At 33.8% G+C, this 71,870-nt stretch overlaps 6 protein-coding genes and 1 long non-coding RNA gene across 8 annotated transcripts in view; 2 read left to right on the top strand and 5 right to left on the bottom strand.

The window, feature by feature from the left end:
- Positions 1-2,908, top strand: part of LOC131661057 (probable glycosyltransferase At3g07620) — a 5,315-nt gene extending 2,407 nt beyond the window's left edge. The window contains exon 3 of the mRNA XM_058930461.1: positions 1-2,908. This exon is cut by the window's left edge and continues 1,610 nt beyond it. The gene's annotated coding sequence lies outside the window, so the exon portion shown is untranslated.
- Positions 1-3,136, bottom strand: part of LOC131661058 (serine/threonine-protein kinase SRK2A-like) — a 3,542-nt gene extending 406 nt beyond the window's left edge. The window contains exons 1-9 of the mRNA XM_058930462.1: positions 2,620-3,136; positions 2,290-2,364; positions 2,102-2,203; positions 1,964-2,017; positions 1,785-1,877; positions 1,589-1,681; positions 1,378-1,482; positions 1,183-1,281; positions 1-102 (exon numbers count right to left, since the gene is read on the bottom strand). The exon at positions 1-102 is cut by the window's left edge and continues 406 nt beyond it. Coding sequence (XP_058786445.1) covers positions 1-102; positions 1,183-1,281; positions 1,378-1,482; positions 1,589-1,681; positions 1,785-1,877; positions 1,964-2,017; positions 2,102-2,203; positions 2,290-2,364; positions 2,620-2,739 — 843 coding nt within the window. The 5' untranslated portion in view covers positions 2,740-3,136. The remainder of the gene's footprint in view (positions 103-1,182; positions 1,282-1,377; positions 1,483-1,588; positions 1,682-1,784; positions 1,878-1,963; positions 2,018-2,101; positions 2,204-2,289; positions 2,365-2,619) is intronic.
- Positions 3,137-16,739: 13,603 nt separating this feature from the next.
- On the bottom strand, positions 16,740-18,583 carry LOC131657907 (uncharacterized). Its single transcript, XM_058927257.1, has 5 exons — positions 18,483-18,583; positions 17,749-18,434; positions 17,073-17,632; positions 16,888-16,953; positions 16,740-16,763 (listed from the first exon to the last, which is right to left on the bottom strand). Exons 1-5 carry the CDS (start codon positions 18,581-18,583, stop codon positions 16,740-16,742), a joined length of 1,437 nt encoding a protein of 478 aa, XP_058783240.1.
- A 78-nt stretch (positions 18,584-18,661) lies between these two features.
- Positions 18,662-21,279, bottom strand: LOC131657906 (uncharacterized). The gene is made up of 5 exons (XM_058927256.1): positions 20,883-21,279; positions 20,521-20,714; positions 20,217-20,463; positions 19,512-20,147; positions 18,662-18,921 (listed from the first exon to the last, which is right to left on the bottom strand). The coding sequence occupies exons 1-5, from the start codon at positions 21,277-21,279 to the stop codon at positions 18,662-18,664; spliced, it is 1,734 nt and encodes a 577-aa protein (XP_058783239.1).
- Positions 21,280-27,464: 6,185 nt separating this feature from the next.
- On the bottom strand, positions 27,465-52,359 carry LOC131657905 (uncharacterized). Its single transcript, XM_058927255.1, has 11 exons — positions 52,195-52,359; positions 29,854-30,024; positions 29,438-29,705; positions 29,067-29,285; positions 28,873-29,008; positions 28,681-28,807; positions 28,405-28,508; positions 28,193-28,313; positions 27,934-28,104; positions 27,785-27,847; positions 27,465-27,677 (listed from the first exon to the last, which is right to left on the bottom strand). Exons 1-11 carry the CDS (start codon positions 52,357-52,359, stop codon positions 27,465-27,467), a joined length of 1,758 nt encoding a protein of 585 aa, XP_058783238.1.
- Positions 52,360-53,288: 929 nt separating this feature from the next.
- Positions 53,289-56,517, bottom strand: LOC131655475 (uncharacterized). 2 transcript variants are annotated; one of them, XR_009299787.1, is made up of 5 exons: positions 56,230-56,517; positions 55,886-55,948; positions 55,555-55,788; positions 55,322-55,445; positions 53,289-53,937 (listed from the first exon to the last, which is right to left on the bottom strand). It is a non-coding gene; the product is annotated as an uncharacterized LOC131655475 (long non-coding RNA). The 2 variants fall into 2 exon arrangements; XR_009299786.1 differs by having other exon boundaries at positions 55,555-55,728.
- Positions 56,518-58,028: 1,511 nt separating this feature from the next.
- On the top strand, positions 58,029-60,864 carry LOC131661056 (patellin-3-like). Its single transcript, XM_058930460.1, has 4 exons — positions 58,029-59,265; positions 59,356-59,480; positions 60,068-60,203; positions 60,384-60,864. Exons 1-4 carry the CDS (start codon positions 58,108-58,110, stop codon positions 60,639-60,641), a joined length of 1,677 nt encoding a protein of 558 aa, XP_058786443.1. The 5' UTR covers positions 58,029-58,107; the 3' UTR covers positions 60,642-60,864.
- The last annotated feature ends 11,006 nt before the right edge of the window (positions 60,865-71,870 follow it).

Raw genomic sequence — 71,870 nt, 5'->3', positions numbered from 1 at the left:
ATTTTCCCTCTGGTAGTACATAGCTTGAGCTGATTCTGTAAGCTCCCTTGGAAGATTCTTTAAAAACCACGGGTGGCTCTTGATTTCCCTAATATTAATTCTCTGTAAACAATAAAGAATATAGTCATAAACAAGCCTTGATGTTCCAAATAATGTCTTTAGTTATATTTTCAAGAGCTTCTTCTCTGACAAAAAAACACATTTAAACTCAAAAAGAGATATGCATGTTTATGAAAAATGTAGTAGAATCGCTGGATTTTTTGAGATTTCATGGGATTTGTATATGATGTGCATAATGACCCGACACTTACATGATATATCGCTCGAAAAGTTAATATGGAAAGAAGAGAAAAGAAGACCAAATTCATGTTGTCATAGGCACACACGATACACGGAAACATTCCAATTTTATCTATCTATGTAGCACCAACCCTTCAAAATGAAAGTGAGTCTGATACTTGGTTGTTGAATAGAGGCTATATCGGCACTTTAGCGTTATACGGCTATATCTTAGCAGAATTTAAACAAACTATTGTTTTGTGGTGTGCAATTATTTTCTTTGAACTTTTTGCGATGTGTGATTGAATACAAAGTGTTGTTAAATAGAGGCGCTAAAGCGCTATAGGTATCGGAATTTGAACAACTGTTATTTTCTGCAATTGGCAGCACCCTCCAGTGTTCGACACTAATGCGACCCCGACACATGTGAGGTAGGTATTTTGGGCATGTAGAAAGATGACTCGTGGACTTTTTAGTAAGAGTAGATCAGATGGAGGGTAGTCAAACAACTAGAGGTAGAGGAAGACCTAGGAAAACCATAAGAGAAACTATTAAAAAAGATCTCAAGGCTAACAAGTTGGATAGAAACGTGGTTTTTGATAACATTATGACGTAGTTTGATCCATGTAGTAGCTAACCCTACTTAGTGGGATAAAGCTTGGGCGGTGTTGCTGGCTTGCTCATGTCTGTTTCAGTGCTTTATAGTTTTCTATCGACAGAAGAGGAATTGACCAGATGGTTCATGAGGGTTTGACAAGTAATCATATTGTATGTACATGCATATTTATACAACTAAATTAACATGGAGGAGTCATGGCATTCATGATCTGGAATGCAAAAAAGTTTAATCGCGTTGCAAATAATAGCGAAAAAAGTCTAGATGATTAAGCAACATAAACATACCCTCAATGGATTTGCAACAAATATCCGAGAGATAAGGTGTCTGCAATCTTGAGATATGTGAACATAATCAGGAATTCTGTATTGAATGGCCATTATACGCTGTAGAATAGGACAGGAAACAAGGATAAGAATGATAAGAAAAGAACGTAAGAAACATTACGAAAATCAACAAGTATTTAAAGGAAGGAAACACACCTGAATTGTTTTCCTAAAATTTTTAGGGTCATCCTGGTCCTCAAACGGATATGCTCCGACCAGCATTACATAAAGAGTCACCCCACATGACCATACATCAGCCATCTAAAACAATGTTCAGAACCGAAAAACAACATAGAGTCATCAATACTATCGTCAACATATAAATAAATCTAATGAGCCAATCCCATGTGTGAGGTAAATCTATTACCTTTCCATCATACTCCCTCCTAGAAAGAACCTCTGGTGCTATATAAGCCGGTGTTCCAACCGTTGATTTGGGACGTGAATGGAGCAAAGATGACTGCATAGCAAGTAAGAAACACTCTAACAACTACAAGTCTATAACGGTAACACAAATACCATTATTTAGAACTTTTAAAGCTTGATGATACTAATTCCAATACCTTGGAATAACCGAAGTCACAAATTTTTAAGCGGGGTGCAGGACTTCCATCTAAAAGGGTATTCTCTAGCTTCAGATCTCTGTGGCATATTTGCTGTAAAAAGAAGATTAAAAGCATAAGTTCTCACAACATGTACCGAAAAGTTCAATAATTTACCTCAAACTTGAGCATGAATCTACCATGGTATGACAGAAATGGACACCTGAGATCAGCTGCTGAAAGAAATACCTGGCCTGAACAATCAAAAGCAAGGAAGTTAAATAATGGACAAACCGAAAAATTGTCAAAGAAAGAAACATGTAAAGCAATTAATTAACCTCATCTTCACTGAACCTTCCAGCATTACATATCCTCTCAAAAAGCTCTCCTCCAGCTGCATACTCCATAACTATTGCTAAATGTGTTGGAGTCAAAATCACCTGCAAAATCAAAATCAAAATCCTATTGAAACATGATCTCATAGTTCAACATGTGATTCATGATTTCATAAAAAGTGAATCCCTACCTCCTTGAATCGAATTATATTCGGATGCCGAAGAGACCTGTGATTCATGATCTCTCTAGCCACGTTCTCATCAATCTGAAATTCAAAACAAAGAAAAATCTCAGAATACCATAAAAAAAAAAAAAAAAAAAATTCATTAATTAATCAAAAACAAGACAGTAACTAAATTGAATCCTATGATCAATTCTGCTTGAAGAGCTAAATTATGAGTTCTAAAGTAAAATCACTAAATTATTAAAGGGTTATGATAAATCAAAACAAAAATTGAAAGGAAAGCAAAATTAATAATAAATCATCAAATTAAAAAAAAAAAGAAAAAAAGACACGAACCTTGGAACCGCGCTCGATGTATTTCATAGCGACAAGTTCCTTTGTAACTTTGTTTCTCATAAGCCTGGCAACCCCAAAATTACCAGAACCCAAATCCTTAACCGCCTCGTACTTATCCATGATTAAAAAAAAACAGCCAAAAACTGAGAAACCTAAGAAATTGAAAATAATGGAATCGAATTGAATCAGAAAACCATGATATTGGATTATGCAATTGGATGAAAAGGGTATTGAAAGAAGGTCGCTTTAACGGAAACAGGGGATTGTTTCGCAATTTGAGGAAGGTAGAGAGACAGGGAAAAGGGGAGGAAGGAGAGAGTGGGGACAGGAAAAAGCGTTGTTTGGATCGGAAGAAAACAAGTGGAGAGAAAAAAAGAGAGGTATGGTTATTGTGATGATGATGATGGGAATGAATGGAATGAATAATGGAATGGTTATATTTGTCGGCTACGTGTGTTTTTTATGGTTCAGAGGTTGTTTTTGAACACTGTGTTTGTGTTTGTGTTTGTGTTTGTGTGTGTGGATTATTGAAGTGGCAGTGTTGTTGTTATTCGATTTTGAGGAATTTTTTATTTATTTATTGACACGGGATTATTGAGGATTATGTGGAAATAATCTCATTAAAGATTGGTGCTAACAATAATGAAAATAATTTATCTAATCACATTACACCATTATTTTTTAGGTTAATTTCTAAGTGATCTTGTGATTGTGAACCAGTTCCCTAACAACGCAAGTTAAGAAATCAATGATAAAATATTATCGTAAAATTTACGTCAATCCTATCTCTATAATCATAAAACCTTTTTTAAATTAGACCTAGAAAAAAACCCTTTTAAAAATAATTCTTTTAGCCTAAGATCATTAATTCAATTCTATAGATATTAAGAACTTTTTTAAAAAAATACAACCTTTAAAAATATATAAATATAAATTTATCATCAACATATTCTAGTTCAATTGAAAAATTATTAAGTTCAACGCACTACTACAATTTTAAATTCTGATACTGATATTATTTGACAATTTGTTTTTTTTTCTAGTTCTGTTAGGGTTTGTTTTCTTTCTTCTTCCACTGAGAAACTTTGATCTTTTTCTTTTCCTGATTTTTGGGTTCGTTTTTCCGATTGACTTTACAGAATGACTAGTCCGAATATTGATAATTTATCTTTGCAAGAGGAGGAGGATGAAGGAGGATTTTGTTTTGATGTGGAGGAAGAAGGTACAGAGGTGGGTGATCTACGATTATGTCTTGTTGGAAGATTTCTATGTGATAAACCAATCCATGTTATGTCCATGAAGAAGAGAGTGGCGGATATGTGGCGTCCGGTCAAGGGAGTTATTATCAAGCAAGCTTTGGAAGGTTTATTCCTATTTCAATTTTCTCATAAACTTGATATGGAGGCTGCGTTGAAAGGAGGATCATGGACGTTCGGGAGCCATCTGATGATCATTGACAGAGTACAAATCGGAATTCAACTTGAGCATATCCCGCTGTTCCATGTCGAGTTCTGGGTTTAGATCCACAATCTCCCTGCAGGCTTTATGTTGGAGAAAGTCGGCAAAACTATGGCTAATTATATTGGCACATTTGTGGAGTACGATAAGAACAACAATTCTAGTTTTTGGAGGCAGTATATGCGGCTGAGAGCGAAAGTGGATGTCCGACAACCATTAAAGAAAAATACAAGAGTAAAAAACAAAGGTGGAGAATGGTGCACGGTTAATTTTAAATATGAGAACTTGGGTCTTTTTTGTTTTGTATGCGGTTTACTGGGTCACTCGGAACAGAAGTGTGAAGTAAGGTTCGAAATGGAGGAAGACAATGGCCTGAGAGGATGGTCTAATGACCTTAGGGTGGATAATAAGAGAGTTCATATTGCTGCAAATTCAAAATGGTTGAAAGAGGATGGTATTGGTAGTACTTCAGCTAAGCAGAGGGTTGAGGAACATGAAGCGCGTGCGGAACACGGCCCTACAGTTGATTCGGCCAGTGGTGTTTCACTTGATGGGGCCCACCAAGATTTGAGCGTTATTGAGGAATTTACTGCAGGGAACCATACCAATCATGCAACATTAATGCGCTGTCAGCCATTGTTTATGAGCATTAATCCACCTGAAGATTCTCGTCATAAAGCATTGATGGACCCAGCTGGTATCTTGGGAGACAATCAGACAAGAAAATCATTGGCTTTTATTGGAGCTGCTCCCCCATTCCCAAAGTCACACGCACCTGAATTTATACCTGATTTTAACATTCTCACAAAACAACAATCCACCGGCCCACATCCTTTAACCCAACCAATCCAAAACCCACAAATGTCCAACATGCTACAGCCCATTACCTTGCAACAACACAACCTCGTCTTTTCTCAACCCAAACAAACTACTATGCCAAATAATAATAATTTACCACCCATGCAAAAAAACTCCACGTTAAACACCAAACCCCACAAATTTAAACCAAAATCCACCAATTCAAAACATATTAGCAGTAACCACCAAGCTTCACACAGTTCCCACACTACTCATCAAGTAAAACTTCCTTCGAACTTTTCCCTGCAATCTGCCGGTACCGCAAATACCGAAGGCGAAGATGGTGATGGCCAAATTGAACGTAAAAGACGCAGAGAACAGGTTCCAATAATTTCCTCGAGCTCATCAGTGAATGTAGAAGCACCTCCGACTTTTTTATCGGCAGGTCCTGGCAGCCAGGACTGCCGGGACCAATGAAAATTCTTAGCTGGAATTGCCGGGGACTGAGCAACCCGCGCGCAATTCCGAACCTGCGTCAACTTGCTCAGAAGTATCGTCCAGATGTGTTATTTCTTTCAGAAACTTTGTCGAAGAAGCAAAAGCTCGAGAGTGTTCGTGTGTTGTTGAAGTTTGATTCATGTTTGTCGGTTGATGTCGTTGGTAGAAGCGGTGGCTTAGCGGTTTTGTGGAAGGATTATGCTAACTGTAGAATTTTGAATTTTTCTAGGAACTTTGTGAACTTATTGGTTGAAGACGAGGAGAAGGGGACTTGGCGGCTTACGTGTTATTACGGTTATCCGGAGAGAAGTCGAAGACGAGAGGCGTGGGATATGCTTTGTGACCTTAGCGAGTTGTCTAGCGTGCCTTGGTGTGTTATTGGAGATTTTAATGATTTACTCTCGCAACGTGATAAAGTCGGAATCCATCAACATCCAAACTGGTTGTGTGCCAGTTTCCGTGAGGCTTTCACAGACTGTAATTTATTAGATATTCCAATGGAAGGGCATCCTTTCACCTGGACAAAAAGTAGAGGTACTGCACATGCTATTGAAGAACGACTTAATCGAGCTCTCGTCTCGCATGAGTGGCGGGACAATTTTCCGGATGCTAAACTTACCAATTTACTTGCTTCTTGTTCAGACCACAGTCCTATCCTGCTTCATTGCGATCCGACTCACCGTATTAGCCATAAGAGGCATCGCTTTCGGTTTGAGAATGTATGGCTTAAAGAAAATAAGTTAATTGATGTTGTGAACCAAAGTTGGAATGCTGTAGATAATGGGGAGGTGCTGCATCGTATCAGTAACTGTGCAAAAGAGCTTTCTATTTGGAATAAAGTAAAATATAAGGAGAAGAACCACAATCTTGCTTTACATATGGCAGCCATGGAAGCTGCAAGAATGGCTAATAATGAGGGTGCAGCCGGGAGATTCTTTGAGGCGCAGAAGGAGTACAACAAAATTCTGATTCGGGAGGAAATCTTCTGGAAGCAAAGAGCCAAAATGCATTGGTTACGTCACGGCGATTCGAACTCAAAATTTTTCCATAAGTCGGCAACAGTAAGGAAGAATTTCAAAAAGATAGATATGCTTGTTGATGATACAGGGGCAGTGGCTAGAGATCAAGAGGGGTTATGTCGTATTGCAAGTACCTATTTTAAGGAACTGTTTACGGTGAATCATGGAGAGTATGAGCCTGTTTTGTCTTGCATTCTTTCGGTTGTATCACCAGAGGATAATTATCGTCTTCTATCCCAGTTAACCAAAGCTGAATTGTATGAGGCCTTGATTCAGATGCATCTGGATAAGTCTCCGGGCCCGAACGGTTTCAACCCGGCTTTTTACCAGCATTTCTGGAACTTATGTGGGGATGACATTTTCCAGGCTGCTTCTTTGTGGTTGTCCAGAGGTTATTTTCCTTCAGAGCTTAATGAGACAAACATTTGTCTCATTCCCAAATGTGTCAATCCAAAAGAAATGAAGGATCTTCGCCCAATCTCTCTATGCAATGTTATCTACAAGCTTGTTGCCAAACTGCTAGCAAACCGTTTAAAAATGGTCTTGGATAAATGTGTTTCGGAAGAGCAATCGGCTTTTGTTGAAGGAAGGTCCATTCTCGATAATGCAATGGTGGCTACGGAAATTATTCATGCTTTGAAAAGGAAGACTAGTGGTAACAAGGCTAATCTGGCTTTGAAGATTGATATTAGTAAAGCCTATGACAGAGTCAATTGGGGTTTTCTTAGAGGCATGTTGCTTCGGCTGGGCTTTTACGAGAGATGGACCCATTGGTTGATGATGTGTGTTACTTCAGTGCATTATTTTGTACTTGTTAATTCGGACAGAGTCGGACCCATTTTTCCAGGAAGAGGACTGAGACAAGGAGACCCTTTGTCACCTTACTTGTTCATCCTTGTGTCTGAAGTCCTTTCTGCTCTTATTAAGAGAGGTGCTTCCCGAGGAGATATCCACGGAGCTCAGATTTGCAGGGGGCACCTATGCTGAAGCGTCGGGACAAGTGATCAACCTTTCTAAGTCCGAAGTTTTCTTCAGTCGTAATTTGAGTGTGTCAGCTCAAGAGGATCTAGCCAATGTGATGGGAGTAAGACGTGTGATAGGGACAGGGAAATATTTGGGATTACCTTCCATGATTGGTAGAAGCAAGAAGGCGGTGTTCTCGTTCATTAAGGATCGTATATGGAAAAGGATTAACTCTTGGAGTGGGAGACACTTGTCTAAAGCGGGGAAAGAGGTGATGATTAAATCAGTGCTTCAGTCCATTCCCTCCTATATTATGAGTGTCTATTTGATTCCGGATGGGGTGGTGAACGATATTGAGAAATGCTTAACTCGTTTTGGTGGGGGGGAAGTCGGCATAATAAAGGCATAAGGTGGTTGGCTTGGGAAAGGATGACTATGCAGAAGAGTGAAGGAGGTATGGGATTTAGGGATTTCAAAGCTTTCAATATGGCTATGGTAGCAAAACAAGGATGGAATATTATGGCGAACCCAAAATCGCTTGTGGCTAGAATTTTTAAAGCTAGGTACTTTCCTAACTCTTCCTTTTTTGATTCTAAGATTGGTAATAACCCGAGTTTTGTGTGGCGAAGCTTATGGAAAGCTAAGGCTATTCTTAAGCTTGGAAGTAGATGGAGTATAGGTGAAGGGGACAAAATTAAAGTTATGTGGGAGCCTTAGCTCCGTGAGAAAGGAAGTTGTTGGGTTAGTGGTCCACAAGCTCAAGGAGTGCATGATCTCTTCGTTAAAGACCTTTTGCTACCTAATGTCAAACAATGGGATGTGGGAAAGGTGAATTCTCTCTTTGATCATGTGGGGGCGGATAGCATTCTTAGAGTGTCGTTGGTGAAGGATTTAGTGGAGGATAGGTTGGTTTGGCGCGAGGAGAAGAATGGTGTTTATAGTGTGAAATCGGGGTATCAACTCTGGAGAGGGGTGCAAAGTAGTACTCCACACTATGTTATTGAGGGTAATTGGAAAAGTTTGTGGAACATCTCCGCGCCTTCTCGTGCAAAGCATTTGTTATGGAGAATTTGTCGGGGCTGCCTTCCAACTCGTTATAATTTGCAACAACATCACGTGCTTTGCCCATCTCTTTGTCCTTGGTGCGGTTTACAAGATGAAGATGATTGGCATGTTTTTTTCGGTTGCATTTCTACTTCTCAAAGTTGGCGGGCAGCAGGTTTGTCATCTATAATCGACCATCGATTACTTTCTTTTCATGATGCTAAGTCTCTCATTTTTGACGTGTGTAGTCGAGAAGATTGTAGGGATGCGGGTAGATTTGCTGTTATGCTTGAGGTTTTGTGGCGTAGTCGAAATAATGTGGTTTGGCAAGATGATCGTCAAGATGCTATAAGGATTGGATTACAAGCTTATCACACCTGGTATGATTGGTTTTTAGCTAGAGAGGAACACATAGGGGATGCTTCTAATAATCATTCAGTGGTTTGGAGTCCGCCTATGATTAATTAGGTGAAGTGTAATGTTGATGCAAGATTTAATAATGTTTGTGGTACTACTAATAGAGGGTGGTGCTTTAGAGACCATTTGGGGAGGTTCATCAGAGCAGGTGTTTCTTGGAATGTGGGTCTTCTTTCGGTTCATGAAGCTGAAACTATGGCTTTGAAGGAAGCAATCCATCATGCCATCTCTTCTCACTTCTCTCATGTTATCTTTGAAAGTGATTGTCAATTGGTAGTTAATTCCCTTAAAGCCAAATATGTTGGCCCCTCTGAATTTAGCCTTACCATTAAATCTATTCAGAATTTGTTATGTTTATTTCCGAACTTTGAGGTAAAGTTCATTAAGCGCCAAGCGAATTCGGTTGCCCATACTTTAACTAAGGCGGCCAATTCTTGGTCTAGGCGTAGTTTCCTTAATTTGGTACCTCCTTGTATTGAATTTTCGTTGATGAATGAAAGTTGTTGAGTTTGTTCTTGTCAAAAAAAAAAAATCTGATACTCACCTATGAATTTAATAATTATTTGATTTAGGGTTTAGTATTTAATGCTTGGGTTTAGGATTTAATTCAGTTGTCAAAAAGTGATACTATTACATTGGATACATTATTAAAAAGTGTATCTAAATTTAATGATTATTAAATTTAAAATTTAGAAAAAACAATATACCCCGATAATATAAAATAATTTTATATTGTCAATACATTTTTAAGGTAATTGTATGACATAGTTAATTGATGAATTCTCATTAAATTATCTTTAACCTTTAAAATTTAATATTTAAAATTTAAAATGAATTTAAAGATAGTGCGCTGTAGTATAAAACAGTTTTACACATACAATCAATTAAAATGCTTTAATTAACTATGTAATTTCAGTTTTTTAAAATTAAAAATAGGATTTATTTTGATACATGTCTCTCATTATCAGTACATTTTTTTTTTCATTTAAAATTTAGAATTAGTTCAATTAGCAGATATCAATATTATTAAGTTGAAAGTATTATCACTTTATTTACATACCAAAAACAAATTTCCATGGCCTTTAGTGATGGGTAAATAAGTAAAATCAATATATTATTTACATACCAAATTTCCATGGCCTTTAATAAATTAACTAATTCTCACTGTTTTCGTTATAGAACAAATAGAGAAATAAATTAATTATAAAATTAATTTTATTTGACATCTATTATTAATTTTTTTCGTGAATATAAAATGGATTAGAAACAAGTGGATATGAAAGAAAATTACATTATTCATTTGTTTTATAAATGAATAATTTAGAAAAATTAAAAATTTTAAAAAATAATTTAGAAAAATTATTATAGGAAAAATTAAATATTTTTAAATATATATATATATATATATATATATATATATATATATATATATATATATATATATATATATATATATATATATATATATATATATATATATATATGAATATTAATAAGATTTTTTCTAAAATTAAAAATTATTTTCTTATTATAATAAATTTATTGTTTGCATATAATAGTTATCTTATATTTATTTAACTTATATAATATATAATAAAAATTACTTATTTATTCATGATTTTGTAAATGAAAAAATGAAATATATTATTTAGTAGTGTTGAAGATTTTTTTAATGGTTATCTAAATTTAATTAATTACTTTTTATTTTTAGTATTACTGTTTACTAAATACATAGTAAAATAGTCTCTTCTAGTAAAGATTAGTCCGGTTCGGAGTCAGTTCTGGCATCAAGTAGTTTCAGCTCTCTCACGATCGTAGTTGCGGGGATCGAACCGTGGTCCTCCCTACCAAGTTTAGCGTCAATCATCACTGAACCAACTAACGATTGATAAAAAAAATAGTTCTCTTCATAGTAAAATAGTCTTTTCCAGCAAATATTAACCATTTAATTTGATAAATGATTTTGATGAAGTCACATGTAAACATAGACAATAAATATTCATCAAGACCATTTATCAAATCTAATGGTTAACAAAGTTTATATAGAAATAGAAGATAAGCGGGTAACAAGGTATATTACTATTCTTTTTTAATAGCAAAATTAATCTTCTTAAAAATTACATTCATAGATTTAAGTAATACGACATTGTTATTCATAGGTCTTTGAATTCTTTGTAAAAGATCAACTGCTTCGGGTGCCAGAAAATCAAAAGTGTCAAAGACGGTGGTATAAAAATATGTTGATTGTTAGAATACACTTTCTCATGTTTGACCACAATTACTTAAGCTTGAGAGTTGTCTGTCCCACAGTAAAACCACAAACCCTCAGTCCCACCAGTGGAGAAATTTCAGTCAAGTCCATACACCTGTACACTAAAACATCTTTGTTGGCCTAAGTATCGATCTTTTCTCATGTGGGTCAGTCAAATTGATAAATTTGTGTATTTAAGGGAATAATTATGTTGGGTGAGAATATAGACTATAAATGGCCTAGAGGGATAGTGGGTTGAATATACCTCTCAATTTTAAAACCAAATTGAAATTTGTTTGAAAAAGGTTTTAACAAGTTTTCAAAAATAAAGTTTATTGTGTGGCGGAAGCAAATTGCATAAAAGAGATTATGTTTATATTGAGATATTCACAAATATACTCAATGAGTTTACAATATATCCAATGGAACTACTGAATTTCACCAAAGTACAAAATAATATAATTGTAAAATCGTTCAATTTCACAAAATGTGTTATCGAATGATTTTCAATTACGAACAAGATTCTACTAAAACAGATAAACCTATCAGCATGCAATTCTAGAAATCAATAAAAACTACCTAATCAGAAGATAAACCTATCAGCATGCAATTCTAAAAATCAATAAAAACCACCCAATCATGCAATTAACTACGAAATTTAAATGAGTGAGAGCGTATGTGCGTGTGTGTGTGAGAGTACACTTGGATTTATAGTGATTTGACACATTTGTCCTTGCTTTGTGCTTAATTCACTCTCCAATGATTGCCTATTGAAAATTCGTTGATCTTCTACTATGATTTGCAAAAATATTACAAGAATTCATGCAATCATTAATCCACAAATAAATGGTGAATAAAAAATTTCTCCTATTATTAATCTTGATTTGTACACACCTCTAAGAACTGGACTCTATGAACAATCTTTACTGGAGATTGCTTCTTGAATCTTCAATCCCCAACAACCTGCTCCTAAGTCTTCGTCTACGACAATTTCCACTCAATGTCGTCGGTATCTTGAGCTATGTATCCAAAGATTAAAAGAACTCATACCTTATATGTAAAATTTTATAGTGTTTACAAGGTCAACCTGGAGAGAAGAGGTCTTCTTTTTTTCACTACAATTGTCACAACTAGTCTCAACTCAATACACTATTGTAAACCTCTAAAATCTTAAAATAAAAGAAACGTTAAATCCAAAAATGAATCTCCTCAATCAATCACAAATCTATCAAGATAAGATTCATATCCATGGAAAAATGGAAAAAGAATGAGATAAAAGACGAAAGAAATCGACTGTAAGTTGTTCAAGAATGTTCCAAAACACTTTGAAAATGTAAGAACAAATGGTTTGTATGTTTCTAAATCATCAATGAAAGAATGTGATTTTTAACATTATGAAAGGTTGAGAGATGAAAATGATTTATATGTGTTGGAGATGAAGCACAAAAAGAGGTGAAAAATTCATGTTTGATTCGAGTCAAAAGCATTTGATGATTTGATTCAAGTTATTAAAGTAATGAGAAACAAGATCAACACTTAAAAAGGAAACCCATTTTCTATGATTCGACTGCATAAGCATGATTCGACTCACAAGGTTCATGATTAGAGTCAGGGCATGATTATGATTCGACTCAAAGTAGGCAGTGGCTGGCGAAGGGTCTTTGATCTGACTCAAGCATACCCAGTGATTCGAATCACAAGCCAGTTGTGATTTGACTCACAAGCTCCAACAAGATCATGTTCCTCTTTGCCTTGTTTGATTCGACTCGTGGATGTCTGTGATTCGACTCCACATCCAAAATCTCAAAAATCCAAGTTTTCAACTATGTTTTGAGATTCTACATTTGACATGACTTGGATCAGTCTCAGTTATGGTTCTTGTTCAACAAAACTCAACTAATTGACGTAAAGCATAATGTTCATTCTCAAACGTAAACACTTTGAATAATGCATGCTAAATTGTGAATAAAAAACTTGAACCTAAAAGATGCGCAATTGGAGGAGACTCAAATATAAAACTAAAATCAAAATGAAGTTTAAGAGACAGGCAAGAAAACCTCATGAGAATCTCTCTCTCTTAATGTTTCAGAGACATGTAACTTCAAACCAGATATTTTTGTATGTTTAGTCTTATAGAAAATGTTGTTTGATAATTCTAAAATTTAGCAATTTCATTTATACTATTCAAATGCACAAATATATAGTTTAATGAAATAGTTAGTTTTTTTATTTAAACTATACACGTCTACAAATATCAGGACCGGCCCTGGGCCTGGGCAAGTAGGCCCATAGTCCAGGGCCTCAAGAAAATTGGGGCCTCAAATTTGAAACTTATAAATAAAAAATTATAATGCTTAAATATTAAATATATCTCCTTAGTTAGAGAAAAATTTTAATAACTCGTTGAAGGTGGCCAAGCGGTGCAGACGTTGTTATGGGTGTTGAAAGGCAGCGGATCGGGACTCAATATATTTAAATTTTTGGTTATCATTATTTTACTATATTTCTATCCATATAAAGTAGATTTAGTTTCTCTCCGTTTAAAAATATTTGATACCTTCTTTGGATTCTTAAAAAAATATAGTTATGATGTTTTGATTTACATCAGGATGAATAACCCCATATGTTATTTATTAAATAATTTCCAGGCAACATTTTATAATTGCACCAATTATAAATAATCCAATTATTTATATGATTAACTAGAAAAAATATGGAGAGATAAATTTAGTTAATTATGCATGTAGTGTCAAATAATTACATAGATTTTTTAAGACAATTAATATTTTTCAAATTTTAATTATAAAATAATTTGTATATAACTAATTAAAATTGAGAAAAAGGGATATGCACTGACAGTGTAAAATATCTTTACACTATCAACCAATCACAACCATGTATCTAATTAAAACACAATTTTAATTTAAAAAAACTAATATGACATGACAAGTGTAAGCATTTTGATTGGATGTATGTGTAAAGTTTGTTTACACTGTCAGTGCACTACTTTTAAACTCATTAAAATTTATAATAAAATTTTAAATCAAAATTTATTTTCAATGGTTATTTATCGTAATTCTTATAATTTTATTTTAATATAATTAAATATTTAAAAATTTATCATACAATTAACTTATTTATTATATGAAATCAAATTCAGGATCACGTGTGCTTTAATTTATTATTTTTTATCATAGAAATAAATTTCTTCTCGCGCTCAAGTAAACCTACATATGAAGCATACTCTTATATCTTTCTTAGCCATATGGTTTGATTTTCCACAATTAAGGCAAGAGAAAACACGACTTTCATATCTTTAAGATGTGGATGTTGTCTATAAAAAAATTAATTTTTTGTAGGGTCTATTTTATTTATTTGCCTCGGGCCTCTAAAAAGTCGGGACCGGCTCTGACAAATATATAATTAAGTTAGTTAGTTTATAACTATGTTTGTTAGTAGCTTAAACTAACAAAGTTAGGTGAATTACTTAACAATATTGTAAATTTTATTTTGAGAATTTATAAATTAAACCAATATTGTTTCATTAGTTATTTTTAGGAAAAAATTTATGTACAATTTTTTAGGTGTAATTTTTACTATTTTTCAATGAAAATATGACAAATATATTTAAATATCTTTTAGTGAATGAAAATAGACGAAATTTGCACACTTGTAAGAGGAAATTGCACACTTGTCATATTTTCGTTGAAAAATAGTAAAAACTACACACACAAAATTGTATCTAAGTTTTGTTCTTATTTTGATACACAAGAAACCTTGTTGCACTAACGAATGACAGAAATAATAAATAATAAAATAGAAAATTGAAATTATATTTGAGATGTAACAATTGAAAACATATTGTTTATTTTTTCGTAAAAATATTATGTGTCATGTATTTTTTTTTTTACTCTTGATCGTTTGTGGGTTTATAATATAAAAGTTTAAGATTAAAATCTTTTATATATTTTTATATGATAAATAAATAATTCTATCAAGGAAAAATAAGCATAAAATATTTTAAAATATAATTTATAATAGTAAATTCTACTTGATGATTGGACTCACTGTCTAATTTTTGTATTTAACTCCTTTAAAATAAAATTCTCCATTTATTTTAAGCAATTTAGAAATTCTACTAGATACATTTCTCCATTTATTTTAAGAAATTGAGAAATTCTATTAAAATTCTCCATTTATTTTAATAAATTTTATCATTTTTATATTATTATTAATTGTTTTTAACTATTTTTCAGTTTTTTATGTTTATATTCAAATAGATATATTTTTATTGAAAAATAGAAAATATTCTATGTCAAATAAGTGTTAGAATTTCTCTATTTCTCAAAAGAATATATCTATTAAATATAAACATTGAAAATTTGAAAATAACTGAAACAATAAATTATAATATAAAAACGATATAAAAATTTAGTTGAGATTCAACCCACATAAAATAAAAATTGGATTCATTGGAGTCAGATCATTAAAACAATCATGCATTTGCAAAAATTAGTGACCATTAAATCAACACCTAGTTATAAAAAAAATACATTTTAAATTATTATGAAAAATTTACAGCTTAAATAAGAATCGTCTCATCTTTATTGAAGAGTCATTGGTACCCCAAATGTTTGAATATGTATACCATAAGTATAGAGAACATATATTACATAAAACTTTTCTTAGTTGAATAGTCGAGTTACTAGATTTCATCTTATTAAAGATGAATAAGTAAAATGTCTCAGATTTGAACTCACGTTTCTGCATTTGATATTCTTATATTATATAATTATCAACTGAATTGTCTTAACGAGATTTTTTTTGGTTCCGATCCACATAGTAAATCAGTTAATCTAGTTTCGTGGTTTAGAGGGACTACTCACTGACCAAACTTTATTTTCACCAAAAATCAAACTCGACTAGTATCCGAACGATTCGTCTTTAGTAGAAGTTTCTTTCCCACTAGAGCCCAAGTACTTGATTTCTTAACAAAATATTTACATGTATATTTTTATTACTTAAGATTTGAACTTACGTCCTTATACTTAATATTTCTGTACAATTATCAACTAAATTGTCTTACGTGAATATTTCTATTATTGGGACGCAACATAAAGACTTCCATACAAAAATTTATTATCACCATTAGTAGCACTTGAAGAGAAAATTTATACCGAATCAATATTTGATGAAGATGTGTTATCTATTTTTTGTGTATGCATTTCTTTAAATTGATATCTCCATTATTTTATTTTATTTAAAATGGAGACGTTCCAACTCACTCATCGCAGACTAAAGCAGATGTGTGTCACCGCTGGAAAGTCGTCATCCTCGTTGGAAATCAAAGTGGACTTTGCCACCTGCTTGCGGTTTCTTTTTCAGATTCTTGCTCTCCAATTTCCTATAATCAAACAATGGAATGCTTTGATTTTTGAATAGAAACTAGTAACAAACCCGTGCTGCCGCACGGGTAATATTTTTAAGATATGCCAAATTCCTAAAAAAAAAAAAAAAAAAAACAAATGGAACAATAACTTTATCAAATCAAAATCATATTTCTAATAGGATATAATTAGTTTTTACAAAATTATAACACATGAAGGAGCTATAATGTCACAACATTAATTTGCATGTTTGGTTGGAAAAAAAAATGGCAGCAGCATGAAACTCTAAAATGAGGTGAATGCTTGGACCTGAAATAGATTAAAAACGAAAACAAAGTTAACATGTGCACCTAAAATACAACAAAGATTTATTAAGTGTTGGTAATGGGGTGATAAGGAAACATTTGTAAAAGTTGCACCTCTCAAATGTTACGGAACAGTTGTTTGAATACAACATTGCCTGCAGCCTGAATCTCAAAAATGAAGTGAATGTTTGTACCTGAAATAGTTAGAAAACGAAATATAAGTTAAGATGTGCATGGAAAGAACAATAAATATTTATTAACTGTATAAGACAATGTTTATAAAATTTCCACCTTTTCAAATGTTATGGAACACTTCTTTGAATACAACATTGGTGGTAGAGCTCATAGGTTGTTTATCTTTGTCATGAATAAGAATCCTTAAACCCTTTTTTGATTTGACTCTTGAGATAGCCACATATAGTTGCCCATGACTAAAAACTTCTTTAGGCAAATACAAACCAACATTATCAAGTGATTGCCCTTGAGATTTGTTAATAGTCATGGCAAAGGAAACAATAATTGGAAACTGGCGTCTTACCAATTTAAAGGGCCATGGGGATTGTGAGGGGGATAGAGACATTCTAGGAATATAAAATAAGTTACCAATATTTTTTCCAGAAATGATCTTAGCTTCAATAACATGATTAGCAAGCCTGGTTACAGTTAACCTTGTACCATTGCACAATCCTTCAGACTGATCTAGATTGCGCATTAACATAATAGTGGCACCAACTTTCAACTTGATTGAATGGTTAGGCAATCCCGAAGTTTTGAGAGCATTTAGGAATTCAGGTGTCACATGCTCATATGCATCAAAGCTAGTTGCATCAGATTTATCAATAGAATCACTACTAAAGTATTCTTTTTCTTCTCCTACAACAATTACCAAAGACCAAAATTTAGTTACAATGATTGGCATACTAAATTTGTAACACATTTCTAAAGGTTTGTGATATTTAAACAAAATGAACTTAGTGATATTTATATACCTGGAAGCAGATTTGTGATATATTGGTTGATATCATCAACAACTTCAATTGTTGAAGCTAAGATTGCACGACTTTGTAGAAAATTGGAATCAAGATAATTATGAATGAGATCAGGGTATGTATCTTCAACAATTTCCTTGATGGGATCAGAAAAGTTAGAAATTAAGAACTCATCTGGAATACAAATATCAGCATAACCATCATTTGGCTCACACATGGTCCCATCTCCAATTTTTAAAATCCACTCAGAAAAGCTCCTTATGTCATCAGCTGTAGAAGAAGCATTATCACCAGTTTGCAAGCGCATGTTCTTTGTAAGCCTCAAGACCTTACAATGATCCCAAATATAAGAAGCATTTAATGTTGCATGGATAATGTCTGATCTAGTTCCTCTTGGTATAACTGGGAGAATTTGTCTGAAGTCACCACCAAACACAACAACCTTACCACCAAAAACTTTCCTAGATGCATGTGGGATTCCACTCATAATATCTCTCAAGGATTTGTCGAGAGATTCAAAGCAAAATTTATTAGCCATACGAGCCTCATCCCATATAATTAAATCTGTCATCTTTAGAAGCTCAGCAAGATCATCTTGTTTTTCAATGTTGCAAATAGAATTTTCTAAAGTAGAAACCGGAATCTTAAATCTAGAATGAGCTGTCCTTCCACCTGGTAACAACAAACTTGCAATCCCACTTGAAGCAACAGGCAAGACAATTTTTTTCTTAGACCTAAGTGCTGCTGCTAAAGTTTTCCACATAAAGGTCTTACCAGTCCCACCGTAGCCATACAGAAAAAAAACACCACCTTGCTGCTTCTCAACAGCATCCATGATTTCCTCGAAAATTCCTCTTTGTTCATCTATGTATAAGAGATATGTCCAAACAGTTTTGTTAATTAAATTGAAGAGTTAAACTATTTGAAATTGTTGTAAGAAGAGAGTCATATTACCTGTAAAAGAAGCAGACGAATGTTCAAAAATTTGTTGTTGTTCAACAACATCATATTGACGTTCATCATAAAGTAATCTATTTCCGGTAAAGAAAACGACATCCTCTTTTGGAACTGGCATTGGTTTGAAGTCCTTCAAACTACGGTTATTATTTTGCAATAGTATTTCAATAGCCATTAGTGTTCGTTCCTTTAGCTCGGCATCGCTCATGGTCAAACCTATCATAGAAAAAGGGAAGTAATACTATTTTATGACCAAATAGCAAATATAAGGAAATATTAACTATTATCAAATATAAGTCAATAGTGATATGTATATAATTCCTCTAATGTATAAATAATGAAGCTATATGAAAAAATATTAGCATATAATTTTATTAGACCTTAGCATATATCTTTGGAAATAGTCAAAAAATCTGCTACCTCCGAGTACTGTACCAGCATGCTCTTGTAAGACTAAAGCTATATATGTATATCTTATAATGAAAAATGTGACATAGTTATGAGGCATATCTTGGAAACAGCAAGGTGTAAACAGTAAGAATGTCATAAAATTAATAGTTGAAAATCGGTGCTGAACCGCTAATCTTGGAATGAAAAACGCTACTGGATAACTCATTTTATAAATTCTTCTCAATATTACACTGATTTTAATTTTCTTACTGTTATTTACCATAAATTACAGAACTGTTATCATACTCCAAACAATGGACAATATGCCTATTAGGAACTATGGACAGTATTAGATAGCAATTGTAACAGCAGGGCAACTAATGAAAAAATATCACAAATATAGTAAGATAAAATACCTTGATCTCTTGCGAATAACCGTTGATCATAAAGAATGCCATCCGATAAATATCTCCAAGTCTTTCTCCAAACATGTTCAGGTCTATTCATGGATGCCGAAAGCAACATTGTCACAAATAGTTTGCGTAAAAAAGGACCCGACCCCCAAAGATGCGCCTCTTTGATTGCCTCGACAAATTCACGATCATCTTGTAAAAACCCCATCGCAAAGCACGCATCTCTAAAAGTTTTGCACTTCTTACCATCAACCGTTTTGATGTCTGTATAGCATAACGGACCTTTCTTGACGGTAAGCATCATCCTTAAATAAAACAACTCGCCAGTGGATTGCGGAACCCAAATCAGTCGACCAATGGTATACCCTCGCTTTCTTGGTTTCCAACTTCGACTTCGTTTGTGATAAACAAATTTAGAAACAAAGTCACCATAAGTTAGTAATCTTGCTTCCTCATAAGTTTTGTTTGCTTCAAACCAAGCCGTAAACATGGACTCCGTTACACTTGGTTTGAGCAACACATCACCAACCTGCTCGTAGTCTTTGTAGTACACGGAGTTTTCACCTTCCATGTGAAAAAACAATCTTTCTACAGCTGGTTTCCTGCCATGTATAGAATAAGAAAATATCCGCCAACATGCTTCACTTGGGGAGATGTATCGACAATCCAAATATTGTTTGATCTCGTCAACGTTGTTTTTGTCTTGGCCTTGTATGATTGCTGAAATTCTATCGGACCCTTTATTAATATATTTGAAAAGGTATTTGATAGAAGTGTTTTGATTGCACCATTCCATGTTGATGTGGGCTTCGTATTTCAACAACAAACTTGGATTGTGAGGAACAACATGACCACTATGAAAAATGATGTCTTTCTTTTGAATGGTGTGTCCGTTGTTTCTTCTCCTATAAACCGGGTAGCCTTCTTGGTCCACTATAGTTGTACTTTGGAATTTCTTAGGGTAAAACTTTGTGCACCTCCCATCTTTCATACAAGGTGACTTGAGATTTGCCAAACCACAAGGACCGTGAACCATGTGAGCTTTGACCAAATTGTACAGCCGAGGTTGTGTTTCGGGATCGGGCACTTCAGCACTAATGATCTTGTCAATGTCTTCCGGTCTTGGATATTTGTTTGAAGGGTGCAAGAAGATCAATATATGGGCATGAGGCAATCCTCTTTTTTGAAATTCAATGGTGTACATATCTACAATGAACCGTGATGCAAAAGTTAAATTGACTGTTAGAAATAGTATAATAAATTCAAAGTAGAATATAAAGCAGAAGTGTTGGTTTACTCCTATGTCATCAAAACTTATCAAATCACTTAGATTCATTATAATCAAAACAAAGTAGACGGGGATAAATAACTTACAAGCAAGCACTTTGCCAAGAACACCTTTTTTGGTCAAATCTGAAAGCAATTGATCAAACTTGATTTTGAAAACTCTAGAAATGATATCCGGTCGATCTTGAGGACTCAAATGTAGAGGACCAAGAACCCTTTGAATCTCAGGCCAATTCGGGTTACAGGTAAAAGTAATAAACAAATCTGGAAATCCAACTTTACTGCATATAGCCATTCCATCGTAGTACAGTTGATCCATAAACCTACGACCGCCAACAAAGGACGAAGGCAACACCACTCGTTTACCTATGCTTAAACCTGGAGCTTGACTTTGGTCGCCTTCTTCATGCAAAGAGTTGTACTTGGACACTCGTAGCTTTGGTTGATTTTTGCGCAGCCATTCTAGTTTCTCGGGCTCTAACATAGTGTAACCATCTACCAGAAATTGTTGGAACAACCGTCTAGAAGATAACAAAGTCTTAGCTTCTTTTGATCTGGTTTGAATGCGAAAGGCCAGCCATTCGCGAATCGTGAGCCTATTTCTGATGCTGTTTTCATTGACAGGCAGGTCCCTATGGGCTACATCGGGTCTATAGCCATCCTCACCATACGGAAAAATCAACGGATATTGGTAAGCCATGTAAGCTGCATGGAGTTCGTTGATTCTTTGAAGTCCTCCTCGTCTAGTTTGCATTATTATATCCCTCATTTCTGCCGTGTCAATATCTCCAACAACCAAGGCTGCAACTTCACTGACAGTTGGCTGGTTATATACTCTGCCGTCGGTTGACCGATTAGAAATTAGTCGCAGTTTTAGGTTCTGAGGTTCCCCGCTATTCAACCATTGTCTTGCCATTTGAAAGATCTTAGCATGTGGATTGTATTCATACAACATGTTGGACAGTTGATTGACAACCAAAGGATCAATGTTCTCTTTGTTCCTTCACATGAGAAAAAAGCATTCTTAAAAACCGAAACAGATTATTTATGTAATAAAACTGCCCAGTAAAGTATGAGTAACTATTTTAGAACCAAGAAAGTGAAACGTGGGTGGAGATTACCTTAGATGATGCATTCTGTTTTCCACCTCATTTTCGGTGTCATAAATATATAACTGAGCGAACTTTGGTTTACTTCCTTGAGGAGGCAACATACTTCCGATGCGATGACACGTTTGACCTTGTATCCTTAGTATTGGAGGGCCACGTCCGTTGTTAAAACGATTGTCCAACCTTGCTCCCGGTGATGTGAATGCAAACATCATATTGTATAGTCGGATTTGTTGTTGAAACTTCCGACTAACAATACTTTCGTGATCAAACAAAAGTGTTGCAAGTGGTTCCGGAGGCTGTCTGAGCAGTGGGAGTTCAACTTTTCCGTTCCCACAGCACATCATAAACTTCGGGTTAGCAGAGTGGGTACTTTTGTGCATCCTCTCTTGATACCACATCATTGCTTTACAATAACGACATTCGATAAGAGGTGAACCGATATCGTAGTATTCTACACATTACCAATCCATGTAAAAATTAGATTCTTGAAAATTAAAATGGTTTACTATCCTAAAGTATGTACCTATCTTAATGGATTAACGACGTACCATCCTCAACTCCGGTTGCATAGCCATGGATTGGAAAAGGTGCCTCATGCTCGTCTGTATCTGAACAGATTTCATCTTCGGAATGATATGCTATAATGAAAATACACAGGTTTTTAGGCAAGTGTGAAATGAGGTATCTAACTGTTATGTAAATGTAAACTGAATGTTAGCATTGAGTGATACAACAAAGTACTAAACATACCTGCAAAAGGGTCGTAGTCGCTATCATGGTCGGAGTCGCTATTAAAATCCAAATTCACCGTAGGTGTAAAAATCGGACACGTTGGCTTCGTGCTACGATGCTGAGCCTGTGTGGACTGTGTAAGTGGCGGCACTTCGCGACAAACAGGTTGGTTTCTATGTCTGGGTATTTGCAGAGGCGTGACCAATGGTGTATTGACATAACTGGTGGAAAAAATGATTAAATAGTTAATAGGTGGCCACATTAATGGAATAATAAGATCTCTCATGTTTGGTACCTTGAATTAGGTTGGTCATTTGCTTTGGAAGATGCCACACCAATGCTTTGGTGCGTGAACTGGCTATTCAAATTCGACGGCAGACATGGAATCTCGCTCAATTGTTTTCTAGGCCTGCCCCTAGATCGTTTGGGGATGGGAGTACTTCTGTGCATTCAAAAAGAAGCGAATAAGATACAGATTAGTTCCTTTCCACTATATTTCAGGCATATCTTAAAAAAAAAGTCTCCATACTCTATGCTTATTAAGTATGGTTAAGTGTCAATATTTGTTTAACCATGAAGTGTGTTACCACTCGTTAGTACTTGTAACCATGAAGGTATTGTGTTTGAATTATACCGTGGTTTACTTCCGGAAGACGATGCGTTGTTTAGATCAGAAGGAATCTGAACTGGCTGAGTTGGAAGAACGAAATTAGCATTTGCATCTCTCCCATTAAGTGTGTCCAGAGCTGGATTGCTGTCATGGGCAAAGAAAACATTTTTTTGAATTTAGATAAACTTAAATGACAGCACTATTGATAAACATCACATCCATATAATTAAATTCCAAATATAGTGAACACACTTGGACACTATGTACAGCAAGGGCTGTATTTACCTGGTTTGTTCATTTCCGTCGAGAGTAGAGGCCGGCGTAGCAGTGTTTGTACTTGCGAGTACAGGGAACTTCCTGGTCAAGTTCCTAGCAATATTTGGAACACCATATCCATTTTTAGGCCTACCCCTACCTGGTCTGGAACTTGGTGGGCACCTGTTGACATTGTCAATCAATCTCTCAGTGGTGGTAGGTGAATAGATATGCTAGAATGAAGCTCACAATGTGCAACCTCATTACTTGGTGAGAGTGTAATTCAGTGCTATGGTAATTGATATACATGCTTAAAATTCGGGTTGAGATAGAACAGGGTGATTATAAGATATTATTGTGGTGCAACTGTAAGGCATACATATAGGCTCCATACATTATATTGATGGAAATGCTAAATATATGTGAAAATTGAAAGGCAGTTAACTCACGTGTGTAAATTAGAAGAACATCCAGTTCTAAGGACCTCCATTTCATGAGACGGTGACCGTTCTTTTAAATTGCCCAATGATGAAGGAGTAAAGGATTCGTTCTCCTTTTCCGCAGAAATTCCTGCAAATTGCGAGAATAGATTTGTTCCCAAACCTCCTATTTGGTAGGTGCTAAGATTTGTCCTAAAAGCATGTCTTGATATGCTAGGTTCTGAACCGGCATCACGTGGAGTTAAGATCATAGGCTGTTTACTGGACGGATTTACTGCATAGCTGTTTTGGAATGATGGAGTCAATTCGTTCAAAGGTTGCCTAGGAGTAATTGACACTGGAGTATTCATCATTTTATCGCCATGTAGTTGTTGTACCTGACCCAATTTTTGACGCTTGGAACGCAAGTCTCTCAAGAGCAACGATCTTCTTGCTCTTGCCTTTTTGGCTGAACCAATTGGGTGAAGAGGGTCCATAAATGGATGGAATAAGATGTCTACAATAGTCAACAAAATAGGGTTGTCATCCGGTTAATGGCCTTGTTAATAAAAAAGACCTTTCGCATACATTATGTTAAAATTTTATCAAATAAGACAGACACACAACATTGGGCAACTATATTTGAGGGCATGGGTATACCATAATTTTATTGGTAGTATACTATATTATGCTGTTATTGACAACAATACAAACTAAGCATTAAATTCAGCAATGGGAGATAATACACAAAGACATAGTAACATGCAATAAATATTAAGGTGTTGTTCAACCATAAATGTGTTCAACCACCTGAATTAATTGTAAGGTTGTACTGCAAGCACCTCAGTATATAATGCCCTCTATGAGATGTTTGTTAACCATAGTCAATATATAACTTCCCAGCATTATTTCCAGCAGTTAAGACCAAACTCTATGCTCATATTCAATCTAAGGTAATGCATTCAAGTATTATAATTTCTTTTCTACAATCTGGGCAATTAAAATCTTCATTATACTCATGCTATGCAACCAAACTTATCCTCAAATAACATTCTATTTTGCCTTTACAATATCAGGTTATTCACATATTGATAATGGAAGAATAGCTGCCCATAAAAGCCATATCTTTAGAGGTCCCTCCACAAACAAATCTAGGTACTTAACATTGTTGATATCTTCAATTTGGTCTAGTTCACAAATTGTTTTTAGATTAGTTTAGACATGAATAGAACAGTTTACCTTTTGAAGATATTGAAAAATATAGTCACTAATGGAGATGTATCATCACTTGCAAGACAAGCATTCCATATTCTTCATCGTTTCAGGCCTTGGTCATGTTCCACTTTAATTTAGTCTTATTAGTACCATTGTTACCTGCAGTTAAAATATTTAACTACAGAAATTACATTTCTACACCCAATGATAAATCTTCCCTAATCTAATTATATTTGCTATGATATATTGGTCCAGGAAAATAAGGACAGTCGTTTCTTTACACTCAAGGTCCAAATACATGTTTTTAAATGACTCTAAGTATATAGTAGTAGAGTTGTCATTTTTTCATCATGATTGGTAACCATTTTTTACTTTCTATACTTAACAAATAAGAACCATATAAGTTATATTGGTAACCATTTGGTAAATGCTTGGTAACCATTTGCTACTTGTCATTTCTTTACTTTCTAAAAGTTAAAAACCATGGTTAAAATGTTTAACAAATGAGGTATACTGTATCCCTTGTAAATAAATACTGCCATCACATTAACTTTGGACATGGAAAAAGAAATAGTCTATGCTCTATGTATTGACTTTGCTTGTATCAGGGCTCCAAGCATTTACTTTTAGAGGTGACAGCTTAGTGTATGTCCTCAAAAAAATGATGGAAAAGTACTTTGAGCCTGCTGCAAATCCGCAGGGAGGGATAGACATGGCAACTTTATTATTATAGTTCCAATGCAAAATAAAGTCTCTTTGCCAATAAGCATATATTTATTAGAAAATTAAATGTTTATATGTAAAGTACAGTTGAAGTTAGTATAATTTGGACATGGAAAAAACAGTCCAACCTGCAAAACCAAATGCCTATACCGTGTTATCTTCCTAACAGCATTTAATGCTGAGTTGACACATTTCTCTAGGCTTTTCCCAAAACATAGGGAGGTTGTACTTGAAACGGCTTAGTTGTCGCATGAAAGGATGCAGTAGTGTATCACAAAATGCTGTTTTCAAGGCATATACCTATTATCATTATGGTTGTGACAGCCTGTTTGTACAATAGATAAAGCTAAAATTTGAAATGCTGGAAAAAGGTTTTTGGCTATAATCTTATGCACAACAGACAATAAAACTACACGCCTAATATACTTTAAAGACCAAGTAACTTGATTTCTGTAGGCTTATGTACTTACCTCCATGGCTTTATTTCGTACCACCATGAAGACCAAAACCCTTGACACCAGAATTAGTGACCCCACGTTTTTACAGTCTCAACAAATCCTTCAAATAAAAAAAAATACTCAGTAAAAGCAAATGTAGACAAGCTAGTGAATATAATAGTTGTTAGTCACCCCAATGAAGTATATACGATCAGTCTTGCCAAGATTTGTAATTGGGAGAAGTTATAATATGCAAGTGCACACAATTTGCAGAAACAACTATATGTATGAGCCAGTTGAAATATACTAAGTAACATATTTTGCTATAATAATAAACTTTCTGCTTAACTGAAATAAATTTTATCTATATTATGATAACAGAGTGGTACAAATTTATATAAAATATAGGTATAACTGCAAGTTTAGATTATGAAAGGAGAGACATTTAGAATATTATTATCATCTAATCAATTTAATGAAATACATAATGAGTAACCTCCAATAAAAGATGCTGATATATTGGTATTATATATTAAAATAAATACTGAGTAACCAACAATGTAGGCTAAGAAAGTGTATGTTAATCTGTATGCTAACAGCAACATTATATTACATTGATTCTAATAGCAAGTTTAGCCAAATCACATAATAGTTAATTGATGTTGAAACTGAATTACTAAAACTATGCTAACAGAATAAACTAACCACCTAACTTATTGGAAACATATTTATAAGTAACTAACTAAATTGAGTTAATAAACAGAAGTGTGGTTAATAAAGCTAACAGAATTGAGTTATAACTAATGTAGCATCCAATATAGCATTTCAATTAAAGTAATATACACCAGAATTCAGTTAAGGTTATCTTAATATTACTGCGAGAATCTATAATCATTGAAAGGGTTTATCTAAATCGCAGTCAATATAGCATTTCAATTTCCATTCAATGGTAGGTGATGCATATTTAAAAATCATTAAGGAGTTTTACAAAACATTATAAATAACCAAATTAGGTGTCAAAGTACTTGAGACATGGCAACTTCAAAGTCATAAGACAATGGCCAACAAAAGAAGGTTTTAATAGTTGGATTATATCCTTACAAATAGTTAAATGCCAGGGCAAGCATCAAAAAATGAGACAATCTGCTCCAATCGACCCACCAAAGCTATTCCTTCTTGATATGCTTTGTCTTCTTTCCAGTCTTGGGCTTGGTGGCTGATTGCTTAGGAGTGAGCTCCTCAGACTGGATGGCATCGTTAACTGAGGACGACGTAGCAATCCTCTTTGCAGGGGTACTGCTGGAGCTGGCAGTAGGACTTCCCGAATGGTTAGCATAAGGTGGTTGAGCACCAGTTGATGGTTCAGAAATCTTTGTGACCTGCGTAGGTAATATATAAAGGAGTTACCAAGCTGTATAGAAAACAGATTGTACTTAAGAAGATTGTATTTGTTAGGAAAACCCAATGCAAAATGTTATGAACTCACTTGGTTTGGAGTAAGATTTGGAGAAGTGGTGTCCATTTCTACAACTTCATCATTAGTTGTATTCTGAAATAATGAAAATGATATAACGTAAATGTTTATGTCCCATTATAAGTAGGTAAAAAAAATAGTGTAAAAGAGTTGCCGATTACCTCATCTGGTGTGAGGTAGTTGTGAAACTTATTGTAAAGGCCGTCTTCGTTAAGTATCTTCACGATAGAGAAACGTTGGTATTGTGCTTGATACTTGATACGAAAGACCAATTTCATATTCAATAGAACATCAAGGTGAGTAGGCCAAATTTTAGGATTATCCTCTCCAGCCTACATCAATTCATTCAAAGTGTTTAGTGGTTAAATTTCTGTAATTTTGATAAAATGTTCGTATAATAAAAGCTAATGGCCTACTTACAGCTTTCATAACCTCTCGCAGTTCCTTAGCAGTCAATTTAGTAAACGGTATGCAATCCTTATCCCAAAAAACAAAGATTCCCTTGTGGTTCTCATACTCCACCTCAACCTCCAGTTTGAATCTAAAATGGAAAGTGAGAAATAACATTAAACGGTGCTTGAAGCTAAAGATTACAGATTGAATGTAAGGTAAGGGAAAGCTTAAGTGTTTACTTGGTAACGGGTTCTGGTTCTGTGTTTCCAGTTGATTCAAAATACCATCCAAACCTGGAGGCATTAAAACCTATGGTTGTCCCAATAGTGGTTGCATAACAGTCCTATTGCAAAGAGATACACGGAAAACAAAATTGCAATCAGAACAAAGCATTGTTGTAAGTTCAAGAAACCAGAATTGTAATATAAAAATTTGGTTTAATAGTATAATTTAACCATAAATGCAATGTAATAGATCCATTATACAAACAAAGTGATATAAAAGAGTAGTAACACCTTTCCTAAATCAGATATTGCACGGACACTCTTGACCTCACTCAATTTAGTCCAGAAATTGTTGCTAGATTGAATGGATGAATCACAAGTCATTGATTGGGAAGGGGCAGGCATGTTGTCTCCAAAACTGTTACATCAAAAGTAGTCAAAAAATCAGCTAACTAATAAGAATGTGGGTTGTTGTTTAACTACCTGATCCCTAAGAACTTCTTACCTTGCTTTGTACTGATCAACTTATGGATGATCCAAGTTAAAGTATAGCCTAGAGCCGCTCCATGCATTGGAAAGACACGGTAAACCGGAAACTGAAATGTAATATGTAACGCATCTTTAGTTAGAAAATAAAACACAACGAAAAGAACACGAATCCGATTTGGACATCAAACCTGTATTTGGCTTGCACCATGCATGTGTCAAAACTATTAAAGTAGGACCAGAAAAGTTGTTAGGGGTAGTGTAGTTGACAAACTGCTTGGCATAATCATCCCATAGCACCAGCTCAATGACATTCCCCATAACATCACGTATATTGACATTAACACAAGACTTTCTTCCCCCACCTCCCATCTGGGTCTTTAAAACATCCTGCAGCACACCAATAACATCTGCAGGGTATGAACACAAAAATAACATCAATGATAACCAAAACAACCGAGTGAATAGCATATAAACTTAGCTATAGCAATACATGATAAATGAAAAAAACCAGGAGAAAATGAACACAGACTTAACAGTGGTTAAACTTAGTATAGCTTACCATACAACATGTCATGTTTGAAGTCACCCTTGAGGAACTTCTCAATAGGGAAAAAACTGTATTTATGAGCAGGTATTTCCGGTATAGCCACTTTGGTCATGGTAGTGCCTCCATTAAATATGAGCTTGAGTGGGTTACAACACACCTTCAGCGGAACATCATTTTCAACTGGCTCTCCGTTATATAGATTATACGTCTCATGCTCCTTGACAGCTTCAACCCAATCTGGGAAGTCCCTGCTCCGAGTTATGACATGGATCTTATCACCCTGGGAAATGCATAAACAACAACACAAAAGTAGGATTGTACATTAAGTTCATATGAACATAAAGAACTCTGAAAAGTATGAAATGAAAACAAATAGATTTGATGTCTGTTAAGTTTTAAAAAATGTTAAGAGTTTGTAAAAACTATACCTGTCCATCTTGAATCACGGCTTCCAGATGTTGTTGACCATTTTTTTCAATAACAACCCACAAATCAACTACTCTAATGCACATTTTCCATACTTGGTTCCCCTTGACCAGATCCTTGATCAGAATGGGCTGCCTTGACATCCTTCCTGTCGTAAAAATGAAAACTTGAGCCTGTTAGATCCAAACAAAGGTATAAGAAGTAAGATTAAAAGCAAACACAAAAAAAATGTTAGAACCAAGATATTGGGAAACGAAAGATGTTGAAAGATAAAACTTGAGGAAGCATAAATAAAAGCAAAGAAAGATCAATAGGAAGAGCAAAAACACTAATACCATCTATTGCAAACCATGTTAGATCCAAACAAAGATATAAGATATAAGAGTAAAAGCAAACACACAAAAAAGGTTAGAACCAAGATTTTGGAAAACGAAAGATGTTGACAGATGCGTTTTTTGGTTTGGAGAAAGAGGGTGATATTGGGTGAAGAATCCGAATCGTTCATACCTGGTGTTGTTGATGTTTGGAGAAAGAGGGTGATGTTTGGTACTGAAAGTTCTCTGGGCGGTGGTATCTCTCTCCGGTTGCGCAAAGATGAGAGCAAAAGTGTTGGTGATGTTTGCAGAGAGAGTATTCAGACTATATTTGTTGGAGGGAAATGAGATATTCTGAAAAGTAGAATGGGAAAGTACATCAGTTCAAGGCAATGACCAATAGAACGCAACCAAATGGCATGGATGAATTTTGTATTTGTTGATTACATGAAAGTCCTTTTTGTTAGTGTTAAACATTTTGAGTGGAAGGATAGTATTGTAAATTTGGGCTACATTTTATTAATGGGTAGATAGTTGAAAACAATGGAGATGGAATCCATTTTTGTCAAAATAAAATAATAATAATAGGATGGAATGCATGAACTTGACCGATAAATCCTTTTGACATAACCACGTGGCATGCTATTCAAGAATGGCCCCTTCATAGGAGTATCATTTTATTATCTAAGTTACTAAATTAGTGAAAAAAATTATAAGTTTTTTAATATATTGATCTTGTAAGTTTTTTTAACCACTTAATCTTTTTAGTTATCAATTGTATGTACCCTCTTATTCTTTTTTGGATTAATACCTATTTTCACCCTTGCCATATGAGTTTGATTTGAAAAACTCCCCTGCAAAAAAAAAGTTACAAGAATGGCCTCAACAAATTTCAAAAGTTTCATTTTGGCCCTTTATCAGGCCACATCATCAAAAAGTCTGATGTGACAACTTTTTTTATTTTTTTTAATATTTTATTATTATTTTTATTGACATGGTTGGCTTAGGTGTCATATTTATTATTTTTTATTTATTTTAATTCCATGTGGCATATTTATTATTAATTTATTGTTTGGTTCTTAAAATGTTAAATTTGAAAGCTTAAAAAATTGGTTCCATGGGGTGTTGAATCCAGGACGCAAAGCATGCATGAAAAACACCCTTACCACTTGGCTGCGCTTTGGTTTTTGTTCTACAACTGCCTTTGCTAATATATAATAGTTATTGTTAACAACCTACTTTCTATTGCTTCTTCTTTTCACATTCTGAGAAAAACAGAACAACAAAAATGTCACTAGTTTCCTTCAAAACACCCCATGGGACCAATTTTTTAAGCTTCCAAATTTAACATTTTAGGTAACCCTAGTTTCCTTCAAAACTTCTATGTCTCTTATTTCCAGATCTTCAAAACCGATCTACATGTAAAATGAAGAGAAAGCATGAAAAGTAAAACCTGAGAAAGAGAGACGAGCAAGAGATGATGAAAGCATTTGAAGATGAATGAAGACGTAATGCCGTTTTATTTCCAATAACAACTACTTATGCATTAATATTGCAGAAACATCAAAAACCTAGTCTCCAGGTCTGTAAACATCTACAGTAACAATGACCCATCAAAAATAGAGAATAACAAGGAGCAGAAATGAAAGATTGAAAACAAAAAGATAAAGGAAGTAAATCTTACTGAAACATAATCAAATATTACCATTTTCTGCTTTAAATCTAATAGAAACTTGGTGAGTAGATTGAATCAATAGATCGTTCAAAATAAAAATCCAACCGAGAAAGACCATGAGATGATGAGTACCAAAATGGCTTTGGTATTTTCATGAGAGGTAGTGGTGGTCGTAGATAGGATTAATGGAAGGGGTTGCGACATTGTTAGGGTTTGAATAGAGGTTAAGAAGGATTGGGAAAAGTGAAAGGATAAGAGGGAACATGAGAGAGAATGAATGATAGATTGAAGTTATGTGTAGGAGGGAAATTTTGATACACACGTGGCGGAAGTGGGTTGTTGTGGAGTGAATAAAATAAGATGATTATGAAATGACTTATATGCCATTTTTAGTGAACAAATTTCGAATGATCAACTAGTAATATACCCGTGCGTCCGCACGGGTAAAAATTATTAAGTAGTGTAAAATTATACTATAAATTGAGAGTTATGTTTATGTATATTTAGCAGCAAATTGAAAATAAGAATTTCGTATCTCTAATAATAAATTTTTTGTAAAATATGTATTTTGTTTATAGTGGTCCCTGGAAAAAAGAAAATAATTTGACATTTGAAAATATAAATGTTGTGTCTTAAATAAAGACAAATGTTAATTAAAATAAAATAGGTGTGAGAAAAAGAAAAATTTAATTGACAATGGTTCGTGAGAAAAAGAAATTTTGATATTTAAAAAAAAAACGTGTAAATTTTAAAAATTTATTAATTAATATTTTAATAATAGCAAATAAATAGAGATGATTTTATATAGTGTAAAATCTATTTAAATATAAATGTAAAATAAATTATTTAATTGTAAAATGAATAATAATAATAATTTAAATTCAGTTGTAATGAATAGTCTTATATAAAAATAAAGAATTCGTAAGATAAAGAAAGAAAAAAAAGGAGAAATTTTAATGTTTGAATTTTTTTTTCATTGTGAAATTCAAACCACAATGGTTTTAATGAAGTGGTTTTAGTGAAGAGAGAGATAAAAGCTATTTAGAAGTGAAGTGGAAGTGATTTGAAATAGGAGGGTGATGTACTATGGTTTTAGAGAAAAGAAAATATATGTTGTGAGAATTATTGGATTGTCCATTGGTTTATTACATGTGACAACATAAGAAATGATGAGAATGTTGGAAAAATAGATTGATTATAAATAGACCATTTTAACCTTTGTGCTTTGTAAATTTAAAAATAGAAAAGGGTATTTTAGGAAGTATGGTGGTATCTTCTATTAAATTAATAACTAGATAGTTGACAGTTGAAGGGTAATATTGGTTTAGTGGTGGTATTATATATAATGGCTACATAGTTGATTATTTTTTTGATAAGAGGGAGGGTGCTAGGCTCTTTTTGTATGATAATTATTTTTCATTTTATAATTAAAAAACTCATTTTAAATTTACATCTATATATAAACAGATTTTAAATTGTATCAAATAAACTTTTTTATTTTACGAGTCACTCACTATCAACACAATACATATTACTTTAAATAATAATTACTTTGATTATTTAATACAATTGAATTTATATAATTATTATTCATTTTAAAATTAATAACTTATTTAGAATTTGATACATATTTAAATATAATTTATATCGTATCAAATAAATTTACCTGTTTGGCCACTCATGTATTTGACTAGTTTGCTCTCTAAGATAAAAAATAAAAAAAATAGAAGAAAAAGGAAAATGTGTCAATGTGTTTATGTTAAAACCATTGGTAATGGTATGTTTGCAATCTGTTTGACTTCATTGATTGAAAGAAAAAAATGATTTTTTATTTTATTTTAAATTTCTTGTTATTTGAATATTGGAAATTTAGGGATCAATGACGTTAACATGTCAAGTTTTTTGTTTTTTTTGGGTCGTGGATATGTATGCTTGGTTGTTGTCATTTTAAAAAACTTAATTAAAAATGAAAAGAATTTAATTTTTTAATTTAGATGTTTTTGCATAATTTTTGATAAATTAAAAATGATGAATGTGAAGAAGATGAAGACACATCAAAAGTATTAGGTGTTGATGGTGTATTTTAAGAAGAGAAATGATATTTTTACAAGGGGAGATGTCGGTTCCATTGACCTTATGATGCAAAGGTTTAATAGATTTGCTAGATCTACTGGGATGAGAATTAACCCCAGCAAATGCAAGGTGTATTTTGGAGCTGTTGACAAAAATGTGAGAGATGAAATCATGAAAATCACAGGCTTCAAATCAAATAAGGTGAATTACCTTTCAGATATTTGGGAATTCCTCTTACTAGTAAGAAGTTACTAGCAGAATAACCCATTGGAGCTCTAGATTATTGACTTATGATGGGAGAGTTCAACTGATCCACAATGTCTCCTTTGCTATAGTGAACTTCTGGATGCAGTGCATGCCTATTCCCAAATGTGTGCTACACAAAATTAACTCTATATGCAGGAGTTTCCTCTGGTCTGGAGGAACAAACATCACTCGGAAATCTCCAATTTCCTGGAAGCAAGTCTGCAACCCTAAACGATCTGGGGGACTCAATATCATTGACTTGGAAATTTGGAACAAAGTCACCCTTATGAAACTAATCTGGAATATTTGTAGTAAAGCAGATACTTTATGGGTAAAATGGATACGCATGTTCTATCTCAAAAGAGAGAACATTATGAATATAAACATTGAGGATAGATTCTCTTGGCTTTTCAAAGGCATCCTAAAATAAAGAGATAGCTATCAACTTATGCAACAGCAAAGTCAGAATGAGGGCAAGTTTAAAATGAAGGAAAGCTACTTGGCCCTGCAGAGCAATGATGATGTTTGCTGGAAGGTAATGTTCTATAATAATATGGCAAGGCCTCGTGCAAAGTTTGTGATGTGGTTAGCGTGCAATGCAAGGCTGGCTACTAGAGATAGACTGTGTAGGTTTGGTTTTATGACTGAGAGTAATTGTGTCTTCTGTCCAAACATTAAATCAGTGGAACATCTTTTGTTTGGCTGTCAAACTTTGAAACAGATTTGGGTGAAAATTGTTGATTGGCTTCAAATCACACATACCCCCAAGGAGTGGACAGAGGAACTTCTTTGGTTGTCACAAAATTACAAAGGTAAAGGATGGAAAGCTATGCTTTTAAAGTGCGCTGCTACGGAAACGGTATACCATATATGGAAGTTTAGAAATCAAAGTATTTTTGGTACAAGTGTAAATAATAGAAACATAGAGGAGAGTATCATTGAAACTATAGTTTATAGAGGTTGGATTAAAAAAAAAGTAAGGGAACACATAGCTTGTCATATGATGTAGAGAGTTTGCTTCCTTTAGGCGTTTTTGCTTTTTGTTTCTTTTGAGCTTTGGGACTGGATCGTTTGCGATCGCCGTATAATTAATCATCTTTTTTGAATTAATCAAATTTTATTGGTTCAAAAAAATATGATATTTTTACACCATATTTTTACACTATCTGTATTTCATTGTTCACCAATACGGTAAATAGTGAAATATTATAATAATAAATATTTTTTAAAAAAATATAAAATTATTTCTTTAATGTTATGTATTTATTTTTGTTTTAGATTAAGGGATAAAGATATAAATTGTGTAATTAACCAACTTCATAAATCAAATTTTTATATTTTATTAATCAACTTTGTTTCTCTACTAAATTATTTTTAATACGTGAACTTTTAATAACCAACTTCATAACTACATTAACCAACACTTTACTTTTCATTAATCCAATTATTACTAAAAATTATTTTTAATAACTAGATCTATTAACCAATTTGATCACTTCATTAACCAACTTTTTATTTTTTTATTAACTAACATTTTTTTTCTATTTTATTTATAATATCTGGCCATTTATTAACCAACTTCTTCACTTCATTAACAAAATTTTTATATTTCATTAACCAACTTTATTTTATCATTAAAAGTCATTATTTATAGACATTATTTACGAAGACTGTTCACGAGCAATGTTCATGTATATGTCACTGTTCACGGTCATTGTTCATAAATATATATTTTTATTAAAAAAACACTGTTCACCGTATAAATACTGGTGGACACTCAACAATACTGCCTCACATAATAATATATTTAAGTTAAAATTTATCAAAATAGATCAAATTGACTAGCGAAGATATTTTGAGGACTTAAAAATAAAGTTTATTAGATAACAGATGAAACTGAAATTTTAAACTAAGTTAAGGAACTCTGAAATAAATTAATCATTTTTTAATATATATGATATTGTTTGATAAGATAACAAATAGAGTAACATTTTAATATACGATCTTTTCTTTTAATGTCGTAATGACATTTTAAGGTTTCCACTATACCGTTATTGCGAAATCGAAGATCATGTGAGAAATTACAAACCGATTATAACCATTCTAAGATATTCAGACAAATTATTTTTTTTAGAAACGGTAAATGTTGATTTATCTAATTATTTATTAAGAGCATAATTTATAGTATTAATTTTGTAAGATATATCGTGGAGCAATCTGACTTAGTAACAAACTGACATTTTGTCGTAATTGTTTAATTTATAGAAAGAAGAATTGGAAACAATATCAATCCGTGTTGGATAACAAGAAATTCGGAAGGTACCACATGTTCATATATGAGATATGGATTAGTAAGTCGAGAAAGAGTAAATGGTGGATTTTTAATCTATTGTGCTTTGACTGTCATGAACATAAGTAGATTTTAGGTGATATAAGATTTAGTACAATATTTTTTGTAAAGATTTAAAATGTAATTTGTTCTTTGAGTGTCATGAAATAGTTAGAGTTCAGGTGATATAAGATTCAGTACAAAATATAACTACCAATCAAGTTTTTTTTTTAATTTCTTAAAACAAAATTTTCATGACAAATTTATAAAATATTGGTAAAAAATTAAAATTAAAAGTCATTTAAACAAACCGTAAGAGTGTGTTTGAATGAGTCATTTTTATGAAAAATATAATGTTTTGAGAGAATTTAAAATGATTTGGACAAAATTTCTTGTTTGGATGAAAAATATGAAGAATTATTAAAATGATAGAAATTTATGAATTATTTTGTCAAAGTTAAATTTAATGATTTTGAAATGACATTTAAAATCAAAGAATTTTGAATTCCACTCATACCCCATAAAATTTGAATATCATGTTAGTTATTATTATTATTTCAAATTCTGCAAATTAGTTCCCATATTTCCAAAAATTTCTAATGGACCCAAAAATTAGTCCATTTGAATTTAAAAATTGCAAATTGGTCCCTATTTTTAAAATTTAAATTTTGGCTCAAAACTTTAAAATCTATAAAATTGATCCAAAAATCTAACAATAAATTATCTTAATACTCCATCTAAACAAAAGAATTAAAAAATGAATTAATTTGAATTAATTCATTTGAATTGCTTATAATTTTAAATTTATTTAAAACTTCTAATTACCTCATTCAAATACAATTTAAGACTTTGTTTGATAGTTTGGAAGGTAATGAAAGGGAAGACTTTTAAAAAAAAAAAGAGGAAGAATAGACTGAAAAGAATAAAACGGTTTTGATTGTAAGGATTTTAGAGGGTTTTGTTTTTATTCATAATATAAATTATTTAAAGGAAATGCTAACCAATGGCCCAGGGGCATGGCCCAGGGCACTAGTTAAGAGTTTAAAAGGGTAAGCAATACTTGTAGTTAATGTTTTAGAAATGGAAATAATAGATTTTTTTAATGAATAACAAAGTTTATTTTATTGAAATTACTTGTATTCAATGCATTGGAAAGTGAAATAAATAATTTATTTGAGGAATATTTTCTTTATATGGAATGCTTAAATAGTGCCCCTAGAGTACTCGTTAGCATGATCTATTATTTAAATATAATTTATATTATTAGCTTTCATTCTTGCATGTAGAATCACTAAATATTGATCACTATCATTCTTGCATGTAGAATCACTAACTATTGGTGACTTTCATTCTTGCATGTATAACTAAAACTCATTCAACAAACTCTAAATATATGACTTTCATTCTTGCATGTAGAATCACTGAATATTAGTCACTATCATTCTTGCATGTAAAACTAAAACTCATTCAAACAAACCCTAAATATTGCCAACTTTCATTATTATATGTAGAATCACTAAATATTGATGACTTTCATTCTTGCATGTAGAATTACTAAATATTGTGACTTTCATTTTTGCATGTCATAGTCCTTGCCAATTCTTCTAAGACGCGATTTTTACGCTCTACAACACTATTTTGTTATAGTGTTCTAGGACATGAGAAATTATGAGCTATCCCATTTTCACTGCAAAAGTTTTGAAACTGATAGTAAACGAATTCACCACCATGATCACTACAGAGAGTGATGATTTTCAAACGAAAAACATTTTGGTCAGGCTTAGAAAAATTAACGAAAGTTTCATCCTTATGGGCTAAAAATAACGTCCAAGTAAATCTAGAATACTCATCAACAATTACAAATCCGTAATATTTATCTCCTAAACTTCTTGTCCTTGAAGGGCCAAATAAATCTAAACGGAGAAGGTCAAGAAGTTTTGATGTCAAAACAACCTTTTTTGATTTGAACGACACTCTCGTTTGCTATCCCATTTGACAACCATCACACAATTTGTCTTTTAAAAAGTTCATTTTAGGAAGACCAATTACTAGATTCTTGGATGCTATTTTATTTAGCAAGTCAAAATGCACATGACTTAAGCGTTTATGCCATAACCAAGAATCTTCACCAATGGTTACTACTAGGAACTTAATACCATGCATCTACACGTCATCTAGATCAAGCATATAGATGTTATTAATCCTAGAACCCTTAAACACAAGGTCCTTGGTTTCCTTATGCTCAATTAAACAACTAAGAGCATCAAAAGTAAATATTTCCCTTTGTCGCATAATTGGCTAACGCTAAGAAGGTTGTGTTTAAGCCCTTTAACTAAAATCACATTTTCAATAGTAATTGTGGAAGGATTTCCCACAATACCTTCTCCTAGTATGTTACTATTGGCTGAGATTTCGACAGGAAGAAAAATCCAGCTAAGGAAGTATGAGAGCAAAGTCGACCATAAGCAAGTATGAAGAAGTCAACTGGGCCTGAGGATTGAAGAAGTCAATTGGGCCTGAAGATTGAAAAAGTCGACTAGGCCTGAAGATGTGAGAAATCCAATGCGAGAAGAAGGCTCAATTGAAGTTATATTCGTGCCAAGTAATAAAAAATTAGACGTTGGCAAACAAAATGGAAAACGTGGGTACAATAGAAAGTGAATTTGGAAATTCTGAAAGTACACGTGGCATACAAAGAGACAAAGACCGCCAAAAAGGAGTTACACTTTTATGTTATAAATAAAAGTTTGTAAAAAGTTGTAGGTGTGTTCAACCTTACGTAAACCTGTACGCTAGCACTCAAAGTAACCAAGCTACGATCGAAATAAATCAAGTAAGAGAATGTATGTTTGAATCACCAACTTTCGTTCAATTTTAAATGTTATGTCATTTACCTTTTTCTAATCTTTATTACTCTTTACAATTTTTTCCTTTTATTTTCTAAGTTCTTTATACGTTACTTTCTGAAACGAATAGCTTCGACGTTGTGTTGTCACTCCAGGGATTTTCATCCAAGTACAAACGTGAAAGTGGCGCAAGAAATAGAGTCGCCATCCATGTCTATTTATGCCAAGAGAGGGAAAGAAAACACAGAATAAACCTGGAGGAAGGATAAGCACTATCGAAGCGAACTAGAGAAACAGGTAAGGGAGTTGGTTACGCAAGGGGAAGGTGTTAGCACCCCTCACATCCATCTTACTCGATGGGATCCACGCTTGGTGTCTAATTTATGGATGTGAAAGAGTCTATGTCTAAAGCTAAAAGCTATAATGCATGCAAGATGTAGGGAAAAGAAAGAGTTGTACTCGCACAGGCCCTACCCGCTGCCTACGTATCCTTTTTTAGGAATCAGAAGTATCGTAGCTCGGCTAACTAGTTTCTGTTTGTTTTGTGTTTTTTAGGTGAACAGTTATATTTGCATCCAACGACAGCTCGACCTTTGGAGACTTATGCCAGGGAGGTAGGAAGAAAATAACGTGCTCTTAAGCGTTGTGAGGCAAAAGGAAAAAGAGTTTGGCTTGTATTTTAAACATGCATGAAAGTGAATCCTAATGCGAAGGAAAATCTACCTAAGTTAGCATGCAAAAGGAAACTACGCTAAGACTACCAACCTACTGGGGAAAGCAAACACAAAAGCAATATCACACAATCGAGCGCGGTTCGAAAAGAAAACAACTGCTAAAGTAGGGACCTATGGAAAGGGGAAAAGGAAAATAACACGAGAAGATTTTAGTTAACTTAGTCGAATCGACCGAGGCAAACAAAGATACTGTGATGGATAGAGGTGTCTATACTGCAGTATCATGTCACCGGGTAAATGACAGAAAATGGGGAAAGCAAAATAATTATGCGTGCATACACGAAGCATTAGCGTCGGGCGACGCGGTCTATACAAAACATGGTGATCCGAATGCAAGACCCTTCTCCACTTACCTTAGTCAGGTCTTAGACTTGACAACAAGATCGAGGGGACGGTTCATAAGCAACGGCGTGTAACGTGCGCTAACTGAATTAACTCGATGAAACGTGGCGGGGGTCGATTACGAACCCTTTACTGCTTGCCTACCATGAGGACTTAATGGTGTTGCCTTCTTGAGGTATTATTACACCATTGACACCCTGTCGCAAGGCACAAAGATAAACAAACACTAACATGACCTCCTAGTGAGGACTTCCATATAATAGATAAAAATGAATGTCTAACCTACTTCTCATGGCAACATATGATGAGAAAAAGAGAATAAAAGGGAAAAAGAAGCAATACCACACGGATAATAATCTGTAAATAACAGCAACTAAGCAAAAGAAACCCAGAGTTGCATCAAAAATCATCTCCAAAGTTCCTTGCACAAGCTAACACACATTATTAAAAACAAAAGGAATCGCAATCGAAGTTGCACAATTGCATCATGAAGCAAAATAGAAGTGAATGGCAGAAAAAGAAATGCACAACGCGCATATTGAAAGCGCAAGATGGTGCACAGGGAAGCAATGACATAAGCAAATAAAGTATCATGAAAACGACCACAAATCGCACAATAGTCATATAAACGGTAAAAAGCGGAAATACGAGCATGAGGAAAATCAACAACAACGTAAAAAGATAACACATGAGGAAAATCAAGTCTAGTGCGCACAAAACGATAAATGAACATGTTAAATCACAAAGTAAGCACGGAGTAGGTCCGAACCAAGCAAACTCAAAAGAACTAACACACAATTAGCTAAGCTAACATGATTACAAGTCAAGCAAATGTCAAAGCACAAAATCCATGTCAATTGGACTCAAAAATCGCGAAATCGGAAAATATGCGTAAAAAATCATCGACTCAGAATTGAACGAAAAATCACATGGTTGATTGCAAACGTGCCAACAGACTCAAAAGTGATCTTGGTTTAAATTAATTTCGGATGGAAGTGAGAATTTAAGCCGATTTCGTCGGCTGGCAGTAGTGAAACAGTGGAAAAAGTTGCTTGAAATCAACTAAAAAGTTCACCAACAGCTCCGGAACCATCATTAAAGTCGAGTTACATTAATCACATTCGCAAAAACATGCTACGGTTAAGAATTTATGAATAAAACACATTTTCAAGGAAAAGCGACACGATAACGTTCTTACACACCCGAACTTTTAATTCTCAAGCAAACATGCACCAAGTATGATCAATAATCATCATTAGCAATTAGCAACATCATTCATGAATCAAACAATAATTATTTCTCAAGAATCAACCAATTTCAATTCAATTATCCATTAGTTTTTCCTTAATTCATGAATAAGACAATTCACTCAAGAAACAACCAAAAGCTAATCACAACACAACAGTTTGATTCATGTCAACTTATAACACTTAGCAACAAATTAAGAAATTTTGTATCACTACAACAACAACAACAACTTGATCCATGTTCTTACATTTCACGCCCACTCACCAACAAACAATCATCATCTCAAGCCATGTGAATACCATCACAAATTTTCAATTTGTCAACACAACAAGTATCAACACAACAATTATTTCAAGAATCAAGCAATTGAACTCAAGTTTCATGAACTAATATAAATTATGTCCAAATTTAATCATTATCATCAAGCACAATAACAACAAATAGCCTCATTAAAGATAAGTTTCCCTAACCAACAACAACTTGAATTCAAGAAATATTCTCAACAAATGAACTCAACATCCACCAGTTATGAACAACAATTCACAACATACAATAATCCAAGTAAATTTCCAGCATTAGCAACAATTCAAATCCAACAACAACAACAGTTTCATTACAAATCTTCATCCTCAATTAATTCAATCATTTTTACAAACAATTGGAATGCAAGATTTTTAACAACAACAATGAACACATGAGCACATCAACAACAAAAACTTCATTACAAATATTCATCATCAGTTAATCAACAAACACAATAAACATTACTTCACTATCCACATTTAATATCCATGATCAACAACTTTCGATTAATAGCAACAATAAAAAATCTCAACATCATTAATCATCACCAATTGCAAACAAATTTATATCAATAATAACCACCATTACTTGATTCAATTTCCATTAATAACAACAACTATATCAACAATAAGCATTTGAATCAAGGTTTAAATAATTACCAAAAAATGAAGAGAAGATTGAATATAGGAGATCGCGTCTTCTTGCGGAGGAGAGGAGGCCGCCGGAGTGTGCTTCGTGGTGGATGAGAGGGCGGAATCGCTGTCTTGCGCGATGGTGATGTGCGCTTCGTCGGTGGCAGTTTGATCTCTCAAATTACGAAGTCTGAAGAAACCATTCTAAAGACCAAGTGTTGAAGACTCTGAAGACGTGTTTCTGAAGACTTGAAGTTTTGAAGACTTAAGTTTCTGAAGACAAATGGTTCTGAAGACAAATGGTTCTGAAGACCAAGTGCTGAAAACTCTGAAGACGTGGTTCTGAAGACTCCGAAGACTCGAGGTTCTGAAGAATCCAAAGCTTATTTTCTTTTCTTCCAACTCATTCCGTGAGCCTCTGAAGTCTCGAATTATGAAGTCTAAAGAAACCATTCTGAAGACCAAGTGCTGAAGACTTTGAAGATGTGGTTCTGAAGACTCTGAAGACTTAAAGTTCTGAAGACTCATGTTTCTGAAGAAAAATGATTCTAAAAACCAAGTGCTGAAGACGTGGTTCTGAAGAATCTAAAGACTTGAGGTTCTGAAGAATCCAAAGCTTATTTTATTTTCTTTCAACTCATGTTGTGAGCCTCTAAAGTCTAAGAAGAAAAGAATATAATTTTATGAAGTACGAGGTACAAGGTACAGACGAATGTTTCGTTCCACTACCAAAAAGGACGGACGTTGTGTACTATCTTGTGTTCTACTATGATCAAGCTGTTGTAAATCAAAAGGACCTTCTTGCCCTTCAACTTCTCTTTTGAGAAGCTATAAAAAGAAGATCAGTTCATCCAACAAAGTTGACGACAACTAAATAGCCCGTTGTTGCAATCATCATGAAGCTAATACCCATATTGCTATAATGGTTGTTGTCATTGTAGTTATTATCTATTTCTTGGTTTAAATATAAATCAAGCAATACTGATGAAAAAACTAAAAAGAATACAAAAAAAGAACAAACATTCAGAAGCTGATGACTAAGAAATATTTTTCAAAAGAAAAGCTGAAGCTCATGCCAATTCAAAATGCTACTGGGCCAATTAGCTAATGCTAATGTCTAAGTTGATATGCAGAAGCAAATCTGAACAAAGAAGATGAAGAATGGAGATTCTACAAGATGTGATTCAACTCTAATCATATATGAGTGATGAATCCGAGGCTTGATGCCTTAAGATTTGGGAACAAAGGGGAATTTTGAGTCCTATGATTGTGTTGAGGATCATTTCAATCATTGATTGGTCCTTTGCCTGAATTCCCTGACTTGAAACCCTAATTTGAGTACTTAATGAACTACCAACTGCTACGGGTATCTGCTTTGAGTGGAGGGAGTAGTTGAGATGTGACATCTCAAGGGGGTCAAAATTAGGGTATGACAACATCTTTGTATGAACAATATAATGAACACAAGAGTTGTTGCGCAGATTGTGTTTTAGTTCTAGGATTCTTCATGTAAATTGTTTTAACATAAGAGTTGTTGCTCAGATTTATGTTAAACAATATGTGCTTAAATAAATTGTGTAATCTGCTTAAGAGAAGCAATCATGTAAACACAATTCTTACCAACTGTATGTTAATGATACCTTGAGAGATCAAGTGAAGATCAGAAGCTCAAGAAGACAATGGTAGTGAGTCATTGTGAAAATCCTCTTAGAAAACCGAGTGAAGGTCAGGACTTTAGTGAGGTAATTGAATGTTATATCCATTGAGATCACTGAACGGTTCATTTATTGGTAGTTAGTCACTTGCGGGTAGCTTGTGCAGGGTTAGTCACTTGCAGGTAGCTTGTGCATTGTAGTGTGAGTCACCTGTGGTTGCTTGTGCATTGTTAGTCATCGGTGGTTTCCCATGCAATTGTAATCAATTTGGTTATAGTGTATTAAGACCTTGAGTTTAAGGCAAAATCATCTCGGAAGGGTGGACTGGATTAGCTTGAGAATTTCTCAAGTGAACCAGGATATATCGGGTGTCATTTAGTTCTGTTTGTTACCTTTCAATTATTAAAAGCTATAAGAAGACTTAAATTTCAAAGAAGGAAAAATGCTTTTGAGAAACATTAAGCCTCTATCAAATATGATTTGAAAAGGTTCTCATGAACATAATGATTTAAGCTTCTGCGCAAAATTTTAAAGAAGGGAAATATTATTGAAAACCCAATTCAAACCCCCTTTCTTGTGTTTTTCCCTTCTTTAAACTTTAGCGCGGAAGCTTAAATCATTGGTGTTCATCACAACCATCAAAACACATAGAAATCAAGCATCATTTCATTAGAGATCATGTTCAGAAAGGGAACTTTCTTTTAAAACTTATCGATACAGACCATCAATGAGTTGATATCTTTATAAAACCCTTAGCTGAAGATAGATTTCTATTCCTTCTGAAACACCTGAAAATGGAGTTTTTTCCAGAATGAATCTTGATTATATGTGGTATCTTCTTTTCTAAAAAATAAGATTATGATATTATGCAAGCATGTTTTTCTGTCAAAGATACTTCTACAAGTTAGAAGGTGTCTTGGTTAGAAACATCTCTAGTTAAAAACATGCTGGTATTCTTGAATTTGAGAACATTAACTCATGGGTTCTCAAATGAATGGATATGATGAATTATGTCATATATATCATAACACTTTATTTGAACATAACCTCAACCAGTGGGAAAGGATTTTTAGAATAGTTAAAATCTCTATATTCCTACCCTATAATGTTTATGTATGGAATTGTTGAGACAAGTTTTAATTGAGAATATTTTTGGTTAAGCACGAACTTCCGCTTTCCTGTTTCTTTTGTCTTTTTGTATTTATTTCTCTGACAATTGTCTTGGAAATGATGGTCCCCTTTTTGTTCTCTTTTGTTTGAAATCCTGTCTTATCTGCTTTGAGATTTTCAAGGGTGATTTGTTATGTAACAAGATCATTTCTCTTGTCAGTTACGTTTTCTCCCCTCCTATAAAAGTGTCTTCTTTGTTTATTTATTTTTCATCTCTCATCAGTCTTTTGTTTCTTTTAATCCTTCGCTCTCTTTTCTATCTCATGGCGTCCAAGACTTTTGTTGGTAATTAGGAAATTCTTGAGTTTATTCACGAAGTTCGCCCTAACTTCTCTAACCTTATTATGGCTAATGGTTTTAACATGGCTTCAAGTATTCTAGCTCTGGGTTGGGTTGGTTACTTTTCTATGCTGCATGGTCCAATTTATCCTATTTTGGTCAAGGAGTTCTGGAAATATGTCTCTATTGGTATTCATGGCCAATCTATTTGTTATCAAGTTTTTGGCCATCCTATTATCATCTCTCCCACTTCAATTGCTCAGGCCATTGGTTGCTTTACTCCCCGTGGTATTACTGTTGAGCATTTTGATCTCAAATACACCTTTGTTGAGAAGCTCATCTCTATTCATGATGTGTCTTCTTCCAGATATAAGCCCACAAACCCTGCCAAGCTACTTCCTCTTATAAAGATTTGGTTCTGCTTTATTCTCATAAACTTTCATCCTAGAAGAGATAACATGAAGACTCTGACTCATGATGACAGACTATTCATATATTTCTTGCTTTCTGATATCAATATCGATATGACCCAAAACATCTTCAAGTTCTTGAAGGAATCTGTTATTGTCTCTAGAATTTGACATAAATCTTTCATTCCGTTTGGAAGACTTATATATGAACTTCTCGACAAGGTAGGAATAGTCAGTTCCATTCAATCAGTTGGACCAGAAGATATTCTTGAATTAGTCTGTTGTGATACCTTTGAAGCTCGAAGTTCTCATGTTTTCTTTTATTTTGTTTTCTCTTGTTTTATCTTCTTTTCGTTCTTTTGGTTTCTGTCATTTGTACTCGTTTCTTTTCCGATTAATGAATTTTTTCTTTGTTTTTTTTTTCTCTCTGTCCTTTTTTTTGTTCGGCTTAATCAATTAAAATCAATTAATATTTTCTTAAACTTTTTGATTATGACAACAAGGGGGAGAAATATAATGATGATTTTGATTCATATCCACATCTCTAAAAATCTCATTGCTTAAATTTTCAATTTAATTGTGAAAAGATATATAATTTCAAGGATTTAGGAAATGCACTAATTCTAATAAACGAATTATATCTTGATAAAGATGAGAAAACTTCTGATGGTTAGTCAGAAAAATCTTAGAAGTATTATCTAAAGTAACTCTGATGTTACATGTTGTGATGTTACACGTTTTGTTTCACTAAAGTTCTGAGTAACAATGAGAAACAATATGCTCTGATATACGAACTTCACACGCTCTGTTACATGAAGCCTTACGCGTTCAAATATATGAAGCTCTAATTAAGTGAACGTTTCTAATGAGATCAAATTCTGATAAGTTCAACCTAAGCTCTTATATCCCGTATCAGACTTAGGGGGAGCTTGTACATCTCATGGGGATTTTTCTCTATCTAACTCTGATTTGTTGATTTTTGTGATATTACCTTGTAAAATTGTTCATCAAAATACATGGTTTTGTCATCATTAAAAAGGGGGAGATTGTTCGAACAAAATTTGGTTCTGCATTCAATCTTTAGTTTTGATGATAACAATACATATATTTTTTTGTAACAATTTTATACTCTAATAGTTTCTTGAGTGTGCATATTCACTATTTTGATTGATTAAGGATTGATGTACAAAAGATCATCAAAATTAGCGTTGGCACATGTTAGAAGAATTATTCATCCATTTCTGAAGTAACATTAACAGTTCTGAAGAATGTTGAATGACTCATCAGATAAAGGATTTTCAATTGTTTATAAAGATAAGCTACTCTTCCATATCAGATAGGCTTTTGCTTCCAGCTCATAAATTAAGATGTGTCGTTCAAATAAGCTATTGCTTTCAAACTCTCAAGACTCCATTCTTACTCTGAAGACTCAACTCTCTTGGGACGTCTACGTTACTTGATCTCTTCCATACTTTCTTTACTTCAGATCAGAAGTACATCTCAAAGAAGAAAGATCAGAAACTTGCGCTAGAAGCTTAATAGTACAACAATACACTATCTTTTCCAATACTACAAGGATGTAATGTACGAACCCGATTTTGGTGTACTTTTTGCCCCTCACGATTTTTTGAAGCCGTTACATCAGCTGCAAGGAAAGTGATCGGGAAAATAGCAAGTGTACTATTTTGCCTCTGTAGTAATAAAGGGAAAATTCCCCGAATGTCGAATCTCAAGGACTGCTTGACAAATAAGAGTTTTATCAATATTTCAATTAAATAAAAGTTCAAAGGGGTTATGGTTGGTTTATAGTGCAATTGCAATTAAAGTAAAATAAAGTGTTGAAACGATGAACAGAGATGAGTAGATTGCTAGGGTTCGGTGAATGATTCGTCATGCAACAAATTGTCTCTCTCAATGCAACAACATAATTTTCATAGTTAATTACCGGTTCTTTAGAGTATCTAATCCTAAGGCCTTAGTGAAGAGATCTTTGACCTCACAACCTAATTACTATGTCCATAGATAATTATGGTTATGATCAAGCATTCCAATAACAAGAATTTCCGGTTACAATAAGATATCCCTAGTCCTAGGTGATATGAATTATTATATGTTCTTAATCGTGTCCACAAATAATTTGCCGTCCAGCTAAACTATTCATTCATATTCAGAATCTGTTTTCTGACGGATAAAGCATTACTAACAGATAAAGGACAAATCAACAAATATGAAAATTAATATAGTTATTGCATCAATTGAACAAATTCATCACAATCCGAATCAGGGTCACCCCCTAGCAATGGGGGGTTTAGCTACTCATAACAATAACAAAAATGATAGTGTTAATTGTAGACATTACAGGTATATGAAGGAAATCCAATCTTCAATGGCAAAAGCTCATAGAAATCTTCAATCCTTGCATCAAATATGAGTTCTCCAGCTGCTACAATGTATTTTAGCCTCCAAAATCGTCCAACCCTTGTGCCAACGCCTTCTCTTTCTTTTATTTCTGCCTGACTATGCTTATCAACAAGAAAGCCCAAAATTTCACGTGTACAAGCGTTTGGACACGCGTCTGGTAGAATGACACGGGTGCAGGGACGCGTCTGAGCAGAGAGAGGATTTCCTTTGCATTTCTAGACTACTGGCACGTGTCTAGGGATGTGTTTGGGCTTCTAGCACGCGTTTGGGAATGCGTCCAAGCAGGGCAACCATTCTGGAAGCACATGGACAGAGAGAGGCGCGTCTGGGGATGCGTTTGCTCAGCAGGCATCATTTTTCCACTCCCACACGTGTCTGGGGACGCGTTTCAGCAGTAGGAGATGCTTTTTCTAGTTCCACACGCGTCTGGGGACGCGTTTGGCCAGTTCTTGCTATTTTCTTCCATTATGCACTTTTTTGCACTGATTTCTCCCACTTCATTCATCTGAGTCTGCAAACACTATAACACACAACCAAAGCATAATATGCGGAATAAAAAAATAAAACATTAAACAAAATACTTCAAACGCAACTAAAAACAACTGTCAATATACGTGTGAAAACCAGTGATCAAACTCCCCCAAACTTAAGGCACTGCATTTCTTATAATAATCATCACATGCATGGGACAAATCAAGGCTTTTTCTTTTCTTTTTCTGGAACTAAAGGAGCAGCATTTGCTACTTTTAATTTCCGATGAAATTTTCAAACTTTGCAGTTATATATTGCCCTTATTTGGACGGCGTTTGGGGATCAACCTCCTTTGGGCTGAATAACCGGGTGAGGGTTACCCAACTTAGCGGGCCAGTTGCCTTTTACCGCCTTTTCATCATTTCGTGCCAACACTATTTGTTTCTCATCCAGTCATACATGCATGTGAATCTGAATTATGCCACACTGTATCAATAAACTACTCGAGGAGTACTTCTCAGTAGACAAGTACTATGGTGAAAATCTACACGTTAGACTCGTATTTCTTTTAAGGAACCAAGGGTGTTTAAACAAACCTCTTCTTGTCACATTATTCCGAACTTCTTGTCCTCAAACAATCCTCCCTTCATCTCTATATACTATTCCCGATCGCTCTTTAGGATCAAAACTCTTCAAAAAAATTTAAAAATTTCGGTCATAATTTGGGAAGAATTCACTTTATGGTTTCATATCATACCAATAACATAAAAAATAAAATGCAAAGAGAAAAACCTCCCCGAAACTTGAACTAAACATTGTCCTTAATGTTTCAGAACGAGCTCGAGAGAGGTGACTCACAGAGGGTATTGCACTCCAACGATCACTTCCGAGCTTTCACTAGAGATGCCCTCTTTTATTATCTGAAAATAAAACAAACATAAAGACAAATTAATTATTAATAACATGGGTTGCCTCCCACGAAGCGCTCCATTTAACATCGCATGGCTCGACGGTCCATTACCCTTTATTATGGAGGGTATTTCCTCTTCCACACCTGGTTTCTAGTCACCTCCGCAACCAAGAACTCATGAAGATGAAAAGCATGGACCACTTTTCTCTTCAATTCACTTCCCACTTTCATCTCTTCATCTTGATTTTCCCCTTTCTTTTTCTTCTTGACGTTTTTAACGAACTTAGGAACTTTGGTAGACGCATGAGCTGCGGGCACCTGAGAGACTATGCTTGAAACTTTTTCTGGTAGGGGTTTTTCACTTTTATTTTCTCCCTCACTTTCGATCATACCAACAGACACTTGAACATGTTCACCTGCAACCTGCTTCTTGACTTCCAGCATCTTCAATGTTACCTCTTCATCAAAAGATTTCATTGTTAGTGTCCCTTTTTCAATATCAAAATTGCAGCGACTAGTCAACAAGAATGGTCTCCTAAGAAGGATATGAGTTTCTTCATGTTCAGGAATGTCCATGATGTGGAAGTCAACTAGAAAGACAAACTTATCAACTTCCACAATTACATCTTCAGCTACCCCATATGATTTCTTGATGGTGTGATCAGCAAATTTTAATTTTGTCTCACTTTCGCTTATTTTTCCAATCTCGAGCTTTTTAAAAATCGACAAAGGCATTAAACTCACACTAGAACCCGAATCAATGAGTACCTTTTTGAACATTTTGTTATTGATGGTGCATGGTATTGCCACTGATCCAGGATCTTTCTTCTTGATGGGGATCTTCCTTACTGGAGAGACTATACTACACTTTTCAGTTGCAACTTCTGGTTCTCCTCCCATTGGTCTCTTTTTAGCAATCACCTCCTTCATAAATTTCTTATACAAAGGCATGTGCTCAAGTGCTTCAGATAAGAGTAGATTTACCTCTAACTTTTTGAATAATGCAGCAAACTTCTCAAAGTCTTTCTCTTTTGAATCCTTCTTTGTCACTCTAGAGGGAAATGGTAGCTTGATCACTGGTTTAACATCTTTCTTATTTTTTTCTTCAAGTGGCTTAACCGGTGGTATCACAACTTCAGGCTCTTTTGAATTTTCTCTTATTTCCAAATCTACCTCTATGACCAAGTTGTCATTTATTTCCTCCTTTTCCTTTTCCGATTCTGACAATTTCTGACTTCTTATTGTGACAGCATTAATCTTCTCTTGGTCTTTCGGATTTTTCACAGTTGAGCTCGAAAGAGTACCTTGTGCCTGTAGAGTGAGATGCTGTGCTATTTGGCCCACTTGAACTTCTAGATTTTTTATTGAAGTTGTGGTGTTCCTATGGTTGTTTCTTGTCTCTTCTTGAAACTGAGAACATTGTCCGGCTAGTCTCTCAATAGCTACTTCCCACTCTACCTTCTGAGGGCCTTGTTGTTGTTGATCTTTCCAAGCGAAATTGGGATGATTCTTCCACCTTGGATTATAAATGTTCAAATATGGATTGTTTTGCCTCAAAAATTTGATTTCTTCAATCTGTCTGGGAGTTGCAACACAATACACATTTTGATGAGGGCCATTACAAATTTCACAGCAGACAAGTTGAGCTTGTTGGACTTGAGCCACCTGTTGTGTACCTATATTCATAGCCTTTACTTTCTTTTCAACTTCAACAACTATTGCATCTTCAACCCGAATTTTGTTGGTTTCTAGATTCACATCAACGACTCCTTCAGGTTTGCTCGTACACCTGTCATACAACTCCAAATGCTCATTTGCAGCTATCGCTTTAATGATCTTGATGATACTAGAGGCTGTTGTGAAATTAGTTGAGCCTCCAGCTACTATGTCGATCAACTGCTTTGTCTTGATTATGAGCCCATTGACAAACATTTGCATTTGTTCAGTTTTGTCCATATTGTGTGTTGGACATGCCACAAAAGTCCTTTTGAACCTTTTATAGGCATCCCCAAAGACTCACCCTCCTTTTGCTTGAAGTTCAGAATTTCATACCTTTTTCGTAGAAAGACTGACGCTTGAAAATATTCATTCAGGAAAGCCTTTTCCATCTATTCCCATGATGTGATACTGCCCGCTACTAAATAATAGAACCACTCTTCTGCCTCTTCAGCTAGAGTGAAAGGGAACATCCTAAGCCTCTTTTCTTCTTCAGTGTGACCATCAATTTTTAGAGTGGTGCTCATGGTAAAAAATCTCTGCAGATGCTTGTTTGCGTCTTCGTTAACCTTTCCGGTGAAAGGTTCCCTTTCAAGCTGATTAATGGTGCTTGGATGCAGTTGAAAGTTGGCAGCATTTACCGGTTGGTTGAAAATTGTTTGTCTTTCCCCCAGTGTGTCTGTAGCACCGTAGTCACCAATGAGCCTCTCAGGAGGAGGAAGATTTTCACCCATAATTTCTGGTTCACTTTCAAATTCCGAACTTGAATGATATGGCTTACTCTCCTCTTCTGATTCCAGTATAGTCAATCGAGCTTTTCTACGCCTTTCGTGCAACGTTCTTTCAATTTCCGCGTCAAAGGGAAATTCAGCTGAGGTCTTGCCTCACATAAAAGATTAGACAATTATTAGATCGAGGAATAATAATTAAAAACAAAAATATGCGGAAATTAAAATTTTAGTTGCAGGGCAACAAAATTCTAATTGAAATAAATCAAAACTCAATAATCTTCGGCAGTCCCCAGCAATGGCGCCAAAAACTTGATCGGGAAAATAGCAAGTGTACTATTTTGCCTCTGTAGTAATAAAGGGAAAATTCCCCGAATGTCGAATCTAAAGGATTGCTTGACGAATAAGAGTTTTATCAATATTTCAATTAAACAAAAGTTCAAAGGGGTTTTGGTTGGTTTATAATGCAATTGCAATTAAAGTAAAATAAAGTGTTGAAACGACGAACAAAGATGAGTAGATTGCTAGGGTTCGGTGAATGATTCTTCATGCAACAAATTGTCTCTCTCAATGCAACAACATAATTTTCATAGTTAATTACCGGTTCTTTAGAGTATCTAATTCTAAGGCCTTAGTGAAGAGATCGTTGACCTCATACCTAATTACTATGTCCATAGATAATTACGGTTATGATCAAGCATTCCAATAACAAGAATTTCCGGTTACAATAAGATATCCCTAGTCCTAGGTGATATGAATTATTATATGTTCTTAATCGTGTCCACAAATAATTTACCGTCCAGCTAAACTATTCACTCATATCCAGAATCCGTTTTCTGACGGATAAAGCATTACTAACAGATAAAGGACAAATCAACAAATATGAAAATTAAAATAGTTATTGCATCAATTGAACAAATTCATCACAATCCAAATCAGGGTCACCCCCTAGCAATGGGGGGTTTAGCTACTCATAACAATAACAAAAATCATAGTGTTAATTGTAGACATTACAGATAAATGAAGGAAATCTAATCTTCAATGGCAAAAGCTCATAGAAATCTTCAATCCTTGCACCAAATCTGAGTTCTCCAGCTGCTACAGTGTATTTTCGCCTCCAAAATCGTCTAACCCTTGTGCCAACTTGTTCTCCTTCTCTTATTTTTGCCTGACTGGGCTTATCAGCAAGAAAGCCCAAAATTTCACGTGTACACGCGTTTGGACACACGTCTGGTAGGATGACACACGTCCATGGACGCGTCTGAGCAGAGAGAGGATTTCCTTTGCATTTCTGGACTACTGGCACGCGTCTAAGAACGCGTTTGGGGTTCTGGCACGCGTCTGGGAATGCGTCCAGGCAGGGCAACCATTCTTGCAGCACATGGACAGAGAGAGACGCATTTGCTCATTAGACATCATTTTTTCACTCCCACACGCGTCTAGGGACGCGTTTCAGCAGCAGGAGATGCTTTTTCAAGTTCCACACGCGCCTGGGGACGCGTTTGGCCAGTTCTTGATATTTTCTTCCATTATTCACTTTTTTGCACTGATTTCTCCCACTTCATTCATCCGAGTCTGCAAACACTATAACACACAACCAAAGCATAATATGCGGAATAAAGAAATAAAACATTAAAAAAAATACTTCAAATGCAACTAAAAACAACTGTAAATATACATGTGAAAACCAGTGATTAGAAAGCAATGTCTTGTCCTTCTCAACGGTCTTCTCCATGAGAATATATATATATATATATATATATATATATATATATATATATATATATATATATATATATATATATATATATATATATATATATATATATATATATATATATATATATATATATATATATATATATATATATATATATATATATATATTCTCATGGAGAAGACCGTTGAGAAGGACAAGACATTGCTTTCTAATCACTATTGAAATTTCATTTGCTTACTAAGAAGCACTATTTTGTAAACATTTCATTTGTAAATCTATTGAGATTTTTATTTTTCAAGTGACTAGGTTGTTAGTCTGTATACTTGAGCGGGCTAATATGTTTTTCTAGACTCTTAGAGGTTGTTTGTAATTTTTCAAGATTAGTGGATTAAGTCATTTTCTAAGGCGAAATCACCTTGGCGAATGGACAAGATTAACCTTTTCTAAGATGAACTTGTATAACCGAACATGTTCTTATTCTTCTCCTTCTTATCGATCTCATTGATTGTGGTGAATAGTTTTTGTAGAAGAAAAAGTTTTTAAAAAATCCAATTCAAACCCCCCTTCTTGTGTTTTTCTCTACCTTCAACAATTACATTATGTGAGAATTGAAAATAGAGCTTAGAAAAAGTGGGAAGTTGTTTCTTGTTCAACACTTTAGTTTTAATTTTTCCTGTCTAAATAAACTTGTCACATGTCAATATATAATACATTAATTAAATTAGATGGTGGAGAGTGAAAGAAAGCCATTTTAACGTTCACACACAAATTTTAGAGAAACATATTTTGAGAACGGTGGATAAAAATGCAAAAAAGTAAAATGGGTTAGAATGAAGACGACTATATTTTTTTTAGAGGTTGAGAGAAGTAATTATAGAAATAGTTGTGTTGGGCTAGATTAGTTTGTTTAATAAAAAATAGTATTGTAAGTGGCCTAATAAAAAACAATTAAAAAAAGACATAATTTTCAAATGGGTTTAGGTTTGGACGATATATTTCTGAGAAATTAACATGCCATTCCCCAAATTATACATGCCACCCCTCCCCCCATATTTTTATTCTATTTTTATCCCTGATGAGATACAATGAATTTGAAATACTAATGAATTTAAGCTTTTATTTTATGCCTTTGATGAAAACCACCAGCTTACTTAAACAAAGTAATTCCCAAGCTGAAATTTAGACTTGAGTTCAACAAATAGTAATTTTTATGAGAACGTATGTATGCCTAATATTTAGGAAACTTACCACTGTCTCGATCCATTAGCTTGACGACAGCGATACCATTTTCAACACTTTCAACATGTGCTGCATCTATAGCACGTTGAGCCTCTTCAACAATAGTGTCAAAGCCAAGGAACTTATCATTAATCTATTAATCAAGAAAGACAAGGTATAAGAAATGTATCAATTAGTTATGCAAATATTTCATAATAAAAGGATTCAAATCCTATGAAGTGAAAATAAGAAAAAAGCCTCACCGTGATATCATTATCAACAGTTTTCGAAATTCCTACGATCGAACATTTCAGACCATGTTATTTGACTTCCCGTAACAATAATAAAATTGAACAATTAATAAATTGTTACTTCAATGCAACGTTATATAAACCATAGACCTAAAAGTTCTATAGTCTCGTCTAAATCATCGATACCTGGAAAATTACAGATGCACCCATTTGAGTCCCATCTCCTCCAATTATATAAACATGAAACTTAAAGAAATATTAAAACTGATATATTACAAATCAAAATAAATCACAAAATCTATTAACAATTTCATAAATAAACTTATATTGCATAAAAACTTACATTTTATCGCGGTCGAACACGACGAAAATGTGTCCCCTTTGGACTATCTTTGTGAACAACAACCTGAAAGAAATAAAAAAAATGGAATTCATTACATAAATTAAGGTAATGATAATCATATATAATTTTTAATGTACCGTATGAACATAAACTGGGTAAACAAATACTATGAAACACAACATAGAACTGAAATAAAGCATTTTTAAAGAAGAAGAGGAATTTATTTTGCAAAATGATCGAACCGAAAAACTATGAAACCTAATAAACAAAAATTATAAAATACTTAATAAACAATAATCAAATATTTAAGAAGAAACTCAAACGGTGGAAGATTATGCACAAACTCGTTTTTGAAAATGGACGAAGAGTGAGAGATTGCAAAAAGAATCCAACTACAGCCGAGAAGATTGGAAGATGATCTGGATTGGTTGATTAGAAGATCTTTTAAGTATCATTACAGTTTGTAAATTGATGTTCAGATCAAAGAAGCCCTAACCGAAAGTAGGAAGAAGATGAACAAAGGGAAAAAAAAAAGGAAGAATGAAGAAGGGGAAGATGAAGCATTGGGAGAAGAGAAACATCGGGAGAGAGAAAACATAAGAAGAATGGAGAAGTTTGAAAGAAGAGAGAGAAAGAATAGTACAAGAAAAATTAGAAAAATTAATTGCAATTGAACCATCTAACATCATCTATTAGACACAAAATACCCTTATTTTGATGAGGTGGAGGGTAGAGATAAAAGGTTAAATTGGTGTTTTCCAGAGCCATTAATTTTCTTATATTATAGATTTACATTTTTATCCTTATTATCTTATATAAGTGATACAATATGATATTTAAATGTGAAAAATCTATATATGTTTTTTTGTTAGTAAAATTTCTAATATTGAGCGACTAAAAAGTTATAATTTACTACATAACGTTAAAAATTTGAGTTCTCTTAATTCGAATAAAATGTTCAAAAACAAATTAAACTATATGTTGATAACAACTTTGAAATCGTAATGAATTATTTAACACATAAAGTAATTTAGTATTAAATATAAATGGTTTAAATTTTTTAATAAAATAAATTAATTAATTAAAATGAAAATTTTAAAATTTGATATAAAATAAAATATGATAGGATACATAACAAAATTAGAAAAAAACATAAATAAACATAAAAGAATTATAAAAAAAATCAAAAAAGTGAAATGATTATGATTTATATTAAGGACAAAAATTTCAAAATAATTTGAAGGTGAAGAATAATTATAATAAGTTGATAGAAGCAATCGAGAAAAATCACACAGAAGAGAGCAATAATACAAAAGAAAATAAATAATTTTAAAATATTAAAATTAAACTGAGGATACTATGGTAATTATAATAATTTTTAAAATATTAAAGTTGAGATTCCCTCCCCTCCCCTTCAAATCCCTCCGATTTGGAGGAACGCAAAAAGTGTATTTTGGAGGGATTTTGCTCCCCTCCCTTTCCCTCCCCTCCCCTCATAAAATTTGAACCAAACACATTTAATTAAAAATATTCCCTCCCCTTCCCTCCCCTCCCCTCCATCTACCCCGAACCAAACACACCCTTAGTTACCACAATATTTAAAAACTAAATAATAATATGGTTAGTTATTCCATAAGAAATAAAACCAACCGTTCAATATTATTCATTTCAAAATTTAAACAAAACATATTAATTAATCATTATCTACGTGGGTCTATAACAAAAAAACAGCTCAACGGCTTGGTTACAGTTGAAAGCAATGGAAGGTACATCTAGAAAATCACACACATGGCAACAAAAGAGAAAACATTAAACGCATCCAAGGTAAAATCAAGTGTCAATTAACGGATTTAAATCCTCTTTTCCCTTTTCTTTTTCACTAATTAATGCGCTTTAATTTTTTCTATTATAGGATTCCTTTTTATGTTTATTAAATTAAAAAGTAATACATGCGTAGGTTGGAAAGAAATGTGAATGCAACCGTTGGCTTCCAATTCTAACAGCTTGGGCTGAGTATCTGTCTAGTAGGCCCACCTTGTCTAATAACACCGTTTTTTCCGGGCCTGGGCCCGGGCCCACTCTCCAATCTGGCACAGACTGGTCCTTCTCACCCACCCCACTCTTTATAACTGCTTCCCCATGAAGCAACCTCAATCCCATCCCATCACACTCTCTTTCTCACTGTCTTCAGTTTTAATTTTTTTTTATTGTTTCATTCAACTATGGCCGAAGAAGTTCCAAAGAAAACAACAGTAGAAACAGTGCCTCTTGCTGATGAGCCCGAGCCCAAGCTGAATCCAGAGCCCGAGGAAAAGCCCAACACTGAAGAGAATGCTACTGAGACGGAAGCATCAAAGCCTGATGGCGACGAGAAAATACCCGAGTCTGGCTCGTTCAAGGAAGAGACTACCATAGTTGGCGAGCTACCTGAAGCTGAGAAAAAAGCACTTCAAGAACTGAAACAGCTTATTCAAGAAGCACTTAACAAACATGAATTCTCTTCAGATTCATCTCCTAGTCCACCGGATGAACAAAAGCCGGAAGCCACACCAGAAAGAGAATCACAACCAGATGCTGAACAAAACAACAAGAAAGAAGAGCAGAACAAAGAACACGTATCAGAATCAGAAACCGAATCTGTTGTTGCTGTTTCAACTGCTGTTGTTGACGTGGCACCACCACCACCAACAACAGCAACTGAAACTGAGAAACCTAACGAAGGAGAAAAGAAAGAAGAAACCGAGGTGGCTGCTTCTTCTATAGAAGATGACGGAGCAAAAACGGTTGAAGCGATTGAAGAAAGCGTTGTAGCGGTCTCTTCATCGTCGATTCCCGAAGAACCAAAAGTGGTGGAAGCTTCTTCACCGGAAGAGGTTTCAATCTGGGGGATCCCACTTCTCTTAGACGAAAGAACCGACGTGATTCTGTTAAAGTTTCTCCGAGCAAGAGACTTCAAAGTGAAAGAATCCTTCACAATGATCAAGAACACAATCCGTTGGAGAAAAGAGTTCAAACTTGAAGAACTATTACTTGATGAAAACCTAAACGATGAATATCTAGAAAGAACCGTTTACATGCAAGGACACGACAAAGAAGGCCACCCTGTTTGTTACAACATTTACGGAGAGTTTGATAACAAAGAAGTTTACAAGAAAACATTCTCCGATGAAGAGAAGAGACAAAATTTTCTGAAATGGAGAATTCAGTTTCTGGAGAAAAGTATCAGAAAGCTGGATTTTAACCCTGGTGGCATTTCCACCATTGTTCAGGTGAATGATCTAAAGAATTCTCCTGGACCTACCAAATGGGAGCTTAGACAAGCTACCAAACAGGCCCTTCAATTGCTTCAAGATAATTACCCTGAGTTTGTAGCCAAACAGGTACTAATAATGTTCTGATAGTTAATTAATCAATAATTAAAATTTTCAGTTTAGTTTGTTAATCTTGTTTAATGTTGTTGTTTGTTTTAGGTGTTTATCAATGTGCCATGGTGGTATTTGGCTGTGAACAGAATGATAAGTCCTTTTCTTACACAAAGAACAAAAAGCAAGTTCGTTTTTGCTGGACCTTCTAAATCAGCTGAAACACTTCTAAGGTGAACTAAGAAAAAACACAAGATATCTTGTTGTTGTCAGGGCCGGCCCAAGCTCAAGGCGAGTGAGGCTATCGCCTTGGGCCTCAAATTTTTAGGCCTTTCAATTAGATCTTAAGTGTTGAACAATAAGGCCTCAATTTTTATATAATATTTAAACATTTCATAAAATATATTGTAAAACGCTTTGGCTTAGTGGTGGAAGTTCCCCACTTTTACATTTTGACACTCAAGTTCGAATTCCCATGGTGGATATTTTCTATATCAGCAATGGCTATCGTCATTATTCTAGTGACAAAAGATCTATAGAGAAAATAGGAAAGTTGTGCTTGCATATTTAATTCTATGTGGTTATTATTATTTTTATTAAGAAACTAATTTTATAATTATTTATATAACAAAATTAATAATAATAATAATAATAAATATATAAAATAAATTTAAAATTTAATTAATATTATTTTTTAAATAATTTAAATAAATTTTGCCTTAGGCCTCAAAATGTGTTGGGCCGGCCCTGGTTGTTGTTCTTTCTTTTTGTTTTCTAGTTTCTTAAAAATAATATCTTTATTTATTTTCTGGTTTTTCAGATACATAGCCCCTGAGCAACTTCCGGTTAAATACGGTGGACTAAGCAAAGACGGTGAATTCGGAATCACCGATGCTGTTACAGAAATTACAGTGAGGCCTGCGGCAAAACATACTGTGGAATTTCCGGTTACTGAGGTGAGTTTGGTTGTTTTTTACCTTTCTGTTTTTATTGAGAGTCCAAGAAACATTGTATTGGAATATGAATCTTTCCTAGGATTCTCTGTTTTTTTACCTTAATGTTTGTCTTTTCCACTTTTGTACTTTTTTTCATTATTTTATACTGAAGCACTGAAATGTGTTATTTGGAACTTGTAGAATTGTTTAATCTCTTGGGAGGTAAGAGTAATTGGATGGGACATAAGCTATAGTGCAGAGTTTGTACCAAGTTCAGAAGGAAGCTATACTGTGATAATCCAGAAGAGTAGAAAAGTTGGTGCATCAGAAGAACCTGTGATTTGCAACAACTACAAAATTGATGAACCTGGGAAAGTTGTTTTGACCATTGACAATTCAAGCTCTAAGAAGAAGAAGCTCTTGTATCGTTTGAAGACAAAAACTTCAAATTCTGATTAGAAAGTTTCAATGTTAATCTTTATCATGTGTTGGAGCATACTATATATTTTTTCTTTTTGTGTTTTTAATTTGTTATTATTGTTTTGAGAAGATCTTTTGTTTTTTGAATTGTTACATTGATATTGCAACTATGCAAGGACTTATTGGTCTATTTTGTTTTGTTGTATACATTTCTTGTAAATTTGGTGGGGCTTAATTTGATCTATATATTTGTTTTTTTGTCTATATTTTTATGCTTAATAGTACTACTTAATATCATAATATGGTTGATCTCTGATGAATAATGATGCATGTTCCCCAGCAGTGAAAGGAATGGTGTGAGACGTATATTATCATGTATTTGAACTTCTAGAATAGGAGGCATTGCAAATTATTGCCTTTGAGTTTTTTATACCAAATGTTATCATAAAATTAAACCCTTTAAATTAATCATTGTAATGTGTACTCCATTTGTATTCTTGGATTTTCAACGTGCTTTACATGTTTGCCTTCTTTTTTCGAATACTTTTTGCGTCTTTTAAGGCATGATAGTAAGACCAGCACAAACCACCATTTGGACCAAGACTCTGCCACAGCAAAGTTTTTGAATACATAAACCAAGCTAATACTTTTTCAATATTTTAATAGAGAAAAAAGAGTATACACCAGTAAAATATTTTTACACTGTTAACCAATCAAAGACATGTATCCAACCACAATATATTATCTTTAACCTCATTTTAATATCACTGATTGTTTATTTTAAATATAAATTAATTAACATTGTGAATTTTTTTAGAAGCCCATTTCATTAGAGTATTTGCTCAGATCCAATTTGTTATTTTTCTGTGTTTTAGGATTGACATTAAATTTAATAAAACAAATACTACATCACTATGTTATATATGGTATATGTCCTATGTTACAAGGGAACATGTTGAGATGAATATTTCATCATCTGGAGCAACATGTCAGACAGGATGTCCAATGTAGAAGTCGTTAGACATCATGGTTGCCATGGATTGGGTTGTTGGATTAGGTTAAGATCCAAATAAATACATAATATTTTGAGAATCTTGCGTAGATCTTTCTAGTGCCGATTAGTTGGACTGACAAATTCAAGACTCAATAAAGGAAAATATTCACTTTCTAATTATGAAGATAATTTAGGAAGATTTGATTGAAGACCTATTTTTATGCAGAATCTTCTGCAGCTTTATAGTTAGGGGTGGCAAAATGGGCTGGGGCCCGTTGGGCCGCCGGCGCACCCGCCAAAAATTGGTGGGTTGAGTTGTGATTTTAGGCTCGCCAAAGCCCGCCCCGCCGAAACCCGCCGCCCGCCATACCCGTCCCGCCAAAGCCCGCCGCTCGCCAAAATCCGCTCCTCCTCCAAAACTCACTCTTTTTTTAGTTAGTTCTAGTAATTGCAATTCTTGATGGTTTATTTTATACATTTATTTATAAATATATGTAATATTTTTTAGAGTAAATTTGTTAAAAAATTACTTTTATAAAAAATTGTTTTAAAAAATAAGTGAAAAGTTTAATTAAAAGGTAAAAAAACATATTAATCTATTAAAAAATATAAATAAAAATAGGCGGGTAAGCCCGCCGTCCGCCAACCCGCCATCTTGGCGGGGCGGGCATGATTTTGATGCCCATTTTACTTGGCGGACATGCCCGCCCCACTCGTTTTTTGGCGGGCATAAGGCGGGGCGGGCGGCGGGTGGCCCGTTTTGCCACCCCTATTTATAGTAGCTAATATGATGTGATTGAAGCCCAAATCCAGTTGGAAAAAGGTTATAAATAAAAGCATTGTAACCTAGTATAAAAGGCGAGTCCAAGATGTAGAAAGACTAGGACTTGTCGTTTTGTACTACTTTCTATGAGGGTTTGTTGTTTTGTAATCCACTCGACATGGGAGTAGGAATGTGTTCCTTGAGTTGTAAGGTTCTGTTATCTCTCTTAAGCTGTGAAGCATAGAGTTCAGTTGATTATTGTTCTTGGAGAAAGCTTTTAAGCAACTCTAAGTATTATTCTTAGTCAAGAGTCTTGGCTAAGTATTTGTCGGTTAAGTGAGTCTTAATCGTGTTATGTTTGTAATTCACAATTGTGGTCAAGAGCCGTCAATATCGATAACGTGTGTCTTTATTTGTGAGACATCATTGCGGTGATTGGAAGTGAGCGACATTATATCAAATTCTAACAGTAAAAAAAGCAATATAGGGATACCAGTTTCATGAATTATATGAAAATTCATTGATTTCTTCATTTTATTTTTTCTTTCAATTATTGTGTCCAAGTGTTGTTCCATTTTTTTCCACCGTAACTTCTACAAAGAAAGCAACATGGATTTTGCCCGGTTAAAGTGATTCAATACATATGATCTTTTCCATAATTCTTCGGATTTTGATTAAATAGGTAAAAAAATATAAACTATTAGTAGACTCTACTACGAAAGGGCCATTTCACCACAGTTAAAAAATGGATACCATCACGGTTGATCAACCTTGGTAACGTAGGGCGTGGTAGTATGTGTCCACTTTACCACCACAAACTAGTAATCGTAGTAAAAACTCATTTTCGTGTTACATATCACTACAGTTGTAAAAAGTAATTGTAATAAAATATTGAGATCAGGGGTTCAAAACCCAATGCCAGAATTTTGAGATATTTCTCAATATTTTACCATAATTCAAAGATACAACCGTAATGAAAGACTTAACCTACAATACTTCACCACACTTATAAGTAGCAACGTTGTGACATGTTTATTTGAATGTATTATGTGTGGAATGCTTATTTTACCAACTTGTCAATAAACATATTATCTTTCATTCTAATTTAGAAAATAATAATATGCCAAATTGAGTTATATTAGTAGAACAAATTACACTAATTAATGTTTTTCAAGCTTTCTACAACCAATTATCCATATCTTGCTCATTGACTAATAGAATTTGATTTAATGCTTGTAGTTCTTCAATCAACTCTTCTTTTTTACTAGTTCATTCTGCAATGTGTTAATTTTATAGAATGATCTAGTAAAAAAATGAAGTGTTGATTGAAGAACTACAAGCATTATACCAAATTCTAACAATCAAATAATGGGCTGAAGAAGGCATGTAAAATATTGATAAATATAAGTTGATTTCTAACATAACTTAATTTTTAATATTATTATTTTCTAATTCAATTTGAAAGGTTATATATATATATATATATATATATATATATATATATATATATATATATATATATATATATATATATATATTAAATGAGAGGTTGGTAAAACACTCAAACCACATACGATATAATAAGTTCATCTTCTAGGATATATTGACTAAACAACATGATAGTTGCAACGTCCAAGTAATAACATTATAAATAGGGTTAAATAAGTTTTTGGTCCCTATAAATATTGCAGTTTCATTTTTAGTCCCTTCTAGGTTTTGGCAACAGTTTTAGCTGGTTTTGACAACGGGTTTTTTTTTTGTAAAAACCGTTGCCTAAAGATAGGGAGGGACTAAAAATGAAATTGCAATATTTATAGGGACCAAAATCTTATTTAACCCTTATCAATATCATAAATAATAACATTAACATTAACATACATATATCCAAATACATCATACGATAACACAAAAACTAACATTTATCAAACATACAACAACAATATTTATCAACAAAAATATGTAAACTAAATTATAAATTTATGAACAAAAAAAAATCATGTATTAACAAACAACAACATTTTTCTTCAAAATCATATACTAACCTTAACATAAAGATAACACATTCAACAAACATACCTTAACAACAACATTTATCACATACATAACATAAATATCAACATACTTCAACGAAAAGTATGTAAACTAAATCATAAACTTAAGAACAAAACCAACTAATTTATGAGAAAACAACACAAACAACAACATTTATCTACAAAATCATAAACTAACCTTAATTGAAACACAACACATTTAAGAAACACACCTCAACAATAACATTTATCAACATACCTAACATAATCATCAACATACTTCAACAAAAAATATGTAAACTAAATCACAAACTAATGAACAAAACAAAATCATTTATAGACAAACAACAAGATTTATGAACAAAATTATGAACTAGCCTTAATATAAATAACAACATTTATGAACAAAATCATTAACACAAAATACTTTAACAATACAACCACACACCTCACCAATAACTTAAACGTTTTACGTACCTCATCATATCAATATTAAAATAATGGAGTTTTAAAAAGAATCAGTTTACATACGTGCCTTTACATGAAAATATTTGTAAAAAATGAAAACAAATACACGATCTTGCTAGTTTGGTGAACTCTTTCCTTAGTTTGAAAAGTTATATATGTTGGAGTTTTGTAAATTTAGATGGAGTTTTGAGAGATTAAGACATGGAGAGAACATCAAGAGTTTCACACTTACATCACAATCTGTTCTGAAGTGACTTAAGTTAGCTTATATATGTAATATATCTCACAAAAATTATTAAAATTAATTGTGGTGAGTTATTCTGACATTTTATCACGGTTGTAAATCTGGACTGCAGTGACAAGTTTTTAATTTTTATTTAAAATAAGAAATAAAAGGAACACACCCTTTTATTAAGGAAAAGACAAAAATATTGCAGGTGTTGGATTTTGAAGCAGGTCACTCTTAACATATCACAATAGTTGTTAACTGTGACGTGGTTATAAAAAATAAAAAATAAAAAATGTCTAATGAACATATATTTCCTCGGTTGATTATGTGACGGTGATTAAAAAATAGTTATATACGGTGTCTTTTGTAGTAGTGAGGACATATTGTGGTGCAATCAGGCACACTAAGATCCTCATTAAAAAAAAGAAGAATTAGATGATTTGCAAATGTTTCATATTTTTTAAAGAATAACTAGTAGAAGACCCGTGCGTTCGCACGGGTAAATCAAATCTTAAGATGAATAATGTATTATAAATGCAAAAAAATAAGTTTAAAAATACGAATGAAAAATGTTCCTTTAAGATTCACAAAATATAATATAGATGAAATAAATCTGTATATAAAGTAGGTATGTAATATTTAAAAAGAAATATTTATCAAATCACCAACATGATAAATTTAATTTGTCTAATAACTATAAATATTTATAAAGTGTAACTAATGACTATAAATATTTATAATATTTTGTTGTTTAAATAAAAAAAGTATTGTGGTGATAGTGTCCCGTAAAAATACTGAGTTATGCTAATTATAAAAATTTATAATATTTTGTTGATTTAAATAAAAAAGGTATTGTGGTGATAGTGTCCCGTGAAAACTTCTTAGACGAATAGTTTTCAATTCTAATTGGTATATAATTTATTTAAATACAGTTATAAAATATGAAATAAAGCTAGGTTGTTGGTGATATACAATTGTTATTATAAAATCACTAATAACTGAAAATATTTAAAAAGAAATATTTATCAAATCACTAACAGGATAAATTTAATATGTCTAATAACTATAAATATTTACAAGTATGACTAATAACTATAAGTATTTATAAAAATCATTGATAATTATAAATATTCATAGTATTTTGTTGTTTAAATAAAAAAGGTATTGTGGTGATAATGTCCTGTGAAAATAGTGAGTTTATACTTATTATAAATCTTTATAAATATTTTATTAATTAAAATAAAAAAGGTATTGTCGTGATAGTGTCCCATGAAAATTTTTTATATGAATAGTTTTCAATTTTAATTGGTATATAATTTATTTAAATGCCATTATAAAATATGAAATAATAATTTATTTAATATTGATAGTTGAAAATTGAAAAAGCCAAAATTAAATTATACACCTTTGCCAAATTATAAATATAATAAATAATAAATATGCAGGATAAGAATACTTAATTGGATGTGGCAAAAGAAAATCTTGATTGACGTGAAAAAACTACATTCAATGAAATTAATAATATGGAAGGGATAGTTGAACCATACATGTGTTTTTAAAAAATATAAAGCAAGTTCCTATGGTTTAGTGGTATTGATATGTCCCATTCTAATCTTGTAATTTGTATGACTGGTTTTAAAATAATATCAAGGTGAGTGATATGAAATTGAAGTCTTTTTGAATAATGCAGTCCTATTTGAATAAACCATAAGCATTATGTTAACATAGCAAAATGCTCACATTCCATGAAAAATCTGTTATGATACATAATGATTGTTCTAATACTGTTGGAGCTGGTAGATTGACTTCATGTTTGGTTTACATATGTGGTTGGTTGTGCAGATAAACTTGGCTCACCAGTTTGACACCAATTATTCTTAAGGCACAATTTAAGGCAATGAGGGAGAAATATACATGACACATAAATGGTAACATCCATTCTCCCATTGATCTCATTTTCTCTCACAAAACCCAACACAGAAACAACACCAAAACACCAAACTACTACCTTTACAGTTTCACCTTTACCTCATATTTTCTCTCATACCCAAACTACTACTACCTTTAAATAATACAGATGAGGTTATAATACAAATGAAGTATTATTTAGAACCTGCAAGTTATAATACAAATACAAATGAGGTTGCATGTAAGTATTTTGTTGCTTCTTAGTATTAATAAAGGAGGCGTGTTAATATACAAATGAAGTATTATTTAGAAACTGCAAGTTAACAACCAGAGGGGTATAAAACAAAGGAGGCAGGTTATAAATCAAATGAAAAATTACTACATTATGTGACATTGCTTGAAAGAGATGAAAGAAAAAATTCTAGCAATAAAATATAAAGCAGGATTTGACATATGATATCCTGTATATGTTGATGTGAGCCAGAAAAGTATCATGTATTAAATATTGGGATTTCAATATTTAAGAATAGAATGATAAACATTATAAACTTGCAGAGAAACTTCCATCTCAGTTCCCATAAAGTTAGTGGTTGAAGTTTATTAAGAAATTCAAAACATTATAAACTAAACTTGACATCTTTAACATGGATATGGCAATCAAAAGGACTCAAAATCCAACCTCCAGTAAAAACAAAGGGCTTAGTTGAACACCTAGCTAGTGCAAATTCATCATTATCTTTATGCCTAGTTAATACCTGCAATATAGTAATAATTTTTATGGGGAAAAGATTTTGAGTCCTTTTGACGAAGCTCAAGAATACTAATAGACTCACAACACTCAACTCCTGTGACTCTTTGACAAACCTGCTAAAGCTGCAAGGCTGACTAAATCGAGATAATAATTTAAACGGTGCAGTTGGTGAAAGATGCGGATAAAGATTGATGCAGACGCACCGAAAAACCAATGCATGAACAGATCCTCTGTGTATCAAGACACATGATTTGCGCATAAAAGAGCAAGATATATTTTCTCAAAACAGAAAGATATATTTGTGTAATACGGTGAACTGACTTTTTATCGATCGAAATGTCGCGGTTAAGCATGAGTCACCACCGACTTTTATTTTATCCAAATTAAATTAGAAAGGCTAAAAGAACAGAGAAAAAACCTTTTAAATAAAAACCGAGTTCGGGGGGTAATTTATGCAAAGGGAAGGTGTGAGGCACCCTTTGCATCCATGGTTTTCCATGGGCTCTTAATTGCTTTGCTTGCTCGTTTTCAGAAAATGTAGATGAAAGAGGAAAAATGGACTTTAGCTCGTAAATGAGCGTAGCCAGCTTTTGAAGAATTTTGAGAAAGAATATAGAAAATAGAGCATGGCAAGGCAATTAGGGGCAATTACCTTAAACTCATATGATAGGTCTCTTTTTAGCCTTTCAGAATGAAAGGGTCTATCCTTGCCATAAGAGGGCAGGAAGCCTTTCGTTTGGAGGTAGAAGGGTCATCGAAATATCCTTCGCCATGAGACTGACCCATGCCATAGAGAGGCAGGTAGTCTAAGGGGAAGGATCAGAATAGCCTTTCGTAGGCAGCCAGAAGATACCTCAGCCTTTTCCGTAGGCAACTTTCGAGGGTCGAGGTCATGTTAGTGTATCGAAGGCAGCATCATTAGGGACCATGACCTTTAATCGAGGCAACATGGCTGAGGTATCCTCGTATTCGAGGGACTGGCTATTCTGCAAAAAATACAAGGCAACAGGAATAGGCAACAAGGCAACAGGCAACAAGGCAACAGAGAGGTTACCCAAAAGTGTGCGTGTGTGCACCAATCATGTGATTATATTCAAATATATTATCTTGTAAATTTAGTGATTCTATGTTCAATTCAAAGGTTGCACTCCCTAGGATTACTAACCACGCATTTAAATAATATAATCAAAACAGATATGGGGGAGGGAAATTGTAACCAGCGGATCCCTTAATAAGGTTTGACATAGCATAAAATATTAAGGTTAGGGTTTAGGGTTACCAACACTGTAGCCTTGGCGGTCAACAAACCCTGGAAATGCAAGCAAACAAAAAATAGGGTGAGTGTATGGCTAGTTCGAAGGAGAACGAGATTATCCCTAAAATAAAGAATAAATAAGCTTAAAACAATGATATAGACAAAGGTACTTAGCTCTGATTTGATCTGATATGGTTGACGGTCGGAGGAAGAATTGGGCGCGAAAATAAAGCCTGATTCACTGTGGTGGAGGTATAAACAGCTCGAGTGTACCTGAAACGAAACGGCACAACCGAAACAGCCATTGGAGGTGCGATCGGAAGAACATTGAGATTGTCCAGCGAAGAGTTTGCGGAGGAAGGGGTAATTGAAACCGACGCAGTGGCGGCGCTCGCGGTTGTGCGGCCGGTGAAGGGTGGATGTCGCGCGGCTGAGTCTTTTGCATCGGAGTAGGTGAATCGATGACTGTGTGGCTGCTCGGATTTGTGGAGTTAGGCGGCATCAGTGGGCTTGCAATCATCTTCCCCACATGACGGTGTTGATGTATCTACTGAGTTGTTGATGATGATGTGTTCGCAAGATTTGGATGAACGACGGAGATCGGCTCCCTTTCCATCCTTAAATTTAGGCTGCTGCAAAGAGATGAAACAAACAAGTGTTGTTGTGATTAGAAGAAGAAAAAAAAAGTTAGTGATTAACTTAGTACAAGAACATAATTTGGAGAAGAGGAGAAGCTTCTAAACGAGATTAATTTGAGAATTTTGCTTTGCTTTCATGGAGAACAAGGAAGATCTGATCGTGGCTGTTATAGCTCTTTGGACCCAGCTTCTCCTTCTTTTGCGATTTGTGTTTTGAGTGATATAATAGCGTGAAAGTGTTAGAGTTTCTGTACATCATAGGTTAGGATTAGTGGTGTGTTCGCCTCCCTAATAGTGTAGAGTGTGTACCTATTTATACTAATGAATTAGGTTAAAATTGAAATGGAAGGAAATCACTCAATTAATTAAAATAATAAAACTCAAAAAATCAAATATTATTTAATTTTAAGGTTTAAAATTATTTTAAATAATTATTAAGATTTTTTCTAAAATACAAATTTTTACCTAAAATGGAGAGGAAGACCAGATCTTTTTGAATCTTTTTACTTTTATGATTTTTTGGTTATTCTTTTGGATTAAAATGGGAAAAAAAAACATTTTTTTAAATGATAAATAAATAAAATATGAAAAATATTTTTAATTAGTAAGAAAACTTATTTTTTGTGTTTTTTTTATTATAAAATAAAAATAAAATTAAAACTGTTAGAAGCAAATAAAGGGAAAAATGTTAGAGATGGGATTTGGACCCGGGACCTTGCACTGGCAAACCTTACTTCCTTACCGACCGGGCTATGTCAATTATTTGAAATAAAATGACGAATAAAAATTTATACGGGCAAATTTTGGGGTATGACAGCTGCCCCTGTTCAATTTTCTTATATCTGAAGATGTAGATTGGTTTGTATGCCAGTCGGAATCTGAGGGTAGAAGAGGATTGAACACTAGAATGCCCAGAAATTTGCCCTCGCTAAAGTAGGGACTTTTGTCGGAGATGGGCTTAAAGATGCCATCCAGGCCTCGAGAAAAAAGTTTATTGGAGATGGGCTTAAAGATGCCTTCCGGGTGTTTGGAGAAGATGTATGATTGAGATGGGCTTGAAAATGCCATCCGACTTGACATACTTGAGAGTAAGAATGTGTTATATGTTAGACCTTCTTTTTTTTTTTTTTTTAGGAATAGACTTAGGTTGAGTCGTACGTTAGACCGGGTCTAGTTTGCATCAGCAGATGTCTGGAAAACCGTGCGTTAGGCTGAAGGATATGTCGTATGTCAGATCAGATCCAATTTGTATCCGTAGATGTTTGGAGAAACCGTGCGTTAGGTCGGGGAATAAGTCGTGCGTTAGACTAATCCCAATTGCATCCTCAGATGTCTGGAAGACCGTGCGTTAGGTCGAAGAATAAATCGTGCGTTAGACTATTCTCAATTGCATCCTCAGATGTCTGGAAAACCGTGTGTTAGGTCGAAGAATAAATCGTGCGTTAGACTATTCTCAATTGCATCCTCAGATGTCTGGAAGACCGTGCGTTAGGTCGAAGAATAAATCGTGCGTTAGACTATTCTCAATTGCATCCTCAGATGTCTGGAAAACCGTGCGTTAGGTCGAAGAATAAATCGTGCGTTAGACTATTCTCAATTGCATCCTCAGATGTCTGGAAAACCGCGCGTTAGGTTGATGGATAAGTCGTGCGTTAGACTAATCCAATTTGCATCCGTAGATGTCTGGAAGACCGTGCGTTAGGTCGAAGGATGAGTCGTGCGTTAGACTGGTCCAAATTGCATCCGTAGATGTCTGGAGTACCGTGCGTTAGGCTTTGAATAAGATTCGAATCTTTATAATGTACTTGTCAGATAATATTCACTTGGTAACAATGTCAATTTTATGCAATGTTTATGATGTATGTAATGAATGAGATGGAGTTCTCAAGAATAAATGGGGCGCTTTGTCTATTATGTATGAATTATAAATGCATGCAAGGTATGAATATGCATGTGATGTATATGATGTATGGATATGATTTGTGTTACTCGAAGCATCTTGATTGAGAAGATAAATCTCTGTGTCATTGTGAGTTTGATGTTTTGATCTTTTCTTGGAGATGCTCAGCTGGGGATTTATGATTTCTTGCTTGGGGATGATCAGTAACTTGATGTACCCTGTTTGGGGATTTATAGATATTAATAAACCATGTTTGGAGAAAAGAGGAAGGACGGGGAATCAATATTGTTGAAGATGTAAACTCTGTTGGGGAGTCATGTCTTTGTCGGGAC

Source organism: Vicia villosa, linkage group LG3 (genome assembly GCF_029867415.1).
Source record: "Vicia villosa cultivar HV-30 ecotype Madison, WI linkage group LG3, Vvil1.0, whole genome shotgun sequence".
In the NCBI taxonomy this organism is placed as follows: Eukaryota; Viridiplantae; Streptophyta; class Magnoliopsida; order Fabales; family Fabaceae; genus Vicia; species Vicia villosa.
The sequence above is the reverse complement of the archived record's forward strand: the minus strand, read 5'-3'. Positions and strand labels throughout refer to the sequence as shown.

Excerpts from the sequence above, each read along its gene's own strand:
- LOC131657907 (XM_058927257.1), bottom strand. The coding sequence starts at position 18,583 with ATGGATGCTGTTGAGAAGCAGCAAGGTGGTGTTTTTTTTCTGTATGGC. Across the intron at positions 18,435-18,482 it reads ACTTTAGCAGCAGCACTTAG|TTTGTTGTTACCAGGTGGAA; the intron begins GTCTAAGAAAAA and ends TGGGATTGCAAG. Across the intron at positions 16,954-17,072 it reads CCAATGTTGTATTCAAAGAA|GTACAAACATTCACTTCATT; the intron begins GTGTTCCATAAC and ends TAACTATTTCAG.
- LOC131657906 (XM_058927256.1), bottom strand. The coding sequence starts at position 21,279 with ATGTTAGAGCCCGAGAAACTAGAATGGCTGCGCAAAAATCAACCAAAG. Across the intron at positions 20,148-20,216 it reads AATTTCAGCAATCATACAAG|CATGTTGGCGGATATTTTCT; the intron begins GCCAAGACAAAA and ends CCCCAAGTGAAG. Across the intron at positions 18,922-19,511 it reads GTTATTCGCAAGAGATCAAG|GTTTGACCATGAGCGATGCC; the intron begins GTATTTTATCTT and ends TTTCTATGATAG.
- LOC131657905 (XM_058927255.1), bottom strand. The coding sequence starts at position 52,359 with ATGGGTGAAAATCTTCCTCCTCCTGAGAGGCTCATTGGTGACTACGGT. Across the intron at positions 29,009-29,066 it reads ATGGTGCAAGCCAAATACAG|ATGCGTTACATATTACATTT; the intron begins GTTTGATGTCCA and ends TTCTAACTAAAG. Across the intron at positions 28,105-28,192 it reads TGCGAGAGGTTATGAAAGCT|GCTGGAGAGGATAATCCTAA; the intron begins GTAAGTAGGCCA and ends GAATTGATGTAG.
- LOC131661056 (XM_058930460.1), top strand. The coding sequence starts at position 58,108 with ATGGCCGAAGAAGTTCCAAAGAAAACAACAGTAGAAACAGTGCCTCTT. Across the intron at positions 59,481-60,067 it reads TCAGCTGAAACACTTCTAAG|ATACATAGCCCCTGAGCAAC; the intron begins GTGAACTAAGAA and ends CTGGTTTTTCAG. Across the intron at positions 60,204-60,383 it reads TGGAATTTCCGGTTACTGAG|AATTGTTTAATCTCTTGGGA; the intron begins GTGAGTTTGGTT and ends TGGAACTTGTAG.